A 70,306-nucleotide genomic window follows, 5' to 3' on the forward strand; every position below is an offset into this window, starting at 1 on the left:
ATGTTTTTCTTAGTAAGGTCCAGACCAGAGATAGAACTATGGGAAGCTCTGGAATCCTAGAGCCTGGGGCATCTGGCTGGCTCAGATGAATGCCTGACTCTGGATTTTGGCTCAGGTCATAATCCCAGGGTTGTGGGATTGTGCCCTCATTGGGCTCCATGCTGAGTATGGAACCTGCTTGAGATTCTCTCTCTCTCTCTCTCTCTCTGTCTCCAGAGGTGGTTCGTTCTCCCTTCTCTGCCCACCTTGAGTGACCCCAAGCCTCACCCTTTGTTCCTGGAGCCAGGATAGTGGCTCTTTACCCACTAAGAGCTTTGCAGAGGCAGCATGTATAAAGATCCAAGTACTCAGGGCCGCAGAGCCTGTGTTTCAGACTCAGAGGGGGAAAGGAGGTGGAGGAGGCCCACAGAGCCTGGACCTGGGCTGTGGCTACAGACCCGTGTCCAGCGAGGGGGAAGGGCTCCCCCTAGCTGCAGGAGGAAGCATGTAGCTAGTGAGGGGGATGCAGGGGTGGGTGGTTCCACTCCCCAGGACCCAGCCCCAGTGACCAGACTGGAGGCTGGAGCACTGGCCTGTGAAGAGGACAGTGAGAAAGAAGGAAAAGAAGGAAAAAGAGAAGTTTTAGCAAATGGAGGGAGGGAGTGAAATAGGAGGGAATATGAAGTCTCTTCCTCAGCTAACTAACGCCTGCCACTCACATCACAGACCATCCACAGAGCCAGCAATGTAGGTGGAACATGGCAAAGTGACAAATGGCACCTGTGTAGTGATCCTCAAGGCCACTGCTGCTCACTGATGTGTCTCCCAGACCCCTCCCCCCCGCCCCCAGACCCCATCATACATTCACACTGCAGCTTCCAGGTACCCCTGGAGATTTTGTTGTTTAACCGGATTGGGATGTGACTACGTCTGGTTTGGAAACGTCTTCTTTTTGTCTGCTTTTCAGAAAAAGGCCGTTTGGATCCATCTAGACCAAAGGAGCTCTCCTCCTCCCTGACTGCAGGCACTCGCCACCCCCCAACACACACACTTCATTCAATTCCTCACCTGAGTCCTTGCCTGTTCGCCCCTACGCGGACCAGCCGGTTCTGGAACTGCTGGGGGAGGATAGGTGACGACCTGCCCTCTGACCCTCTTCCTTCTGGGCGGATACAGGCTAGGGTCTGCAAGGCCAGAGCTCATCAGTGCCGAGGCTTGAGCCATGGTGGGAGGCCATGCCTCGGTGCCATGGCCAGAACCCCACCAAGTAGCCTGGCCCTCAAATCTGGAGCTGCAGCCCCCACCCCAGAGGACAAGGGAGCACGTCTTCCCAGATCCCACCTTCCCACTGATCCCTGAGGAGCCTGAAGCCCCAGAGGGAGGGGACCATGACAATGAGGAGTGGGCTGGAGCTCCCGGAGGTCAGGAACAGGGAGGGTGCTGTGGCCCTAACCCTCATGGTTGTCACAGCTGCACTTGTTGAGTGATTACTATGTCCCAAGCCCCGTGCTAAGCGTGTCATAAGCCTTCTCTCCCATGGCCTCATTCAGAAGACAGACACCATCACTACCCCCTTTTTCCTGGTGAGGAACCAGAGGCGCTGGGGTGCATGGCCCACGATAGCAGAGTCAGAATACGAACGCTGGCAGGCAAACCCGGGAGCTTACACTGTTAACACCACAGTACTGGCTCTGGGGCGGTACCCTGTGTTCACCTCCTGGGTGCCTGCTCCCAGCCTCACTCAGGTGTGCCGTCTACCCCATGGCCCACACCCATCTCCCGTCCGGTCCTCTGTCAGACCCCCCACCTCACAGGCCACCCCTGCCCTTGGCAACTGAGGACTCACGGGGGGTAGGGCTGGACAACTGGGGAACATGCCGGAGACTCTGTGCCACTTCCCTCAGCCTGCCCATGCCTGCTATGACTCCCGGAAGTTTGGAGAAGGCCAGACCAGAGCCATGTTTCCCACATCTTGTTTTGCAACCAAGTTCAGGTTACTCCGGTCATTCCTTCTATGGGGCGAGGGCTGAGCTGGGGCTCTGGGGTTATAAGGACGTCGGTGCGCAAGGGTGAACGTGAGGACCCAAGAGGGGCTGCCGAGCCTCTTTGCCAGGCGCAAAACAGTGGCGGCAAAGCCTGTGAGGCCAGAATGAGCCAGACATGTGAGTGTGGGAGAGGAGGGGTAGAGGAGAGCCGCACAGGATTAACCCACCCCACCCCAGCCCCTGCCACCCCGCTCTGGGCCCTGGGCCGGAGGTGGAATGGAACGAGACCAAAGTGGAGAGTGGGGAAGTTCCAGTCATTGCCAAGTACAATGCCACCTTACCCAGCTTCCTTACCCAGGAGGGGAAAGGAGTTATTTCTGAGACCTGAAACAAAGGCACTAACAGCCACACTGTCTTGCCAGACCCTGGGGCTAGTGAGCCTATAGTGGGAAAAAGATTAGCAGCAACCAGAAATAAGGGAGGTGGGTCAAAGGGAGGCAGCAGAAGGCTGGGGGCAGGGTGGGAAGGTAAAGTCACAAGCAGTAGCTTTTAATCTTGGTGACCCAATGGAATCACCAGGAAGCTTTTAAAAACAACCCATGCCCAAGGCCCACTGATGAAATCGGAATTTCTGGGGGTGGGGCCAGGACACTGGTATTGTTTAGAAATCCACCCCCCCCCCTCCATGATTCCAATGTGCAGCCAGGAATGAGAACCCCGGAGCTCAGAGCAGGTGTGGATGGAGTGGGATTCGTGGTTTAACACCCTCCTTCCACTCAGGATGGGAAGAGACTTGCCCAAGGTCACACAGCAAGTGAATCATGGCCTGGAGAGGACAGGAGTGGCGACACAGGGCACTATCCTGAACTGACACCAATACCATGGGGCAGAGCCCACAAGGTCACTGCAGCCGAGACCCCCACCACTGGTCCAACCCTGGACCACACCAAAGCCTCCGGCTGCCCCTGCTTCACCAGCTCTTTCCCGAACTGCCCCACCTCCCCACCTTAGAGCCCTGAAGCTGAACGACTCTAGAATTAAGCATCCCACCTTCTTTTCTGCACCAGTACATTAAAAAAAAAAAAAAAAGATCTCTTTAGGGAATTAAGTGCCCAAGTCTCAAAGGCCTGACCCTCACTTGCAGTGATATGCAAATGGCACCTGAACACCCACAGTGCAGCACTCAGAAGCTGGGAGCAAATGGGATGCAAATGTATGCAATCATTATGCAAACAAGGGCAGCCCTGGATTAATGGCCTCCATCCTTCAACCAGACAGCAGCTGTCTCTTCAGGTACAGGCATGGCCGACAGGGAGGGCTGAGTTTTCTCCCCTCAGAAGCATCCCGAGGAAGGGTCAAGAGAAGCGATTGGTCTGACACTGGCCTATTGATGATCTTCTCTGAGAAATCTGGGGGGCGGGGAGGGGTGCGGTCCGCCAGGCAGGGGGATGTTCTTTGACTGGGCTCCTTGCCCAAGTCCCAGGTTCAAGGCCAGGCAGAGCTGTGGAGGAGAGAGGTGGTGACACAGATGGCAGAGGTGGCTGAGGCAAAAGGAGAGGTGATAGTGGGAAGGGATGGGGTGGAAATAATTGAGGATAAGGCAGAGGTGAGGGGGGTGGTGTTTCTGGCGATGGTGGTGATGACGGGGTGGTGAACATGGGCTGGGAGGGGATGGTAGCGGCAGTGGTAGTGACGATAACGGCATTGGCAATACCGCAGGCGACACTGGGGGCAAGGTGGCGATGACAGAGGTAATGTTAACAGTAGTCGTGAGGGAAAGGAATGCAGTGGGGAGGAGGAGGACAGTGATGCAGGGGTGCTGGGAGAGAGTGAAGGGCAGTGGTGGTGACGGTGGTGGGTGACCGTGGCCACGATGCCGGTAGCATAGGTGGCCCGGGTGGAGTGATGGGTGGTGACGGTCATTGTGTGACCAATATGAGCTGACCGACGGGTGGAGACGAGACAGAGGAGGTGAAGATGGGGAGGGGGAGTTGGTGAAAACGGGCTCTCAAAACCCTTCACCTCAGCAGGGGAGGGTGTTTGAGAACCTGTCAGATGAAGGCAGGGGTACCAGGGGGGAATGTGAAGAGGACAGACAAGGTCTTCCATGATGGGGAAGGGAGGGTCGGGGGAGGCCCCCAATGACAGACCCAGAGAAAGCTCAGAGACAACTCCTGACTTCTGTCTCCTTGGGAAAGACTCGGCTGTTACACCCCAGTTCCGCTCAGGGAAGGTGTGCAAGTGACCCCATGGTTGGAGAAATCACAGCCCCACTGAGCTCTGTGAAGTGGGAGGAAGTGTGACCACCAAGTGAACAGGTGAGTTTGTTTCTCCTTCCGTTCCCAGCAGAGGTGGCTGATGGCAGGGTCACGGACTCTGGAATGAAGCTGCCTTGTGGCAGCGGGGAAGAGGGGTGAGTGTCGAAAAATAGCACATGGTAACTGGGGCTTGGGAGACATTGACAAATGTCTCCTCGGGAGAACTTGGAAACTCCCAGTGTCTCTCCTACCCCATGGCCCAGATCCTCTGCACTTCTCCATCACCCTCCCCTCATCTCAGTCCCTTCAGTGAAGGGTTCCAGAGCTGTGGGTCTGACACTATGCTCACAGCTCTATTTCCCTCCTAAACGGCCACACCCTATAGTCCATAGGCTCCGGAATCAGATTCCAGGTAATAGCTGGGTGAGCCTGGGCAATAAGCCTCTTTGTGCCTCTGTTTTCTCACTTATAAATTAGAAATAAAAATACCTACCTTATAGATAATAGTATGGATGTCTATAAATGCGTTTGGTCCAGCAAACGTCAACTTAGAGACCCCATAGCTGTCAGGAAGATACTGCAGGAGTAAGGTGCACCAGTATCACTTATTCTGTAACCCCAGAAGAAGTAGCCACAGGAGAGGGCATCTCCAGGACCCATGACTTCCCACAGCCCCAAGGTATAGCCTCTACAATAAGCCACCTCCTTCTTGTGGAACCTGCACTTGCACGTTCGTCCTGTAGAGGGCGCGCCTCCTCCACGAACCAGGATCCCACCCGGAAGGCAAGGCTGCTCCAAGGAGAAGGCAACCTGCCCAGAAATTTCCCTGCTCTGGCTGGGTGTAGGGGTTGCAGGGGAGGAAGCCTAGTCCCCTGGGCCAGAGCTGTTTTGGGGGACTGGAAGGGGAGCAGAGGGAAGGAATCTGTTGTTCTTGGCTCTCAGAAGTCCTAAGCCTTCTACTCTGGCTGCAGATTTGCCGGGAGCGGGCCGTTAGCTTGAGAGGGAGGAGCCCCTGGGATCCCCTCGGAAGCATCTCTGGACAGCCCCAGAGCCCCATGAGCAGGTGCAGGGAGCACCGTACCCTCTCTCAGGCCCCCTTTCTTGACTGGGAATTCCCTCCCTTCCCAAAACACGCACACAGTGCGTGGTCCAGCATCATTCACTGTGAGTGATGAGAATCGTCCTGATGGCCTGTGGACCATCACCACCCAGGGTGGCCTGAGGAGAGCGGGACCTAGCAGAGTCATCATCTCGGGGTAGTAATGAGGACCACCTGGAGAGGATCTGTCAGACTCCTCCCTGGGCCCGCAGGCCTTCATCCACGACCCCCGCCCCTCTCACACACCCAGGATGTGCTGTCCCCACTAGCAAAGGCCGTGCTCCAGGACACGCCCCCATAGCCAGCAGCCACGCCAGCCCTGCGCTCCCGCTGCAGGGTGAGCCTCAGGGCCAGTGCTTGCGGCCAGTTCCAGCTGCCCGCAGGTCCCCATGTGGGGCTGGAGTGGGAGGCCGCCTCTGTTTTCTCTACCCAGTTTCTAAACATTACCTGTTTCACCGTGTGAACAACCATCCAGGGACCTCCCCTATGTTTTCTCCACCCAAGACCAGCAATGTCCAACAGAAATATAACGTGAGCCACAGAAGCATCTTTTAATATTTTGGTAGCCACATTAAAAAGTAAAAAGAAACGGGTGAGAAGATTTATTTAACCCAATATAGCCATAATATTACTGTTACAACTGTGTAATCAATAAAAAGAGTATTTAAAAATTTTTTTAATGTTATTTTAATTTACATTTGAGAGAGAGAGGGGGGTAGGGGCAGAGCAAGGGGGACAGAGGATCTGGAAGCGGGCTCTGTGCTGACAGTACAGCCCGATATGGGCTTGAACTCATGAACCGCGAGATCATGACCTGAGCCAAAGTTGGACGCTTAACCGACTGAGCCACCCAGGCGCCCCATCAATATAAAGATTATTCACGAGATTTTTACATTCTCTCTTTTTTCTACTAGGTCTTCGAGATCCAATGTGTATTTTACATTTTCGGCACATACATCTTAATTGGGACGAGCCACATTAAAAGTGTGTGGTAGCCGCCTGTGGCTAGTGGCTCCTGGATGGGCCAGTGCATGTTAGTCGCTCACACTCGCTATCTTCTGGTCCCCAATCTCAATAAATGTGTGTTGACTGGCTTACAAGCTGGTGGTCTCCTGGGAATCCTGCAGCAGCGGTGACTGAAAGGCCTGATGAGCTTTAGTTTCTCTGCTTTTGGTTCTCCCAGTTAGGGGGCCCTGGGAGCCTCCTGGGGACCTGGAAGCCACTCAGAGCCAGAAGAGCCATCAACCCTGCTGGAGGAGGCTGCCATCTGGTGCGGGCCCCACAGAGGGCACACCAGGGGCGCTCTTCAAACCCAGTCCCCAGGGCACTCAAGGCACCAAGCCACACTCCCCGAATCCTTGTCCTGGCCCATTGCCCAGCTGATGCCAGATGTCGTTCTGCCCCGCAGGAGCAGAGGGCCTTTGTGTAACACGTAAGGGATGTTAATATTTAGATGGTGGAAAGGATAAGGAAAGAGTTCCGGGAAGGCAACAGTCTGTGCAAAGGTCTGGAGGTGGGATCTGGGGGACAGGAGATGGCAGGGAGCCAAAGGGAAATGAGGGGAGAGAAAGGAGCAGCTGTTGGTCTTGGAGGGTGTGTGTGTGTGTGTGTGTGTGAGAGAGAGAGAGAGAGAGAGAGAGAGATGTGCACTAACTGCCAGTCTAGACAAGGTGGAACCATGGAAGTTTCTGAAAGTCTGGCTTTGAGGCACAGCAATCTGGAGCTCATGCAGAGAGGACTGGGAAGGGAGAAGGGAGAGGTGAGTAGGGAAGTGACTGCTTTGGGGTAGTTAATGTGGACTTGTGCCCTTCTGTGGTTGGCAGAGAGAAGCAGTCAAAGGCTCAGAAATGGGCCACCCTGGAGTCCCCAGGCTCCCCCCACGTATCTCTGGGAGGGCCTGGGTAACACCCACAGAGGGATTCCAGTGGCTTCTGTTACTGTGACAGTGAGTTGGTAGGCATTTGCTTCTTACTTCCCTTCTAGACTCTGGATTCCAGGCTCTGAGGTCTGAGCTGTAACACGGGCCTCCCGCAAAACCAACCCATCCCTGCCCACTGAGAACCATTGCTGAACTTTTGTGACAATGTGAAAAGGCCATCCCCCCTGGGTAGATGCAGCCCCTTGGCAGATGGTGCCTTTGTGCCAAGCAAAAGGTTGAATGGCCTGCTCAACATAGCACAGCTGGCAAGAAAATGGTGAGTGACGGGAGGCAAAGTCACAGAGCAGTGAAGAAGTGCCAGGCAGACCTAGAGAGCATCTTGGCCCTGAACTTGGGCATTCGTATCACCCTTCTGAGTATCCATTTGCTCATTTGTAAGATGGGAATGCTAGCTAGGGTTCTTCCCAGGATTAATGACAGCGGTGCCTGGACGGTGCCTGGCAGCTGTAGAAACTGGGAATAGAACCCCAGTTCCCTGCTCAGGGAAAGATGTGGACACACTGTGGAGCTCCTTGGTAGGTGAAGAAGCCTAGAATGTTAGAAAGTGGTCCGGTGCCAGGCCTGCAGACCAGAGGAGGAAGGCTCAGGAGGGAGCACCTTCCAGAGCTGCGGGGATACTGAGCTGTGCCCCCAGACCCCCTTCAGGACCAGGTGAGTGTGGCCTGCAGAGGGCTCACGGTCCCTCCCCAAGAACTGCTGTCATCCAAGGCCACACCCCCCACCCGCGGCAGCCCCGTTCCGCGAGTGTGGGTCATGTGCCAAGTGCTCTTGCGTCCTTCTGGAACTGTCTGTGACTCCCCAGCAGTTCAGCTGCTCCCTCTACCCACCTCTGCTCCCTTCACTCCCTGCAGGAGAGGGGCACTCTCTAAGAGCATGCAAATCTTCGTCACTGGGTCTGCTTCCTCTGGGGCTGGAGCAAATCACGGTAAACTTGGTGACTTAAAACACACATAAAAAACACATGGTTATTCTCCTACAGTTCTGGGGACCAGAAGTCCAAAAGCAGTCTCAACTGAGCTCACATCAAGGTGTCAGTCAGTAGGGCCGGTTCCTTTTGGAGGCTCTAAGGGAGAATTTGTTTCCTTGCCTTTTTTAAAAAATTTATTTTAATGTTTTATTTATTTTTGAGACAGAGCATGAGCAGAGGAGGGGCAGAGAGAGAGGGAGACACAGAATCTGAAGCGGGCTCCAGGCTCTGAGCTGTCAGCACAGAGCCTGACACGGGGCTCAAACTCACAGACTGTGAGATCATGACCTGAGCTGAAGTCAGACGCCCAACCTACTGAGCCACCCAGGTGCCCCTCCTTGCTTTTTCTAGCTTCTGGAGGCCGCCAGCACCCTTGGCCTACCTCTGTTTCTGTTGTCATATGTCCTACTTCCTCCTTGGACCTTCTTGCCCCCCTTTTATAAGGGCCCTTGGCATTACATCGGACAAGTAATGGTCCAGGAGAATCGCCCCATCTCAAGATCCCTAACTTAATCACATCTGCCTAGTCCCTTTTGCCATATAAGGTAACAGGTTCTGGGGGTCAGGATTTGGATATTTTGCAGGGAAGGGAGGGTGTTATTATATAGCCTTTGACACCAAGAAACCGAACCCAAGCAAGCAGCCTTCTCCCCTCAAGCTGGAGGCCCAATGTGACGCTGCTCACCTCCTCCCAAGCACCCTCTTTTGGACATCTCCCAAACAAGGACAGGCTGATTCCATCCAAGGAGTGGGGGAAGGGTCTGGCTATGGAAGTAGATCCCTGGTCTTGAGGGTGTGTGATAACCAGCTACCAGGAAGGCTTAAGCAGGCTGGGGAGGCTTTGAAGTCCAGGAATGCCCACTCCTTCTTTTCTCTGCTTCTACATGTTCATCTTTCAAGGCTCAGCTGCCCCAGCCCAGGCAAAACAGCTGCCTCCTCTTGGGCCTCCACCGTGCTCGCTGGCGCCCCCACTGGTGCATATGCCCCCAGCCTGCTGTGTGCATCTCGTTGCTCACCTGCAACTTCCCTAGACTGTGAGGATGAGTCTTCCTCATTTCCTCTCCCCCTTCGATGCCTGGCATGGGATCTGCTTCCCTGGAAAGAGGCCTCGTCTGTTTCCACTTGATCAAATAAACGCTTGCAGAACTGGGTCATGCCGTGCCTGTCCGTGGCTCCCAAGGAGAAAGATGGGGGTACAAGGTGTCAGCTCCATGCTCTGGCTGTTCTATGTGAGTCAGTGGGGGCTGGGGCTCCCTGGGGAGGGCCGACCCACCCTTCCATCCGTCTGGGGCTGCCAGCTGGTTGAGTAGAGCATTCCTGCCCCTGCGGTTCACCCGCTTGCTCTCCCTGGCTGTGGGCAACTCCCCAGCCTGCTCCCAGCTCCCCCGCTCCCCAGCCCCTAGTACCTTCCAATAGGGCTCCCATTTTCCATGCTTCTCAGAACAGCTTCTATTCTCTGTATTGTCTCTCCTTCTCCCCATGAGTCAGTCCTCTTTGGCTTCGCCCCCTTTATCCCACTGAGACCATCCTCCCAGAGTCACCAGCAACCTCTGTGCCACCCGGTCCAAAGGCATCACTCAAAAGGCACTGACCGGAACAAGCTTCTCTGCTGCTTCCCACCCTGGTGCCCACGCCATAGGCTTCTTGGTCTCTCTTCACAAGGGCATTCTCTGGCCCTGGACTGAACTTGGCCCGCACATAGGTCAGACCGGAACGCCAAGGGCATTAACCCCCCAGGAACAACCCCCAACCAACAAGGAATGAGAATTGGTGGATGCTTGCCCCTCAGTTGGACAGTTCTAAGGCACGTCCCCACTGGGACTGGACCCCCATCGCCAACAGCAGAAGGAATAGTACACATTTGCTCGGCTTCCCTCGCCATCTGGTCTCACTGCCCCACTCCCTCACCTGCTTCCCGAAATCCTCTCCAAGCAAAGGACTGAACTCAAATCCTTATCAACAAACCTGTTTCCTGGGAAGCCAAACTAAGGCAACAGATCATGTTACTCTCCTCGTTGCCCACCGGGAAAGATCAGACTCCTTCATTCAGCCTTCAAGGCCCTCAGGGATCCTGGCCCGCGTCTGCCTCTTCTGTAGCACCTCTCACCTTTCCCGTCCTCAGCCCTCACACTCTGGCCACACTGAACTGCTCACGGTCACCTGCGCCGCCCACAACAGCGATTTTCCCTCCACTCTGGCTCTTGCCCTCCGCCTGCAACGCCTTGCCCCCTCTACGCTTCTGTTTTATGCTCAGAGGGAGACTACAGTGGCCGCTCGTTGGCCAGCCCCGTTAGCAGACCCCCAGCTCCTGCAGGCAGGCAGGAAGCCCCTTCCCCTTGCCCGGTGGTGTGCTAAAGTCAGCTCGCACCGGCTCAAAAGAACCAAAGTACATCTTTTCCCTCTTCTGCGTTCAACTGACATAGTGTCGGTTAGCCTGCGTCAGCTGTGGTGAGAGTATTTACACCGTGGAAATTGGCAAATGCTGCAAATCAAGGATTTAGTTTTCTTCAGCGAGCCATCATGGCCTTTGGCCCTCCCCCCCCCCTCCCCACAGCCTGTGGCTCCCAGGTGTGATGGCATCTCGGTATGTCAGGGATGTCGGTATGTGGTATGTCAGTGGGCTCATGGCACAGGACTCCGCTCAGGGCTTCCTTCAAGAGGCAGGGCTGAATTAGCGGGGGCGGGGAGGGGGAGCACCTACTGGGCAGCGTGGTGCCCGGATGGATGCAGACAGGAGCCAGGGACCAGAGTGCAGCCGGGTGTCCGTGTGGGTCTGTGTGTCTGACAGGGGGGTCTAAGTGTCTCTGTGTGTCTGTGTGTGTGTCTGTGTATTCGTGTCTGTGCATGCGTGTCCGCATGGGTCTGTGTGTGTGTCTGTGTGTGTGTGTGTGCCTACATGCGTGTCCGTGTCTCTGCGTGTGTCTGTGTAGTAAAGAGAGACTCCAGGAAAAACAGAGACTAAGAGATACGGGGACGGCAAGGAAGAGCCCAGGAGAGAAGAGAAAGAGAGACGTAGAGAGATGAAGCTCACAGACAAACAACATACACAGAGAAGAAGAGAAGGGAGTGAGACAAGGCAAACAGGGAGGCAGACGGAGAGGCAGAAAGACAGCTGGAGAAAGGGAGAGGACAGAAACGTGAAAGCCAAGGGCAGCGAGGGAAGAATCCAGTGACAAAAAAGGACAACTCAGGAGTGGTGCAAAAATGGAATAAAAACAGGAGCAACAGGGGAGGCCGGAGAGGGTCCCAGGCCAGGGGAGCCCCACGGAGGCTCTGCCACATTCAGGGTCCCGGGGTGTGCGTGGCAACTTGCAAGAGAGGCCCAGAGAGCGGAGAGCAAGGCCCCACAGCCACGGTATGGATGCTTCCCCAGGTATCAGTCAACTGCTTGACCCAAAAAGCAAATGTTTGATTGCTTCTTCAGTTTAGGTACTAAATTCCTCCGTAATTCAATAATGCGTTGCCCAATTACTCACATGACGAGTGATTTTAAATTAGGTAAAAAAATATTTAGGCAATTAAATCGCGAAGTGATTTGATTGTTTCTGAAAGAAATTCCTTCCCAATGCTCTCTTAGGTTTCTCATTCCCCCTTCTTAAACAACCCGGGGGAGGGACGTGTAGATCCACAGATCTGCCTGGGGGCTCCCCCACCCTCCACCATGGGATTCTGCGAATCTTTGAGGTTAGGACCCCCAGATTCACCCGCCTTCCCCTTAGTCAGTGGCATGCCGCAGTCAGCTTGTCCTGGCTCCGAAAAAAATTATTTTCACAGCTTTTCCCAATTCTGCATGTAGGGGCATCATGTTGATAGCTTGAAATCAATCATGGGGGGCAGTATTTACACCATGGCAATTGGTAGCAGCGACAAACGGGTTCTTTTTCTTCGTTCAGGTGAGTTCCTTCACCCACCTCCCCCACCCCCACCCGTTTAGGGTTCCCAGTTTGCTCAGGTGTGAGCCTCCCTCAAGGGGCAGAGCAGAATGCCCTTTGGGGAAGGTCAAGTGGCAGAGCCTGGGTGGGAGTGCTGGGCCCTCGTGCTTCCCCTCAAGGCAGTGTGGCCTGGAGGGAAAAGCCCTGGCCCGAACGGCAGGCAACCGCAGAGAATCCTGAGTGTCAGTCAGGGAAACGCAGGCCGGGCAAGGGAAGTGGCTGGCTCTCAGTCACAAGTGACACGGATGGGATGGGCCAGGCTGGTCTCCTGGTCTCCAGCCCAGTGCCTCTCTGCTTGCCTAAGAGAGTTCTGGAAAGTTGGTGCAACTTCTACACATAGAGCAGTTCTGTTGTTATTTATAGCTTCACTGCCTTCTCGGGAAGCCGAGGCCTGGGGACCGGTGGCCTATGTGCTACCCATCTTGAGGGATTTGAGGACAGGCAGGGAGGCTGGGGTGGGGAGAAGGGTGGAGACGGGGTGGAGAGAAATGCCCAGAAAGCATGTCAAGGGCAGGCGGGGGCAGAACCACAGACCTCTGTGTGAGAAGGCCAGAACTCATCTCTCAGTTCCCCTGGAAGCTGACTGTTCCAGAAAACCAAGCCCAAGCATATCTAGAGCAAGCGTCTGGATTTCCTCTTGTGGGAAGAAGAGAGATGTCCCCGCCCACAAAGAGGGGCAACTGAGGTCAGGTAAATCAAAGCCTGACCACATCTAGGACATGTTTGTAGTGCTGAGAGACTCTTGTTTGGACCTGAGCTGTGCCAGGTGCTGGTGGAGAGAGCCCCAGCACCCCTAAGCTGGAATGGCTCGTACACCAAAGTCACGGATGCGGAGAAGACACCCTCAGGCCTGGAAGATTCTCTTCCGCAAGCCCTGTTCTCTGTCCCATGAGCCTGGAGGTACTGCCGGGCCTTCCCTTCATAAAGAGACCTCAACCAGCCATCGTGCTTCCGTTCAAAGCTGGCGACAGAGACCCACTGTGAGGGTGAGAAGCCAGGCCAGGCAGCCGGGCACCTTATATTCATTCTCCCTCTCTTTCTTTCTCTCTCTCTGTCTCTCTCATTTCTGTCTCACTGTCTCTGCCTCCCTCTCCTCTCTCCCAGCTTGGGCCCTTACGCCCTATCAGCTGACGAGCCCACGGCAAACTGTTAAATATAGTCTCTTACTCCTTGACTCCTAGAAACTGGTCACTAACAGTCCATCAACCTTCATTTCTCAGCTCAGTCATTCCAGCCACGATCCAGCTGCGGCTCCGGAAACTTCACTGTCGGGGGTCTGCACGTAAGGAAAACACGAGTTGGAGAAATCCGGTTTTGAGGATGCAAAACCGGCATGTGCTTTGGGATCAGAGAGACCAGGGTTCAGATCTTAGCTTCACCACTTCCTAGCTGTGTGACCTCAGACAAGTAACTTAACCTCTCAGAGCCTCATCATCCTCAGCTGTAAAGTGAGGCTACTATTGCCCTGGCTCACAGGACTGTTGGGATGGTCAACCAGGATGACAAAGGTGAGCTTATAGCCAAGACCTACCTGGCCAAGACCTCCGGGGTTGGTAACCTCCCTTCCTGCAAAGTCATTCTTTGCCTGCCCCACAGTAGGACAGAAACTAGAATTATACTGCCTGCCCAGAAAAATGGCTTTACTGGGATCTGTAAAATCAGTGGATTGTTATGGACAGAGTATTTGTCCCTATACCCTGATTCTGACCTTCTTGGACCGCTGCAGGGGCACCCACGAGGGCATTCGCGTATCTGTTAGCTCAGGGTGCGGCTCAGGGTGTAGGGGTGCAGACCTCAGGCTGACTGAAGCAGGAGGAATGGGCAGGGAGCCTCCAGCTGCACGCCCCCCCCCCACCCCCCCAACCCCTGCCCTCGCCAGCCTGCCTCTCTTCTCTCCCCTCCTGCACCAGGCCTGGGCCTTGGGTGTGTGAAGAGGCTTTGGCGCCCTCTGCTGAGGATAGCGCTGCCTGCAGTCTACAAGGGACCCAGCTAGAGCCCTTGTAGCAAACCCAGGTTTGGAGTGGGGGTGGGGGGTGGACAGGGACAAGGAAACCCCTCCCTCTTGTGCAGGAGGAGGGAAAGCCAGAACCTGGGTTCCTTCTACCCTCAAAGCCACCAGGATGGAGGGGCCGGCCACACAGCCACTCCACCGACCACAGCAGGGGCTTCCCACAGAATCATCTCGGATGCTCCTAACCACCCTCTGAGACCTCACGGTGATGCAGCCAGGTCCCAGGGAGTTTCCCAGGCTCTGGCTGTGAGGCCTGTAAGTCCACACAGTGGAACTACACCCCGGATCAGAAAGATTCTCCTTCCTTCTCTGGAAACACCAGGGCCCAGCCGTTCAGTCTGGGAGGCAGGAGAGCTTGACGGTGAAAAAGGGTGGGGTGGGGAGCCAGACAGACACGGGCAGAGTGCCAGGACAGCCCCTCACTAGCCACATGACCTTGGGCTCCTGACCTCTCCAAGCTGCGGGACCCTCATCCTCCAAATGGGTGTAAGTAATAGGGTTTCTGTGAGGAATAAACGACATTTTTCATCCAGAGCACAGCCCAGGGCCTGGCACACAGTAAGCACACAGTAAACACCAGCTATGATTACTAGTTATATTATTGTTGTTTCCCTTGCCATGGGTCTCATGAGGCTGAAGGGCACAGTGTCATCAGAACCTCTAATGGGAGCCACGTCTTTGCAGGAGGCCAGTGTCAGACTGTCTGATGGACAGCAAGCCTCTTTCTCCCGGGATGGTCCTTCGCCGCTTCTCTGTGGAGCTGCCCTCCTGGGGCCAGGCTAACTGTCCAGGCCTCTTCTGGGGCCACTGGCAGTCAGTCCTGTCTTGTGGCGGAACCTCCAAACTCCAACGCTTGGAAGCTGTCAGTGGTGGTATTTTCTGCCCTGCGAGGAGACCAGTCTACAGTGAGAGGAAACAGCGAGACTGGCCTGCAGCAGGAAGTAAAAAAGAAGGGGGCGCCTGGACGGTTTAGTGGGACTCTTGGTCAGACTCTTGGTTTCAGCTCGGGTCATGACCTCCCGGTTCAGTTCCTGAGTTCCAGCCCCGCATCGGGCCCCACACTGGGCTCCGCGCTGACAGTGGGGAGCCTGCTTGGGATTCTCTAGCTCTCCCTCTCTCTCTGCCCCTCCTGCAGAGAGAGACAGCAGTCTCAACTGTCAGACTCTTACTTAGATTCTGTGAGATGCTCCAGGACCCTTCCAATAAATCCCACTTCTGCTGAAGCTAGTGTGAACCAGGCTTCCGTCACTTGCAAGCAAAAGGGCAAGATGTCTCATCCACCCCCTCGGTCCCCTGCTGATGGCCTCTCTCCATCTTCACTCACAGATGCTCCCATCCCACACCTCTGTACCTGCCCCACCCTACAAGGTTCCAAAGCTCGGGTTTTTGGGGTTTTTTTTCCTTTTTATTTTTAAGAATGATTCTGTTCCCGTGTAATACATTTATTTGAGTCACAGTTTGTTGAGGTATAAAATTGCTTTCTAACAGCCACCCTCCTCACCGCACTCACACTGGGTCCTGCTCAAATCCCCTCTCCTGCTGGGTGGCAGGGCTCTCAATGACAAGGGCTGAGTGGCACAGCTCCCCGCCATTTTCCCCTATCAGAGCAGTCTGGTTTCTGTAACTGGACCCGAGAGCAGAGCCTCTTCATCCCCTCTAGGCACCCCCGCCTTTGCTCAGACAGAGTGCTGCCCCCCTAGCCGCAGGACCCAGAGCAAGGGGGATCCGGCTACACCCATCCTCCTGCCCTCTCTTCCGGGGATCTCTGGGACAGAGGGATGTGGAAACAAATCTCACAAGACTGTCCTGTCCTGGGTGGATTGTCCCTGCATCTCTGGCTCCTCCAACTCATCCTCTGCTCAAAAGCTGGCTCCCTCTGGAGGGCCTGAGCACACCTTAAAAGCCCTGCACGAGGTCCTTCCGGGCTGGGCACCAGCGTGTGGGCTTGAACCCAGCCACCTCACACCGCTCTCTCCACTTGCCATCTGTCTCCTCTTTCCCTTTTCCCTATTCAGGCAGCTCAGAGGAGCGTCACAGGGTCCGCAGACGCCCTCCCGGGGGAAGGACGTGCTGGTCTGCCTTACTCGAAATTCCCTGTGGCTTCGGGGAGAAAAGGCAGCCCTCCCCTCTGAAGAGGGGAGAGAGCAGCCTCTGCTACAAACCCTGCACCCCCCCACAAGGCAGATGACTCCCCACCCCCCTGCCCCACCCCCTGCACTGGCTGTGGGAGGGGGTGGGGGTTGGGGGGAAAAGAGCCCGCCCACCCCCCCCCCCCCCCCGCCCCTGCCCCGGGGCCAGCCCTGCTGAAGGGAGGTGTCCGCTCACTGGCAACTCCCTGAGTGTAAGGACACAGGCTCCCTAGTGTCTTTCATACACAGTTTTGGGTCTTAGCTGCATTCCAGAACAGAAGGAAAAGTCCCACGCAACATCCTGTTGTGCTGGTGCAGGGCTCTCCTCCTGCCCAAATCCCAGCTGAATTGATCAAAAGAATATAAAGAAGGGAAAGCCTGTGTTGGCCGGGAAGCCAGGGAAGGCGCATCCCTAAGCCAGAGACGCTGGGGATCTGTGGGAAATGGGCAAGGTCCAGACTGAAGGGAGACCCCGAGGGCCGGTTCACAATTCCAGTTTCTGCAAAAGCAAAACTTCCCTCATGAGAAGCAAGTGGATGAGATCCTGACAGCATCAGCTGACTGCCCCTGGCTTTGGAGGGCAGGTGGGAAGCACGGGATCTACAACATCTGGGAGAAGCTCACTGAGAGGTCGGTGTGCACAGAGTTGCTAGGCCAAGTAGTTAAGCGGGGCAAGCTCCTCCCTGGATCAGTTTCCCCCATGTTACCATACCTCTCCTGCCATGCTAGGGTGAGCTCAAGCCTTGCGTTGGCTTCATCAGTTACCTAGAAGAGGAGCCTAGCATACAGCTCGCCCTGGTGCACAGGCAAAGTTCCCCACTGTGCCTGCTCCCTGCCAGGTCCACCCCTTTCCCTTAGCTAGATCCCTGAGCTCATCATGGCCCTGGGAAGCCTTGACCTGAGTAGGGAAAACTGTGTGTGCATGCACATTCACACACAAACACATATACAAACTCTGCAGCCCCAGAGACCCACATGTCAACTCAGGCAATGGGGGGAGGAGGGGGAGGGACATATGTCACAGGCAATTTGTGTTCCCAGCCACCTGGTGACATGAGTTTGCATTGACCAGCCCTTCAGCCTAAGCTATGACAATTGGAAAAATGTCCAGGTGGATGGTGAGCTAAAGACAAACTTCTTTCCCTCCTGTTTTGGGGAAAATAATAAGATTTTACAAAACACTCTTTTTTTTAAGGAGGAGTGAAAGCAAACACACACCCCCCCACACACACACACCCACATGCAAACACATGCTTGCAAAGCCTTTGGAAAGATTCTGTATCGTGAAGGGACAAGATCACGTCCCTCAAAAGGCAGAGAAAAAGAATTCCTTTGAAAAAGGTTTATCACAGAAACATGAATAACTTTCAGGCCACATTCGCTTTGTACTCAGTTCATTTAATTAACATGTGAACTCCAAGAAAGGAGAGTTGAAAACATGATGGAAAGAACGACGGGAGAAGGTTTGCGGGCTCAGAAGCAGGTGGAAATCCAAAGCAAACCATACAAGGAAAAGAAAGGCTATAAAGAAACCAAAAGGCAGCAGCGGAATTTAAAATTGCATTTGGATGGCGAAGAACGCACTGACACGGCAGCAAAGAGAATCCGTAAATGTGGCAGATAGGAGCGCTCTGAGAACGCACAGGGAAACCCAAAGGAGAGCCACATGGGAGAGAACGTAAGAGACAGTGAGGCTCAAAGAAGAAACCAAACCAAAGCAGGAATCAAAGTAGAAAGGAGACAGCAATGCTCCTGAGCTGATGAAAAGCCTGCGCCTCTAAAGTTAAAAGGTTCCTTTTTATCTAAGTCTAATTAATAAAACGAAAGGCGTCCTTGGAAATACCACGCAGGATTTTGTCCGTTTTAAGGGTAAAGAAATAATCCTATAAGCACCCATGTGGAAGGGAAAGATGCGGGGAACACCTACAACATTTCTGAAATTGTATAATCAGAAGAGCGATTCCGTGGAATGTCGGGAAGGGCTTCTCTGCTGGAGAAAAGAGCCTTCTGCCATAAAACAAACATGGGAAATGCTGAATGAGACAAAAAAAAAAAAAAGAGAAAATCCCAGACTGAGGCTGTCTCAGAGCTTTTAAATTGTGCATATTATTAGCAAGATTAGCAAGCACAGTTTTTTCACATTTATTTGATGATGAAACCCTTTTCCACTGACCGTGTGGCAAGCTGGACTACACTTTAGGAACCCCTTTTCTACAGAATTTTGAGAGATCACAGCTGTGACCTAAAATTGCAACAACCTGCCAGGGGCATTCGTACATGAAGACAAGAGAGAAAGACTTTCGTACATACCAGAACTTAGGACACATTGTCACGCGTGGCTCTACCTTCTGTGGGGGAAACATATTCAGCCATGCACTCTTAGCAAGCATGAGAGGATCCAAATAAGCAAAATCATAGTGAACAACAAAAAAATCTGTATGGGGAAGCTGTTGTGTAAAAGACCTGGAAATGGATATTTAAAAGGTGTTAGGCACATGATTCTGCAGGGATATGTGAGGTTCCAGTCACGGAAACTACATCCTTCCCTGCCTAGTCGCTTGCATGCGGGGGGGGGGGGGGGGGCGCTGACCCCACAAGCTGCATTTATCAGGCCAGGCTCGGGTCCTCCAGCTTTGGGCTGGGTTCTCACAGCAGGAGGAGTGGGCAGGAGACTGGAGGGTAAGAGGAGACAAGCCTTAGTAGATCCTTCCTGCTCCCTCCCTACTTTAGTGCCCTCTCTCTATGCACTGTCACCAGCTTCAGTGCCTGTGTGGATCTATCTCCCACCCTGTCCCCATGGCCCCGGGGATGGCAATGGCTCCTGGTCATTGCTAGTCTCTGGGTGTCTTGCCATCCCTTGTCTGTTCCCTTCACCTGATTCGCACTTCTGTAGGTAGTCCCTTCATTAAAGTCTCTTTATTTAAAACCATTTGGGGAGAATGTTTCATGCCAGGACGCTGACTCACACACTTCTCAATTCTTTTTGTAGAGCCAGAATAACCCTGTTATTAAAACCCGACAGGACGCCTGGGTGGCTCAGTTGGTTAAGCATCTGACTTCAGCTCAAGTTAGAATCTCATGGTTCTGTGAGTTCAAGCCCCGTGTTGGGCTCTGTGTTGACAGCTTAGAGCCTGGAGCCTGCTAAGGATTCCGTGTCTCCCCTGCTCATGTCCTCCCTCTGCCTCTCTCTCAAAAATAAATAAACATTAAAAAAAATTAAAAACCTGACAAATGGCACCAAAGAAAGACAGAATGAATGAATGCATCATATACTAGTCTTATTTATATCAACGTAAAGTCCTAATAAAATTTTAATCAGATTAAGTGGAAAGTTTAAGTCCATGAGCAAACACTCCTGGAATGCATGGATGATGCTATATTAGAAATGCAGGAGGGGCGCCTTGGTGGCTCAGTTGGTTGAGTGTCTTACTTTTGGTTTCGGCTCAGGTCGTGATTTCACAATTTGTAAGATCAAGCCCCGCATCAGGCTCCGTGCTGACAGTGCAGGGCCTCCTTGGGATTCTCTCTCTCTCTCTCTCTCTCTCTCTCTCTCTCTCTCCCTTTTTCTCTTGCCCCTCCCCTGCTTGGGCATGTGCTTTTTCTCTCTCTCTCTCAAAATAAATAAACTTAGAAAAAAGTTTAATTAAAAATATGCAGTAAGCTGATTAACCATAGCAATAGGTCAGAGAAGAGAAAAATCATTTTATATGCCAAATAAATGTTTGGTAAATGTCAAGATCCATTCCTCATTTTCTTTTTAAAAAGCTCTAGCGAACTGGAAATTGAAGTGTACTTATTTCACATGATAAAAAATACTAACTCTCAAACCCATAGCCCGCGGCAAAAGAGTGGAATTCAAGAAGCATTCTCATTAAATATGGAGACAAGGCAAAGATTTTTACTGTCTTGTTATTCAACATTGTTCTAAAGATCTTAGTTAATGCAATTAGACAGGGGAAAAATTATAATATTATAACATATCTGTAGATATGATGATCTTCTTGGAAAAACTAGGAAAAGAAATACAAAATACCAGAATAGAAGAGTGGCCAGACATAAAATAACTACAGAAAAGTTAATGTCTTTTCTACTTCCTACTAACCTGTTAGAAAATATGCACAGGGGCGCCTGGGTGGCTCGGTCAGTTAAGCATCTGACTCTTGATTTTGGCTCAGGTCATGATCACACAGTTCATGGGGCCGAGTGCTGTGTCAGGCTCTCTCTGCCCCTCCCCCACTCGTGAACATTCTCTCTCTCTCCCCCCCTCTCTCAAAATAAACCAATAAATATTTTTTTAAAAAGAATATATGGGGGCGCCTGGGTGGCTCAGTCGGTTAAGCGTCCGACTTTGGCCCAGGTCACGATCTCATGGTCCGTGAGTTCGAGCCCCGCATGGGGCTCTGTGCTGACAGCTCAGAGCCTGGAGCCTGCTTCAGATTCTGTGTCTCCCCCTCTCTCTCTGTTCCTCCCCCGTTCATGCTCTGTCTCTCTCTGTTTCAAAAATAAATACACATTAAAAAAAAAGAATATATGCACAAAAGATACTATATTAATTATCCATTGCTGCATAACAGATTACCCTGAAGCTTAGTGGTTTAAAACATTTACTATCTCACAGCTTCTGTGGGTCAGGCATCTGGGTGTGGCTCAGCTGAGTTCTCGGTCTCAGGGTCTCTCACGAGGCTACAATCAAGTTTTTAGCCAGTGCTGTGGTCTCATCTGAAGGTTCACCTGGGGAAGTGCACTCAGGTGATTGCTGGCAGGATTCCATTCCTCATGGGTTGTTGGACTGAGGGCCTCAGTTCCTTGTTACTTGGTGGTCAGAAGCCACCCTCAGTTCCTTGCCACATGGGCTTCCCCTAAGGTGGCTCACGATGTGGCAGGTGGTTTCATCACAGCAGGCGGGTGAGAGGGCCAGAGAGAGTTGTAGCAAGACAAAGTCACAGTGTTTTATAACATAATCACAGAAGTACATCTCATCACATTTTGCCATGTTCTATTCATTAGAAGGCAGTCACTAGGTGGAACCCACATACAAGGGGAGAAGATCATAAACGTGAGGACTTTCAAGGATCCTTGGGAGCCATTTCTGGAGCCACCAAACCACAGACACACATTCTATATTTCATGAAAAGAAGCACCAAACACACTCATCTATGAAATAAAACTTCACTGAAGAATAACAATAAAAGAGACCTTCACAATAAAAAGAAACGCCATGTTTCTGGATGAAAACACTCAAATGGTACAAAGAAGTTGATCATCATTGAATTAATCTATACATTTTAGCCAATTCCAATTCCCAGAGGGATTGTTTCGTTTCTGTTTACTTTGGCAAAGAAAAAAAAATCTAGAGTTCATATAAATGACAACCGCAAAACATAATTTAAAAAAATAATAAAGGGGACTTGTCATAATTATTGCAATGGACAGTATCAGTGCAAGAATGATCTGATAGGCCAATGGAACAGAATGGAAAGCCCAAACACATAAAATATATTCAGCATATGATTAAAAATGGCCTTTAGATGACTCAAAAATGATTAATTCATTTATGATCCATATTGGGATAGTTGCTTAAGTTGTTTTAAAGCTATGTTCTTACTTCTCACCATACGTAAAGACAAAATACACTAAAGGCTTAACAAATGAAATCATAACATCATGAAAGAAATTTTAATTGAAAATGTTTAGAGGGTGCCTGGGTGGCTCAGTCACTTACGCGTCCAACTCTTGATCTCAGCTCAGATTTTGATCTCACAATTGTGAATTCAACCCCAGCACTGGGCTCCACACTGGGCATGGAGCCTACTTAAAAAAAAAAAAAAAAAAAGTATGTATGAGATGCCTGGGTGGCTCAGTAGGTTAAGCATCTGGCTTTGGCTCAGGTCATGATCTCATAGTCTGTGAGTTCAAGCCCCACGTCGGGCTCTGTGCTGACAGCTCAGAGCCTGAAGCCTGCTTCGGATTCTGCGTCTCCCTCTCTCTCTGCCCCTCCCCTGCTCACATTCTGCCTCACTCTCTCTCAAAAATAAACATTACAAAAAAAAATTTCCTTAATGTATATATTCTTGAAAGCAAAGGCCACACAACAATAAATTCTGGGATCATAAGGTAAAATTAATAATTTGACAGCTTAAAAATGAAGTGCTTTGGCACATCAGCAAAGTATAAAGAATGCTGATGCAGGGTGCCTGGGTGGCTCAGCCAGTTAAGCATCCGACTCTAGATTTCAGCTCAGGTCATGATCTCACGGTTCGTGGGTTCAAGCTCCACGTAGGGCTCTGTGCTGACAGCTCAGAGCCTGGAGCCTGCTTCAGGTTCTGTGGTTCTGTGTCTCCCTCTCTCTGCCTCTCCCTTACTCATTCTCTCTCTCTCTCTCTCTCTCTCTCTCTCTCTCTCTCTCTCTCTCACACACACACACACACACACACACACACACACACACCATTAAATAAATAAATAAACATTTTAAAAAAGGCTCCCTCTCACAGATAATCAAAGAAATGCAACTAAAAAAATACATTGATGTGTTTTTAACCTACCCAATGTTTAATGCTCTTTAAGAAGATAGTACCCAGTGGCGATAAGAGCCAGGGCACTCTAGAGACAGTTGAGTAACTTGTTTCAAAACCTTAGAAATATTCAAACCCTTTCTCCAGAAATCCAGCTTCTAATAAATGAATCTAAGGAACTAATAATGCCTGATGCTTATTGTTTGTAAGCACCAGACTCTGTACTAAACACACCCTATATGTCACCTCATTTAAGTCCTTACCGTTATTCCCATTTGACAGAAAGAAAAAAGGCATAATGAGTCCTGCAGCTCACAAAGAAGGGCTGGACCCAAACCCAGGCACTTGAGGCTCCTACATAGCAGAGGCAGACAAAGGTTTACGTGCAAGGTTGCTTATTACAGCCTCGTTTATAAGAGCTAAGAAAGTAAAATGAAACCAACAAAGGGAGGTTACTAGTTAAATTATGATCTAAACATAGAATTCAGTCATCAAAAATCTTGTTGAAGAAAAATCATTTTAGATGTAGCCAAGTGCTGACCTAAGCAGAACTTCAAGGAGTTTCCTGCCGGAAGTTGCCAGCTGCTGTGATGTTCCATTTCTCGATCTAGGTGGTAGTTCCATGGGTGTCTTCACTCTGGGATCGTTCATCAAACTTTACACTTTGCATGCTTTTCTGTGTGTACATTATAGTAAAAAAAATTTTTTTTGCAAATAATTTATTTGTTTTGAGAGAGACAGAGAGAGAACAGGGGAGGGGCAGAGAAAAAGGGAGAGAGAGAATCCCAAGCAGGCTCCATGCTGTCAGCACAGAGCCCCATGTGGGGCTCTCACGTTCAAGATCATGACCTGAACCTAGATCAAGAGTCGGATGCCTAACCAACTGAGCCACCTGGGCTCCCCTATAGTAAAACATTTTTAAGTTATTTTAAAAATGTTGTCAGATGCTTCTCCTCGTCTATGGAGCTAGTCTTCCGGGGTCCCCAGAGTCCCTCCTGGTTCTGCAGGCATAAGGCTGGCAGCCACCAGCCTACTCCTTGGGGACCTTCCATCTTGACCAGTGGGTCAGGATGCCCCAACTTAGACGCGAGTTCCCCCTGCCAGAGTGAAACTGAGGATCTGACTGCAGCCTCAGGATCCAGGTTCAGTCCTGAAGGGGAGGAGGGCTTAACAGGGAAAGCTGGAGCTAGCCCCAAACAGAGGCATCTAGAGGGAACAAAGTCTTGGCCACCTCTTCTTCTGGGCAAGGAGGAGCTCCGGGGGTCAGTGTGAATGCTGAAAGGGGAAGCAGGTCGTGACGGTTACCCTGACATGAGAAAACGGTCATCCAATATCGTTGCGTAAGCAAAGCAGGTTATAAAGCAATGTGTGCAGCATGATTTCAATTTTTTTAATGAAGGAAAAAGCCTGAAAGAGTGGTCACTCTAAAGAGTGGTTACAGTGTAAGGTTTTTTTTTTTTTTTTTTTTTTGATTTGTCTATATTCTAAATTTCCTGTAACTCATTTCTTTTGTGAACTGAAATAAAAAGCTATAGAATACGTGAAGGAGAGATTGCTAGCACTTTGCCTCCACTCCTGTTTCATAAGCTGTGACCCCTACTTCCAGGCCCCGGGTGGGCAAAACTAAACTCCTGGAGGGCTCCTGCGGTGGGGGGGTTGGGGGGAAAGGTGGTCCCACACACTAAACTACAGGAAATACCATCAGTGAAGAACCTTGTTTTGTCCAGTCCCGTGGCATACAGTAGGAGCTTAATCCATACCCATGACCACCACTAACCGCCTGCAAAGCTACACCCTTTGAGTAGAATCCCAGGCGTCAGACTCACGCCTCAGAAGCACACTGGAGCGCTGGGCCCTGGCCACCTGCCCCAGAACACTGGCCTCCCCCCACCAGAGGGAAATAAGCAAACTGCATGAGCCCTAGGGAAAGCAGAAAGCGAGCCACCTCCCAAGGGTGAAGTCACACACAGAGTCACACATGGACAGGGACCATGGTTGGATGGACAGACAGAAATTCTCTTGAAGGTCACAGAGAGTTGGCACAACGCCCTCGCCTCCACTGGGGACTTGTCACTCTCGTCTTGTCTATTGTGTTGCCCTCACTAGATTGCTCTTTGGGGCTCTTTGGGGCTCTTTGGGGACCAGCCAGGTGAGGCTTCTGTCACCCCTGCCACCAGCCCAGGGCCTGGCCTTCAGCAGGTATGCAGGGGACATGCTGACAGAATGTGAAGATGAAGAGGGGCGCCTGGGTGGCTCAGTCGGTTAAGCGTCCGACTTCGGCTCAGGTCATGATCTCAGTTCGTGGGTTTGAGCCCCGCGTCGGCCTCTGTGCTGACGGCTCAGAGCCTGGTGCCTGCTTCGGATTCTGTGTCTCCCTCTCTCTCTGCCCCTCCCCTGCTCACACTCTCTCTCTCAAAAATAAAAAAAAAAAAATTAAAAAAAATGTGAAGATGAGTAGTTGGGAGACAAAATGGGCAGACAGAGACAGAGTGAGTGGGGAAGACAGACAAATGGACAGACGGATGGAAGAGACCGCAGGCCTCAGAAATGGAGATGGAGAAGGTAAATGAGTGAATGAATGAGTGAACAAATGAATGACAAGATGGGGGAAGGTGTGGAGAAAAAAGAAACAAAAAAGCTAGAGAAACCCAGTGAGACCCAAATGAACAGGGGCAGGAAAATAAAAGCAGGGAGAGGAGAGGAGAGAGACTTCCCTCAGCCTTGCCAGGATGTTATTAGTCAGCATCATTGGGTTCCTTCCTCAGTTTCTCTCCTCAGGGTTTACAGGGCTGTAACCCAGGGGACTGGCACCCTGCTTGGTCTGGCTGGCTCTCTCCTTTGGGCAGGGGACTGTTAACCTCCTTTCCCCGCCCCCCTGCTTCCTGGCTGAGGTCCACCCCCCACCTTGACAGAAGGGGCTCTCCCGCTCAGCAGGCCCCAGACGGCAGTTTCTGCACAATCCCTTCACTGAGGAAGGCCCCGGGATGAGATCCCCTCTCTTCCTTCCTGGACTGAAGATCAGCTGGGCCTCTACCAGCTCCGGAGCCCTGGGCCAGAGGGGTCTGGGTGGGAACAGGCAAGATTACCCATTCAGCAGGCCGCAGCCCCGCCTGCCTCTTGAGTGGGGGAGAAAGTCAGGAAAACCAGAAGATGGCCAGGCGGGTGGCTGAGGGGGATCTAGGGGGCTTCCTGCCTCCATGGAGACTTGCCTCTGTGCCCAGACTGTTATTTCAGCTCTGGTATTTCCAATTCCCCAGGGAACCACAGGGGAAGGGGCCCAGAGAGCTGGGAGGGAAAACCGAGTGGGAGGTGGCCAGGGCTACTGAATTCCCCTGGGTCCTAGAGAAGGATGGGTTCCTTCCCTCCCCCCACCCCCACCCCATCTGTCCCCCCCCCCCAAAGGTCCTGACCTCACCTCCCCCCGCTTCCGGACTTCTCCAGAGTTCCAGCCCTGAGGAGAGACACTCCAAACCAAAGGGCCCCAGTCCCCACCATGGGCCCCTCCCTTGGCCTGGCTCTGGGGACCAAAGCCCCCCTGCTTCCCCAACCATTGCGCCAGATGTGGCTGCTGGGGAGCGGAGAGCACAGGCCTCAGCTGGCAATGGTCACTCGGTGGTCCTCTCCCTGCAGAGTCAGCAAGTTCCGTGCCAGCTCGCCAGGCCTCCTCGTTCAGCACTTCCTTCAGCCCCCTTTCCAGAGGCAGCGCCATGTAGTTCGTGGTCCAAGGCTGGCTGGGCTGGGCCTTCTGTTCCCGATTCAACACAAATCCCATCAATGCCCTTTCCTGAGCTGCCCGCCCAGGTGCCAGGGCCTGGGCTCAGCAGTCAGGGATCTCAGGGAGGAGGGGGAGACCAGGCCCTGCCCTGTGTGGGACACATCCCTACCCCCCCCCCCCCATCACAGAAACATTCGGACCCACAATGGGCCTCCTTGCCTCTACAAAGCAGTGAGGCGTCCCACACTCGGTCCCTTCTCTGTTCCCCTCTGCTGGTCAGGACTGACACTCTCTCACTCCTGCATGGATTTTCCAGAACCTGGACTTCCATCACAGGATCACGGGACACTAACTGCTCCATGAGAGAGCCCCAGCCACAGAGCAGCCCAACCCAGATCCAAGAGCATAGTAAGTGCTTAGTGAAATCGTGCGCTCTCAACAAGCTTTCAGCCCTGCATCGCCAGCCCTCCGAGGTCCCTTGAGACTGGTTCCTAGTGCCAGGGACTGGTAACACGTCTCAACCGTATGGCTAGATCTTAAAAATGTGGGTGTGAATCCCAGCCTGTAAGGACAGGACCTAGACAGGAGCCCCCACCCCACCCTCTCAGGTCCAGACAGCTCAGCCCAGCCCAGCCTGGTGACTCAAGGCCTTCCCTGGAGCCAAGCTCTGCACCCTCTACAGCCCGCCCAGGTCTCTCTCAGACGGCCACTCTGAAAGTTGCAGTCGAAGGATGCCAGGACACCTCCAGCTACTGAGGCAAGGCCTGGCCCTGCGGCTGGAGAGGGGGAGCCAGGCAGGCTCCCCTGGGCTCCCAGAGCTGCAGGAGATCCAGACAGGAAGGGAGAAGGAGGCTGAGGGAGGGAGTGGAGAGGAGGGAAGAAGAGGGGTGGCGCTCAGCCCCAAACTAGGAAGGATGCTGAAGATAGATAAAAACAGGAAAGGGACAGAGAAAATGGGGGGAGGGGGAACACCCTGGGGAGGTGCCGAGGGAAGAAAATGGTGGCCGCGTGCCTGGCACTGTGCCTGGGGGACTTTTCATAATGTCATTTCATCCTACCAAATTGACCACAAGAAAGGTATTGTCACCCCCAAGAGACAGATGAAGGCTGAAGCTCTGAGTTTAACAGGCTTCTCCAGGGAATGGCCGAGGGCCAGGCCAGGTCCCCAGCAGGGTCACCCTAGGGACCGCAGCTCTCTGGTCTCTGCAGAGATGGCCAGCAGGGCCACAGCCCTGGCCCGGAGGACCTACGCAGAGGCCCAAGCTATGTTCCGAGTGGAGTTTATTCCAACAGAGCCTAACAGGAAACTTGGCTCCTCTGACTCACTCTGATTCGACCTTATTAAGAAAAAAAGGATCAGGAGCCAGCACTGGGTAGGGTTTCACGCCAAGAGCTGGCTCCGAGGCAGGGGCCAGCCGAGCACGATAGCCTGTGCCCTGATCTCCCCACAGCCCCCAAACGCCTGAGGCAGCCCCTGCACGCTGCCTGGCTCTAAAAGAGGGGGTCCTGCCTTCTCCACTCTTAGCTAGTGGGGCTCCCCTACCTCACAGCCATCCTCTGTCCACCCTCCATCCTTTCCCTTCCCTTCCCCTCCCTGACTGGGGGTACCCTGAGGCCTGTTTCCACTTCTCCTTCTCCTCCTCCTCTCCTGGCTCTGCTGCCCTTCTGGCTGGCGGGAGGGCCCTACAGGACCCCAGGGATTCCAAGCAGCTGGGGCCAGCACTGCAGGGGGCAGGCAGGAGGCAGGAAAGGCTTAACCCTCCAGGTCCCGGCCCCCAGTGAGCCTGGCTCGGCATCGGCATCAGGCTCGGTCCTGTCTGGAGTATGAAACCTAACCCTACACGGGGTTGCTGAGGGGCCCATGTCCTTCTGTTGCTGGCTGGATTAGGAGGGTAAACAGATGCCAGAAGTCACCTGAATCAAGCCCCACTCTGAGGCACAGCACAATGGGTGAATGAATGCTGAGGGCCAGGGCTCCAGGGCTCCCCCAGGAATGTCTACACTGGCCATCTTCCCCCAGGGGGGCTCCAGGAGTTTCCAAAGTAGAGGAGGATCTGCAGGGGCCAAGTTAAGGGCAAGTTCTTCCTAGGTGGTGTATAAGCACAGGAGGGAAATTTCTGCCCTTCAGTTCATGAGCAAAGTTGGAGAAGGCAGCCCAGAGGAGGCTTGCAGAGGGTGACTTCTTGGATGCTAAGACATTCAAACTTCTGGAACCTCCCAGCTCTGCTGTCCTCAGAGAGGACAGAGAAACTCCCAAAGCACTCTTGAGGACCATCTCGTCTCATTCTCCAGAGATCAGATGTGACAACTGGATCAGAATGGAGAAGAGAGAGGTTTGCCCAGGGTGACCCAGCAACTTAATCACAGCAACAGGACCAGGCCTAGTTCCCCTGAATCCCGCTTTCTGCTTTTCTATGCTGACAGCACTTAAGGCCTCCTATCTCATGTCAAAGATAGCCCCTGGGTCTCGTTTTTAGCAATGTGCACACTCAGGTTATTGCCAGGCTATGTTGACTCAAAAGACACAGAACCGAAACCTCGAGTGAGGTGATGCGTGAGAAGCTGACCTCTCCCAGGATTTCACAAGTTCTGCTCACCACAAGGGCATGCCCCCATTCTATAGACTGGGCGAGTAAGGCCCAAGAAGGAAAAAGCTAAAGCTCCAGCCCCTTTGTACTCAGCCCAAGGAACTGAGGTGCACCTGGGGTCCAAAATTCACCATCTCCCCAAATAGCCCACCAGCAAGGAGGGGGGGGGGGTCTCTTAGCACTGACTTCGGAGAAGGGGAGCTCTGGAGGTCCTGGGGAGAGGCTGGAGTGGACAGGAGTCAGGGGCTCAAGCCCAAAGAGACCAGCGATGCTGGGTCCAAAGCAGGGAGAAATGGCCATAGTGGTAGAGACACGCCAGCCTTGCTCCGCCTGCCAGGGCCCCACTTACAGACACACACCCCCAGAGGCTCCTTTCTACTCCCTGCTCCATCCCTTCCTCAGAGGCAGGTCTGTGGCTTGGCTAGGAGCTCCAGGGACTGAGGGAGCACAGCAGCTGTGGGACAGGCAACATAGCTAAAAGCCGGCGGGCCATAGGGCCCCGCGGAGGAGGCCCCAGCAGGCGGACCAGGCTGCCTGAAACCTCCCAACGCTCCCAGCCTGTTGCTTATTCATTCAGAGTGGGAAAGCGCCAGCCCAGCGGCCAGCCAGTACCGGGCTGGCCATGTAAGGCCCCCAGGCAGTCCTGCCTGTCCGGTGCCCTGCAGAGAGCCTCGTGCAGCCCTGGGCACCGCCCCTGCCCTGCCCTGACCCCTTGGCCTCGAAATGCTGTCATCGGAGGAGCCGTCCCGCTCGGGACAAGGCCAGGATGGACAAAGCTAGAGCTGGGGCAGGCAAGGAGCCGTCCTGTCCTCGAGGCCGTGGGAAGAGAAGCACGTACAGGAGTACACTCCTGAGAGCCTCTCGGTCCACCAGGCCTCTGCAGAGGGGCCACCATGGCTGTAGCCCGAGCATGCTGGCAGCTGGGGGCCCTGGTGTGGGGCGCCTGCCTCTGCGTCCTGGTGCACGGGCAGGAGGCGCGGCAGAGGCAGGGCTCGGACCCGGGGCGCTGGCGGCAGCTGATTCAGTGGGAGAACAACGGGCAGGTGTACAGCCTGCTCAACTCCGGCTCAGAGTACGTGCCGGCCGGGCCCCAGCGCACCGACAGTAGCTCCCGGGTGCTGCTAGCCGGCGCACCCCAGGCCCCGCAGCGGCGCAGCCAAGGAGGCCCCCGGCGTCGGCAAGCCCCGTCGCTGCCCCTGCCAGGGCGCGTCGGCTCGGACACCGTGCGCGGCCAGGCGCGGCACCCGTTCGGCTTCGGCCAGGTGCCCGACAACTGGCGCGAGGTGGCCGTCGGGGACAGCACTGGCATGGCCCGGGTCCGCACCTCCGTCTCCCAGCAACGACACGGGGGCTCCGCCTCCTCGGTCTCGGCCTCGGCCTTCGCCACCACCTACCGCCAGCCGCCCTCCTTCCCTCAGCAGTTCCCCTACCCGCAGGCGCCCTTCGTCAGCCAGTACGAGACCTACGACCCCGCGTCGCGGACCTACGACCAGGGCTACGTGTACTACCGCGGCGGCGGCGGCGGCGGTGGCGCGGGGGCGGCGGCCGTGGCCTCGGCGGGGGTCATCTACCCCTTCCAGCCGCGGGCGCGCTACGAGGAGTACGGCGGAGGCGAGGAGCAGCCCGAGTACCCGCCGCAGGCCTTCTACCCGGCCCCCGAGAGGCCCTACGCGCCGCCGCCGCCGCCGCCGCCGCCCGCCGACGGCCTGGATCGCCGCTACTCGCACAGCCTGTACCACGAGGGCACCGCCGGCTTCGAGCAGCCCTACCCCGACCCGGGCCCCGACGCGCCGCCCGCCGGCGGCGGCGCCTACGCCGCCGACCCCCGCCTCGGCTGGTACCCGCCCTACGCCAACGTGCCGCCCGAGGCCTACGTCCCGCCGCGGGCCGTGGAGCCGCAGCCCCCGTTCCGCGTGCTGGAGCCGCCCTACCTGCCGGTGCGCAGCTCCGACGCGCCCCCGCCCGGTGGGGAGCGCGGCGGCGCGCAGCAGGGCCGCCTCAGCGTGGGCAGCGTGTACCGGCCCAACCAGAACGGCCGCGGTGAGTACCGTTCCGCGCCCCGCCGCCCACCCTCCGGGGGCACGATCGGTCACGGTCATGGCCGGCGAAACTGTTCCATGGGCCTCCCCTGAGCTAAGAAAGGAATTCCACAGCCACCGTGCGTCTCACCTCCCAACCTTCCCCGGGTCCTCTCATCGTTAGGGGCAGCATTTGACCAGGGAGGCCTGGGCTCTGACCCTGGCTTGATGGGTAGGGGCTGGAGGCCAAGCTTTGGGAGGAGGCACCTTCCAGACCTGGTTTGGGTCATCTGGGGACAAAGGGAAGGAGCCCTTCTCCCTGGCCCTCCCTCATTTCAATCAGGGCACCCTTGGAGATGCCCCCGGGCCAGCCACACAGGGTGAAGCAGGGAGCATCAACATCAGAAACCTTCAGGGTCAGCAGGGCCCTAGGGGATGCCCCTGGAGGTGTGGCAAGGTCCCAGGCACTCGCATCTGTGAGCTTGGCCTGGTTGAGCAGGAGGTTAGGGAGGAAGCCCTTCCCCTAGGCAAGAGTCCAGACTAGATGACAGGAGTTCCTTCAGAGGGACAGGGCCAGGGCCAGACTAGAGAGGTAGTGAGGCATTGGCCTGGGTGCAAAATTTAAGGGGATGTCAAAAAACTCAGTAATCAAGAAAAGTAATATTTTAATGGCATTTTTAGATCAACAGTAATGCAAACATTTAAAAAACCTGTGATGAACAAAATATCCAGCCTTTAAGAAGAGTTAGTGGTGCCATGCCAAGCCCTATTGGAGCCTGAGGCAAACTGAAAGCTCAGAAATACTGATCCTGCCTTTATTTAAACTTTTGATATTTTGTTCATCACAGATTTTTTGGCACTAGCTTTGGTTTTTAAAAGTATTGCCTCAAATACTACTCATCTTGGTTCCTGAATGTTTTGGCGCCCAGGCCAGTGTCTCACTCGTTTCGCTCAGCTCACTCTAGTCCTGGGCGTGGGGGAGAGTCCTGGGAGGGAGCTGCTGACAGGCCTCCCTTTTGGCATCTTTTGGGGGGAGAGGGGACGTGAAGACAGGACCTAGTCTAGGGAAGGCCCAAGCCGTCTGTACGTGAGAACACAGCGAAGGGGCAGATTTCCTTCTTCAGATGGACAACTCCACACATGCTCTTAGCAGGCAGGCTACTGTGGTGAGGGCCCACTTGTGGTCTGGCCAAGGTTAGCTGACTGTTGGCCCATCTTCTGCTGTCCTAGAATTCCCCCTTTCTGCCTCTGTAGCTGCCAGTCCAAAGTCAGCTTTGGTCAAGGTTTTCCGTGCAGTCCCCTGTGTGTCCACATCGCAACCCTGGCCTGCCTCCTCGAGGCGGCAGTCGGTGCCCCGATTCTCTGCTCGGTGCTGAGGTCGCTGCGCGGGACTCACCAGGAGAGGGCTAAGCCCTGCAGGGCCCAGGGGCACAGGTACACCGCCCACCCCCCTCTGCCAGCCTTTGCTACTCTGGCTCTGTCAGCACTGGGACTGCTGTCTTGTCTCCAGCCACACTGACCTGGGTGAGAGGCTGCCTCTTGGGGGTGGAGGTAAGGTTTCTGTCTCCCTAGGGGCAGCTGGAGCCCAAGGCTAGGGGTGAGGAAGGTCCACACTGGTAGCACCCACTCCTTCACATCCCTGGCATAGCACTCAAGTTGGGTGCTGAATCCCACTTCGAGAACCTGCAGGGGCTCAGGACAGGAGCTGGGGGCAGCGGGGGACTTCTGTGATGACGAGCATCCTCCTGCCCAGCGTGGCCTCACACACAGCTGGTCGTCACCAGGACCATCCTGCAGCAAGGTGCTTCATAGTTGTGCCTCATTTGCTCCTAGAGCTCCTTGGAGGAGAGGCCATCCCATCTAGAGGGAGCTAAGCTTTCACGGTGGCTCTTCTTAGAATACACAACCTCAGAGTGGGGCTCAGCCAGAAGTGCCCCACTTTCTGGGCAGGGGAGAAAACTGAGACCTCAGATGCCATAGCACTGCTGGCAGAGTCAGGCCTGGGGCTCCCATCTGTGCTCCAAGCCGGTGTGTTTTCTAGGGCCCCCTCTTTGGCCTGACAGTTCTTAAAGTTCAGAGGCCACCCGCCAGGGCAAGGCCAAGTCTGGATTGGGGGTGCTTGGCGCTTATCAGGGCCTCTGGTCTTGCTCTTGAGCCCCGCAGTTCATTTGGGGTTAAAGACATTTCCCCCTGAAGGTAGACTACCAGGTGCCCAGTGTGCTGATATGCATGCAATCCAGGCCGTGCTCTGGGGGAGGCATAGCATAGGGGACACATCAGTGCTATGGTTGGGCAGGCATTAGAGGGATGAGCTAGGGGGGCCCACACAAGGGGCCTCCCCAGTCAGGGGCTAGGGACTCAGAGAGGACTTCCCGGAGGAGGAGGTACCCATGCATTGCTGCAAGCGATGGCCATCAGCATCCTCCAGGTGCTCCTTCCCCTAGTCATGGAGGGGATGGTGGGAGGGAGTTGGGGGGGAGGGTACAGGCTAGTTTGGGGCTCACTAAGAAGCCAAAGAGGGAACAGTACCTTCTCCCCGATCGTTGGTTCCCCCTCCCCACCCTGCTAGGCCCAGACCATGGAAAATCCCAGTTAAGAGAAGGCCAAGCCTTGTGCTTGAGATCAGACCCCCAGGCCCGGTGTGGGAGTCCAGGGCAGATTCTCCGGGACTGACCTCATTCCTTCTGGCCACACACCCAGGGGTCTGAGGCTGGGTGCTGGCAGCCTGTGTGTGTGGGCGTGGATGTGTCCTCACAACACCAAACACATGTGCGCACCGCCCACGTCCCTCCATGTTTGGGCAGTTTCCAAGCGCCTGTCCAGAGCCCGGTTTATTCCTCTGGCGCCTTCACCCTCTTCCCTCCCACCCAGGGCTGGGGCTGCCCAGGCCTCCTGCAATACCATTGTCTCTGACTCTGAAACTTGTAACTGGAGAGAAAACCAGGAAACAGAGGCCCAGAGAGGGTCACATACTTCGCCTGGCTCTCGGCAAATCCATGCAGAGACCTGGAGGGTGACTGGTGGATTCCCAGGCCCAGCTGTGGCCCCTGCCTTTCCCTCCACCATGGCCAGGCCCTCCTCTCCCAGCCCCTTTTCTCTGCTCCTGCCTCCCCATAGCCTCAGCTTTTCTGAGCTGGTGGTCTTTGGGCTAAGCTGACTCCTGGTCCCAGAAAACCACAACTCTTCTCGCAGGGCTCCCCTTTCCAGCCCCGGCCTCATTCCCCGGCCCTGGCAGCCCTGTGAAAGCAACATGGAGCCGCCTCCCTGGCCATTCTCCCGGGGCATCGCTGATGGCTGTGCCAGCCTTGCCTGGCGCCGTCCTCCGTCCCTGTCCTTGCATGGCCAATCAGAGCCCAGGAGGAAGCTGGGGCTGCTCTCAGCCTGTCCCCGGCCAGTCCCTCTACATGTGGGGCGGATAAATCCTTGCAGTGTTGACCGTATTATTCTCCCGCTGGAGAGAGTTTTATAACTCCCGAAGGCCTTCAGGATAAAACTTAAATGCCTCAGCCTATTGCTCTAGAACCAGAGGCATCTCTTTCCTTTTCTCCTCCCTGTCTCACGCCCCCACAGTCCCATGGGAACTGGGCTGCTCCTCAACCTGGATATTTCACCTCCCTGCACACCCAGGGATGTTCCTAGGGTACACCCCTCTCCATCTAGCGTCCTGCACTCAGGAAGCCAGACGGGGCCCCTTAGTCCCTGAGAGCAGCCCCAATGCCTGGCCCAGCCCCTACCCCCCCCCCACGCCCTCCAGGCCACCTCCCCATCTCCAGGTCACCTCCCTACTTCCACAGGGCTTGGAGTAAATGCAGGGAAGGACAGAAGCAGACCTCTCCCCAGAAAGTGTCCAGAGTTCAGGCCCCAAGGCAGGGAAGATAATAACAACCCAGCCATTTGCTGAAGGGTACCCGCTGAGCTGGGTGGCTTAAATGTGCGATTTCATTCATTCTCACAGCCTCCTGGAAAGGTAGAGGTTATGCTCCTCTGGCACAGATGAGAAAACTGAGGCCTAGGGAGGTCTCACAGCTGTGCCGCTGAGCCAGAATTCAAACCGAGCCCGTCATCTCTGCCTTGCACGGAGATGACCCCAGGAGGACCCACACTCCACCTACGAGCGGGGGGTGGGGGGCAGGGAGAGAGCCTGGGCCTCCTCCACCAGCTCTCTGGGCCTCAGTTCCTCCAACTGCAACCCGGGGACAGAGAATGGCACTAGCGTTTGTGGGCACTTTGCACATCACCCTTCTTCATTCCCGCAGCAGCCCCACCAGCCAGCTACTGCTCTTTGCCCCATCTCATAGATAAGGTGACAGGCTCATTTGCTGATTATCACACGACCTCTTAGTAGTGAAACCAGGATGGCGGTCCCATCCTGGGTTCTTAACGGCCATACGTAGTTTTTTAAAATGTTAGGTATTCTTGCTTATCCCGCACTCCTCATTTATCCACTCATTCATTTGGTGCTTCAACAGAGATTTGACTGTCTGCTGTGTTCCAGGCACTGTGGTGACAGGGTGAGATGGGACAGTGGATCTGCAAGGCCCTGGACGCAAAGAGTCCCTTCTCGGCGTGGTGTCCACAAAGCCTTGCAATTCTCACTGCAGGTTTCAGGGCATTTATTTCACAAGCACTTCTGTCATCGCTTACTAAGTGTCTTATACTCTTCCTGGAGCTTCAGGATTAGAGGCACTGAATCCTCAGGACAACCCTGGGTATCATTCATCCCCATTTTGTCGATGAGTAAACTGAGGCCCTCAGAGGTTAAGTGACTCGTCCAAGGTCACATCGCTGGTGACCACAGCTCAGCCTCCCTTCTTCCTTCCCTGAGCTTGCTTCGGGTGCTCCTTCAGGAAGAAATGGAGCCTTCAGGCCGAGGAAGCTGTTGTGAAGGCTCAGGCGAGCTGTGGCAACAGAGGGGCCTGGGTCCTCTTCCTGCTCCCTGTTTGGCAGTTGAAGGTCACTAGTGTCGGAACAAACAAGTTGTGTCCCAGGCAGCCTCGGCTCAGGCAGACTTCCTGTCTCCTCTGTTATCATCCAGTCGTAAGGCCACATCCTTTCTCCCCTGCTCTCAAACCCTCCATCCCTGCAAAAAGAGACAGTTCCTATTCTAAATAATAATAACAGCCGCTGATATTTCTTGAGCGCTGACTATGCCCCAGACACTATGCTAAGCATTTTTTTTCTTTTTTTTTTTTTTTTTATTTTTCATTTAATACCCCCCAGCAACCCTGTGAGGTAGAGTATTATCACCGCCATGGTGCAGACCAGGACTAGGCTAGAGAAGTTCACAGTCCCTCATCCAAGGACCCCAGCCGACTCTCTGGGAAGGGTATGGCTCCTTGTCCATTGTTTCTCCCAGGTCTACACCTCCTGGAAAGCCAAAATTTGGACTTCTGCCTCAAGTTCGCAGGCCCCACACAGCCTTCGAGCAGGGTGGGGCGTCATCAGAGCCTTACGGGCACCAGGCTGCGGCCACACTCGACCTGGGAGTTCTGGCCTCTTGTCCCCCCTCCTCCTTCTCCCCTAACCCCGGGGAGCCCCCATCTCGGTGTCCTCTCATCTCTGAAGGGGCCCCCCCGCCCCTGCCAGCAGCCCCGGCCTGAGTCCACCCCACTCGTGTCCAAGCCGGGAACACATGGGAAACTCCCCAGGGCAGTGTCAGAATGGCAGGAGAGGAAGGGAGGGAGGAGGCGGGTGGGCCGCCCAGGCAGCCCACACCTGCTTCCAATTCCTGCGCCGGGCATTCCTGCGGAGCGGCAGTCGGCTCAGAGGCCGGAAGGAAAGGCTGGGTCTTGTCGCCTCCCCTGCTCTGACCTAACAGCCTCCTCGCCGCAGGCAGCCGGACCCAGAGGGCCTTTTTGTACGGATTCGGGATCACAGGGCTAGGGTTGGGTCCGGGTCCTCTCCCCCTTGCTGACGGGCACTCCGGAACTGGGCATTTTAGTGCCACCTAGAAATGAGGTGTCGGAACGCCAGAGCAGGAAGGGACTCGGGTGGGGAAGCCTTTGCCATCAGAGCCTCAGGAGACAACCCACCCTTCCTCCTGCTTGTAGACCAACTGGAACCATGAGTTTTCCAACCCCAAAGCTGATCCTTTGTCAAAAGAAAGGACTTTTGGAGTCAGTCCCAGCCTTTGCTTGGTAATGAAGTCTGCTCGTGCAGGCAGATGCCGCCAGACCCTGCAGGTACTGAGGCATGTGCTCGCCAGGGCACACAGGTGCCAGGCCCCGAGCTGGGTACAGAGAAGTCAGGGGTGCGTCAGACCCAGCCCTGTCCCCTCTGAGATCTCGGCCCAGCAGCCAGAAACCAGGCTACGGGGTGCAGGGGCCCAAGCCCACCACTAGCTCACCCGTGTCTCCAGCCCCCACCTGCCGTGCACCAACCCCCGGACCCACAGCTGGGTGGCAGGTTTCTCACGAGGAAACTCATCCATTCAAGAAATATTTATGGGTTGTCTTACTGCATGCTGGGCACGGTCTAGAGCTGGGTCTTCATTAGTGAAATGAAAGAGACAAAACCGTTGCCTTTGTGGACATTATATTTTCATGCATAAACATAATAAATAGGTAAATAATAGAATGTGGTGAGCACTGATAAGATCTGGAGGGGGAGGGGGGATGAGCAGGTTGCTGGTTAAGGTCGGCCTCAGGAAGGTGACATTGGAGCAGAGACTTGAAGGAGGCGAATGAATGAAACACGCAGCAATCAGGAAGGGCATTCCAGTAGAAGAAACAGCCAGTACAAAGGCCCTGAGGCAGGAATTCCTGGGGTGGGGGTAGGGGGGTTCAAGTGTGTTCCCGGTTTGCTCACAGCAGAGTAGCCCAGGAGTTAGGGGCGTGATAGGAGGCAGGTCAGAGAGGTAACAGGACCCTGGAAGACACTGTGAGGACTTGGGCTTTTACTCTCTATCCATTGGAGAGCTACCGCAGGCTTTGAGCTGAGCAGTGACATTTATTTTTTTTTTTTAATTTTTTTTTCAACGTTTTTAATTTATTTTTGGGACAGAGAGAGACAGAGCATGAACGGGGGAGGGGCAGAGAGAGAGGGAGACACAGAATCGGAAACAGGCTCCAGGCTCCAAGCCATCAGCCCAGAGCCTGACGCAGGGCTCGAACTCACGGACCGCGAGATCGTGACCTGGCTGAAGTCGGACGCTTAACCGACTGCGCCACCCAGGCGCCCCTGAGCAGTGACATTTAAACAAGGTCTCTGACCACTAGGCGGGGATGGGCAGTGGGGAGGCCGGCAAGAGGCTGACAGGAGGCTGGTACAGAGATCGAGGCGGAGGTGACAGCGGCAGGCAGGGCGGGAACGACGGGGGTGGGGGGTAGTCAGATTCAGGATCTCTTTTGGAGAGGGAGCTGATGGGGTTTCCTGATGGGCCGGATGTGGGGTATAAGAGAAAGACAGGGGCCAGGCGTAACACAAAGGCGTGTAGCCTGCACAGCTAGGTCGCAGCTGCCATACGCTGAGATGCGAAGGCGGTGGCTGAGCAGGTTTCGTAAGAACGATGAAAGTTCAAGTCCCTGTGAAGGGTCTGAGGGGCAGGGAGGGACCCAGGGGACAGAAGCACCCACAAAGACTTCTGGAGGTAGGGGCAGGGGGCACCCCGCTGCCTGCAGGGGAAGGGAGGGCAGCAGGGGCGGAGGCTGTGTTCACACGGAGCAGAGTGTGAAGGGGTGAGGCGTGCAGGGAGGCAGCAGAGGGAAGGGCGGCTGACCTCCCCAAAGGTGAATGTCTGCCTCCTGCCAGCTCGGCCCCAGCCTGTTCCCATTGTCACTCATCTGAACGCACAGCCCCAGATCCCCTCCTCGGAGTTGGGCCCTGCGTCAGGGAGGAGTGAGGACTGTCTCTCCCAGTCGAGTGGGGGGCAGCAGACGTGAGCTGGCAGAGCGGCGGTCAGGACTGACAAGGTAGGCTTTGGGGCCTGAGGACTGTGTGCCCCTGCAGGGCTCTGGGTGCGTGTATAAGCCCGGAATTCCAAGACGAGACACCGTGGTGTCAGAGGCCAGGGGCAAAAGAGGTCAGGTTTGCTAGCGAGTTGCCTCCTGACCCTGTGGGCTATGAGATCTGAAAGGCCGGGTGAAGGCCAGACCACAAAAGGCCTCAGCTGCCACCCTGAGAAGTCTTGCGCTTGATTCTGTAGGCAGTGGGGACCCACTGCAGGCTCTGGGCCTGGCTTTATGACTCTCATGGCTCCTTCTCCCGGGCCGGGATCGCCCCTTCATGGTAGGATGTGGCGAACCCCACAGCCACCTCGCCGACCTGCTCGCCACACAGGGGTGGCACCACCGGCCCAACCCTGACAATTTAATGTCCTGATTATCAGATGATGATTTCACAGGGCTGGGAGCTGCCCGCCTCCACCCCGGAGGGCCTGTCAGCTCATCTCTGTGTGAGCTTGCTGCTTTCCCTACCTAAGGGCTCCTCTGGAGTCTGGCTGCTGTGCCAAAACATCCTGCTGCACACATATTTCACAACCCACTGACCGGTTCCTGCTGGACATTGTTTATCCTCCAGCCCCAGGCTCAAGAGATTAGGGCTATTTTGCATTCCACTTTCCTTCATCTGCTTCTTGTGAGCAGGAGGCCTGGGGAGGAAAGAGTTCAAAGGAGCTGAGGTTTATGGAACCCACAGAAAGGGGCAAGCCAAGAGGGAAACAGGTGAGGTGTGGGCAAGGGACAGGAATGTAACCACAGGCCCTCTGCACTGGGCAGCCTCCAGGAACCGCTGAGCAGGAGGGAACAGATTTCTCATGAAGCAGGAAGGATTTAGGTCAGACAGTGGGAGAATTTCCTGGCTGCTGAAGTATCCTCTGTAGAGGTTGTGAGAGGTCTTGGGCTCTTGCCCGAGGCTGGGGAATAGACCAAAGAGCTCCTGAAAAGTCTTTTAATCTCCAAGTGTTTTGGGAGCCATCAAACTGCTCATGGGCAGGTTAGGCTAGTGTGTCCATAGTCCAGATGGGGAAACTGAGCCTAAGGAAAGGGAAGGGACTGTACAATGGGGAATTGGATGGGACGGCAAACTTGCCTTCTGATGTCTTTCCAGAGAAGGTCCCAGCCAAGTCCTGCCAGGGAAGAGGGAGACAGGCCTCAGCTTCCCCCAGGCTGGCATGTAGGCCAGCTTGGGGTGGGGAGCATGGCCGACTGTCCAGAGCACCTTGTGAAGGGGCCCTGGATGCCCACTCAGAGGAAGCTCCAGGGACGGAGCAGGAATGCAGAAGAGCCTTATCCTCGGTTCTGTGTTTTCCCTGCCCTGGAGGGTCTGACAGGGTCCCCTCCAAGGCTGCCTGCAGCATGGCCTTGGGACCTGATTCACCTATGCCCAGCCCCTCCCCAGCGGAGCAGCAGCCTGGCTTCAGCTACCCCAAGGGCCTTTACTGCCCTCTGACTCAGTGTTCCTCTAACCCTGGCCCAGACCCTGGGGCAGCCTGAATCCCTATGTGCCCAACCCCCACAGTCAGCACATTGCTTCTGGGGAAGGGTGCCCAGGACTGGCCCAGAGCTCCAAAAGGCCTTGAGTAGGATAGAGAATGATCAGAGCTGGATAAATGGAGGCAGTGAGGCCTGGAGAGGACCCAGTCCTGCCTCGGGTCACGCAGAAAGTCTGTGACAGAATGGGGTAAGAGGCCAAGCTCCTGTCTGCCTCCTGGGAGCGGAAGGCAGGATGCTGTTGGTGACCAGGGACTCCTTGGGTAGCCTGGGCAGACCGTAGAGCCACACTTGCCATGGTTGGCCCCATCTTGGGTGTCCAACCCAGAAGACTGGCCATATTGGCCACGGAGGGTACACACTGTGGAGTCCTATTTAGCAATGACAAATAATGAGCTAGGTAGATCTTAAAAGTTTAAAAATTGACTGAAAAATCAAGAAACAGGATAAGACTGTGAAACAATATCATTTATGTACTTTAAGGATACATACCCACCCCCAACACGGTGCAGATTTTATACAGAGACACAGATGTTCAGGGACATATCTGAAGGTCAGGGGTGATGATGAAGGTTAAAAAAAAATGTTATTCTGGGGCACCTGAGTGGCTCAGTCAGTTAAGCATCCAACTTCAACTCAGGTCATGATCTCACAGCTTATGAGTTTGAGCCCCACCTGGGGCCCTGTGCTGACAGCTCTGAGCCTGGAGCCTGCTTCGGATTGTGTCTCCGTCTCTACTCCTCCCCCACTTGTGCTCTGTCTCTCTCTCTCTCTCTCAAAAATAAATAAACACTAAAAAAATGTTATTCCAAAAGGGGGAGCCTTGTGTAGACCAGTGATAATGGTTTGTTTGCTCCGAAATGAGAATTATGCTGAATTCAGTCTCTGCATTTAAAGAAATGGGGGTGTCTGGGAGAAGTTCCCACTGGAACCCACTCTATAGAATCTCCAGTGCTAGGTCCAAGGGCTGCATGATTCCATATATTCTGGATAAAAGGTTCCAGGCCCTCCTCAAAATTGTATCTCCACGACTTGAGGGTTCTCCTGCCTTCCAAGTAAGCCTTACCCTCTCTCTAGAGACTTCCTTTTAAAATGCACACTTTTGGGGATGGGGGATAAGCACATGGTCCAGTTATAACTGTCTTTCACTCCACATTGGCCACCCTGCCTGGAGGGCCTGGTTGTACCCCATAAGCCAGAAACGGGAGACCAGTCCCCTATTCCTGCATCCGCGAGCCCCCGCTCAAGCCTTCCCTCACCCCCTTGTGACAACACATGGGCTGCCCCCCAAGTCCCGGCCCTTGGGGGCTGAGATCTCAAGCCTGCAGGTCCCACTGCTGATGGAATGCCTCCTGGGAGAGCAGGCGGAGAAGGAAGCATTGTTCCTTCCTAGAGAAGCATGCCAGCTGAGGGAAGGGCCTGGGGTTCCCAGGGGATCCCCTCCTCTGAAAGGCATAGGGGAACCCAGCCTGAACTCCCAAGGCTACGTTCTTTTCCAGCAGCTTCCCCCAGCGTGACAGAGGTGGAGTATGGCCAGGGGAAGCCAGTTAAGGGAGTCACAGGACCCCTGTGATGATCAGAGATACAGAACAAAGAAGATAAAATAATAGGAGTGATTCCGTTTAAGTTCTAGAAAAGGCATAACTGTCTAAGGTGATTGAAAAGCAGATCAATGGCTACTTGGGGTGGTTGGGGGAGGAAAGAACTTACTGGGAAAGGCAGGACAGAACTTTCAGGGATGATGGAAACAATAATTAGCTTGATGGTCGTGGTAGTCACGCTGTGTATACCATTTGTCAAAACTTATCAAAACTGTGTATCTTAAATCTGCATTTGACTATGTATAGATTATACTTCAAAAAAGTTCATTTGTATAAAAAGAGTGATAAGTAGAGTCCTAGGAGGGGGTGGGGAGCTCCTCCCAGGGCTGCTGCAACTCACTGTGCAACCGTGGGCAAATTCATTGCCCTCTCTGAGCCTTGGTTCCCTCCAGCACCTCCATGTGCCCTGGTGCCTTGCAAGGAACAGGGTAAAATATGAAGTATTAAGCCACTAATCACTAAAGAAACTTGCCTGACAGAGGCCAATGGGACGGGGCAGTTAGTCAGCCCCAAAGCATGGTGGGTTGCCTGCTTAGGGGGTGAGTGGTACCCAGTGCAGGATCTGGAGGGAAGTAGACACAGGTAAATACGATGAAATCTAATTATAGATCAATACAGATCCAGCGGGGAGACAGGAGAAGTATGTGAGCCTGGAATGTCACTGGCAGTCAAGGGAGACTTCTTGGAGCAGAAGGCACCCGTGTGAATCTGCGATTCCTCAACAGTAAGAGGAAGATGGTCACCTGTGGCCAGGGCCAGGGCTCAGATTGTGACCAGCAGTTCTGAGCTGTCTGTCCTTAGTCTTCCTCCCGAATCCCCACATGTAGATGCTACAGGTGCCCCTCCCCCCATGGCTTTGGAATTTACAAAAAAAAAAAAAACAACAACAAAAAACACCTCCACCCACTCAGTTATAACCAACAAGGATTAATGATGTCAAAGCAATTCCCTAAAAATGGTTTTAAGTACAGAGTTTTTAGTCCATAATCTTGAGGTTCCGAGTTGTTGATAGGTGTCAGACCTCAGCGTGTGGCCAAAATTAGGGCTCAGTATAGGAGCAGGGTCGGGGCTCAGTCACAGGCCAGGAGTGGCACCAGCCCTCGCTGGCCCTGAGTACTTCTGGCCTCTTCCATAGCTGGCTTTTCTAACTTCCCTGGACTGCACAGCCACTCCATGGAGTGGCCTAGAGAGGAAGGGTCGGGCCAGAAAAGCTTTGAGGAGCCATCTGTGCATTGTTTATTGAAACCGGGCCTGGGGTGGGGGAGGCAGGCCGTCTGGTGCCAAATACTGGATCTCGTGAGGCTTCAGGCCCAGCTAACCCACCCCCACATGTTGCTATGGGAAAGGCACTTTGATGATGGGGAGAGGGACCATTCCCGTCTTCCTCACCTCCCCCGCCCCCCCCACCCCACCAGAGGCTTCCGGGGACCAGAGTGCGAGAACCACCTTGGCACCGAGGTGGACCCTCGCTTTGAGGGCCCTAGGATCCCCTGGGAAATGACTGCAGGCATTCCTGGAGCTTGAGTAATGGGACCGAGGCTGGCCAAGACGGCCCCCCTTAGCCAGGAGCCACCTCATCCTCACCCACCCTTGTGCTCCAAGCTTCCTTTCCATTCCGAGTAGGTGAGATCACGCTGGCTGCCTGGACCAGGCTCCCGCATGAGGCCCAGACCCAGGGTGAGCGGGGCTGGGGTCTGGAGCCCAAGGGATGTGTGTGTGTGAGGGTCTGTCTCACCTTCGGGACCTGGAACCTGACAAGGGTTTTGGCAGCAAGAAGAGGGGCCAGAATCCGGTCTGTGTGACTCAAGTCCCCGTACCTTACTTGTCCCCCAAGAGCAGAGAGCTTGAAAGAAACTAAGCAACCTGTAGGCTCATGTCATTGCTTATCTGCCAGAATCCCCGAAGCCTGAGGGTGAGGGGACAAAGAGCCCCCGGCTCGCAAACCTGAAGTCAGTGGCCAAGCTGGGATGGAGCTGAAGGCTCTGGAGTGCCCCCTGCCCACCTCCTACCCCGCCCTGCCCCCACCACTCCTGCACGCCCGGCACCAGATCAGATCTTTCCTTCTTTATTCCAGTGCGGAGACGGTCTAGACACCTGAGTTTGGTTTCTGCTAATTCCTAATTACGCTCCCTGGGACCAAGTTGTGCACAGAGGTGGGGGAGGTGCAGGGTGGACAGATCCCTGGCTGTAGCATGTCCCAGGGTACAAGTGATCACAGGAGCTGAGCAGACACTCGACTTCCCTGGGTCCTGTAGGGGAGGAAGCTGGGCCCCTCAGGTTGCAGGCCAGAAGCTGCAGACAGGGGAGGGTGCGGTCAGGTCTGGGGGCCGATGGCAGGAAGAAAGGAATCCTGAAGAAGGTCGGGCTGGGCGCCCAGTCCGAGAATCCTGCCCTGTCAGCAGCCTGCTCTGGGGATATGTTTTCCCACTAGCCCTTCCCTTCCTGTCCACCCCACTTGTGCCAACCAGCACTTACCTGGCCCTGCCCATGAGCTCTCTGGGACCCACGTGGGGCCAGAACCCAGGGCTCTCCTGGTGGTTCAAGAAGAAAGCTGTCTGCAGACGGGGGCTGGGGTCCGGAGGCCTGGGGAACAAGGACAGGGAGGCAGTGTCCGGAAATTGCTTGCTTCAACTTAGTCCTGCCTCCAGGCCCTTGTTCGTGCTGGTCTCCCTGCCAAGAATACCCTTTCCTCTTCTCTGGCTCACCAAACCTTATCCTGCCTCCCAGACCTCGCTCACATCCCAGCTCTTCCAGGGGGCACTCAGAGGCTCCCACAGCATGGAGGTCCCCCACCTCTCTGGCCCACACCTGAGCCCAGGGGAAACAGTTCCAGTCACACCCCTGGCTCAGGTTGGGAGGCTTCCTGGAGGAGGCGACAGCCTGTGTAGAGGAAGGAGAACAGCAAAGGGTGCTTGGGGCTGGGGAGGTCTCTGGGCTTTAGCCGTGGCCAGCCTGACACCCCTCGATGCCAACTCTTTCCCCCACCTCCATCTACCCCACTCCATCCCCAGGTCTCCCTGACTTGGTCCCGGACCCCAACTACGTGCAAGCATCCACTTATGTCCAGAGAGCCCACCTGTACTCTCTGCGCTGTGCTGCGGAGGAGAAGTGTCTGGCCAGGTAAGGAGGTGACGACGAAGCATGGAATGTCCGGACAGGCTCTGGGGCTCACCCTGAGCCTGTGCTCATGCCAGCCAGGCTGCCTACAGTCTGAATGACCCTGGCCAAGCCTCTGAGCCTCTCAGGACCCTGACCTCTTCATCTGTGAGCCTTGCCTGCCCGCAGGGAGTCAGGAAGAGAAGGGAACAAGTGAGCATTTCTGTATAGGTCACTATACAAGGAACTTTACTGGGGCATTTAATCTTCACTCCAGCCCTGAAAGTATGAAGTCGCCCCACGCGACTGGGGAGCAAAGAGAGGAACTAAAACTTTTCCAGTCTGAGCTGCCTCACGAGAAGGTGCTCCCGCAAGGACCCAGGGAAGTCCAATGGGGGAACGAGCCTTCAGGATAGAGGGCAGGAGTACAGAGCCCTCTCCAAGGAGGACAGATGTGGCTCTCCAGCAGGGGCAGTGGGCGCGGGTGACAAAGGGGCCCCAGTTATGCGTGGCAGTAGAGAGACCGGGAAAGGAGACCAGGTTGCAAGAACCGGAAGGTGAGCACAGCCAACTCTCCGTTATTCCTGGGCGACTCTGCCTCCTGCAGCCCTTGCTTCTGAATTTATTAACGGCGAATATTCTGTTCAAATACATATGCTTTGGGGACATCTCCCTGTGCTAAAAGAATCTGTTAGAGATTACATTGTCCTGCCTCGTTTGTTGACATCTCTCTATGTTGAGAACATCTATTTTTCTTAATTACTTGCTGCCTTCCCCCCCTCCCCTTGGAGTCTTTATTTACTTTCACTTTTCAGTATCTGGGAAGCCCTTTGGAATTTCCACATTTTCCCACTTACGGACTTGCTAGTGCACTGCCACTCAGTAGCTGACCACAAGGCCTTCTCTGTCTGTCACGGGATAAGATGCTTACACCAGATTGTAACTTCACCCACCGCTTCCTAGGTCCAGAATGTCTGGCCCTTGATCGTGGGTGACCAAAAGCACGGAAAACGAGACTGCGGATAAGGAGGTCCACTGTACCATTCAGCTGGCCTGCCCAGTCAGGTCTGGTCTCCCCTCAGTTGTCCCTGGGAAGGGAGCATAATGATCGTGTTCCTGCTGTCACCAGTCCCTCCAGCAGTGAGCACCTGACAGCCTGCAAGGCAGTCCACTGAAGCTGAGTTTTGAGGAGTTTGAGTCAAAGCTAAATTATCATCCCATCTTCATGAAGCACCCTGTGGGCCCAGACCCGAGCTCCCAGATGGGCTGGGGAAGAGGCAGCCCGGCCCCCTGTCCTGGGCCACTGGAGAGCGGCCCCTCAGCCGTCCCGATGACAGGACCCAGTCACAGAGAGTGGGAGGAGAGCTGGCATGAGTGGCTCACGGTCAGAGGAGGAGAAAATGGTCAGAGGAGGAAAGGCCAGCAAGGGCCGAGGCGGCAGAGGAAGCTGGGCGCGGGGCACAAAGCTAGAAGAGCCAGCAGAACTGAGGCCTGGGATGGTGGGGCTCCCCGGGATCACGGGCGGCGTGGGCTGCAGGCAGGGCCCAGACCAGGGAGGGGACATGCTCCAAGTCTCACCGCGAGTCTGTGGCCAAGCCGGGCCTAGAACCTAGACCCTGATGGGTTCCCACGGTGTGCTGGGCTGAACAGAAGGGCAGGATTTAACTGAACAGAGGGAAGGAGGATGTTTTGTTCCAACCCAGACACAGACAGATTCCAAGCCTCCCCCAGACAAGGCCAAGGGCCTTACGTCCTGGCAGACAGGAGCCTGCACCGCCTGTTGTGCAGACATCCTCTCAGAGAGAGCTGATCCCCACAATTGGCCACCTCCTGCCTCTGGCTTTAGGGCCCAGACCTTAATGAGTGCCAGGGGAGTGCCCCTGAGGCCGGCCTGGACGATTATCAGCAGTACTCTGACGAAGGGGGGGAGCTCCAGTCAGCCCTTCTGCACGTGTGTGTCTCTGTCTGCCTCCCTCCCCTCGCTGCTGTCCCTCACGCCTCTCCTCCCCCTCCCTTTCTCTTTTCACAAAGCCCATGTCAGCTGGGAATTGGGGGTCAGCAAGCAAATTGTGAGCAGGCAGTCTGCCTCAGACCTATGCTCCCCAAACAGAAAAGGGCAGATCGTTGTTCCAGAAGCCACACCGTCAGGGAAAGGACCTAGTCACACCCACCTAGCTCAGAGGAGCATGTGGCATCAGGCTGTGCCATAGGCAGTGCTGTTAGAGCTGTGATCACAGGCCATCAAGGGTCTTCTTCGTGGGGCAATCAAGGCAGACTTCCTGGAGGAGGGAGCCTGTGTCGCGCTTAGGAGGCTGGGTGAGTTCTGGGTCCGACGAACAGCACGGGCAAAAGTATAGATTAGCATGAGTGAAGTGTGTTTTTGAGAAACAGTGTCTGAAGCTGGAACCCAGGATGTGTGGGGGAGCAGCAGGGCAGACAGGAACGGGAAAGTGAAGAGACTCTGACATGGAAGAGCCCGAGCCTGTGTCTTAGTTCTGCACCTGAGACATGCCGTACTTTGGTCAACAACCGGGGCCCCATCCAGAGGAGGGACCACTTATCAGAATCTCCTGGATGGGCCCATTCTTAAAAAGCCCTCCAGAGATATCGATAGGTCCCCCCACCCCCAGAGGCTGTCCCCCACCGAGAGTCACCTGCAGATGAGATTGTCATCGCCAGACCAGACGCTGCTTTAGAAAGACTCCGCTGGCAGCTGCCGGCCACAGGGTGGAAGCCGCAAAGGAGGGTACAGCCAAGCCCGTGTGGTCAGGAGAGACGGGGAGAGACCTGAGCCCCAGCCTCAGTACAGGGAGTCAGTTGTGAGGACGGTCAGGGACAGGTCAGCTGGCTCTGGGCGTTGGTGACACGGCACCCAGCCCCACCTCGGTCCCCCACCCTGTCCCTGCAGCACAGCCTACACTCCCGAGGCCACTGACTACGACGTGCGGGTGCTACTCCGCTTCCCCCAGCGAGTGAAGAACCAGGGCGCCGCGGACTTCCTCCCGCACCGGCCGCGGCACGCCTGGGAGTGGCACAGCTGTCACCAGTGAGTGGGGCCCTCTTCTCCCCCATAGGTGCCCGGGGAGGGGCAGGTGCTGGTGGGAGGGCCCGGGTGGGGCCCCTCCTCTCCCCCCACCGCGTATGTGCTCAGGGAGGGGCAGGCGCTCCCGGGAGACATTTGCTGCCATGGATCCACCACTGGGGCAAGAGTTCCTTAGCAAAAGCTAGACTGCAGGAGGGGGACCTAGGAGGATCCGTCTTAGGGGACAGAAATGTCTAGAGTACGGGGAATTGCCCGAGGGAGGCTGGTACAGGTAGGAGCCCAAGAAGGACGCGAGGAATCCTGAGGGGGTGCCCTCCCAGGGGACCTGGCCAGGTGGGGAGCCCCAGAGACCCTGCCCTGAGGGACACGGGGAACCAAGGAGCCCCAGGAGCCCGGACTGGTCAGGAGGCGGTGTCACAGGAAGCCCAGGGGTGACTAGGCCCCCTTCTTTCCCTCCTCTTGTCCCCTGCCCCCAGACATTACCACAGCATGGATGAGTTCAGCCACTACGACCTGCTGGATGCAGCCACAGGCAAGAAGGTAGCCGAGGGCCACAAGGCCAGCTTCTGCCTGGAGGACAGCACCTGTGACTTCGGCAACCTCAAGCGCTACGCATGCACCTCTCACACGCAGGTCCGGCCAGGCGAGGGCACCGCGGTGGGGACACGGGAGCATGGGGGTGAAGCCTGCCCAGGGGAGTGGGGCCAGGGGGGACCAGGGAGCAGAGAGCGATGTCCAGCTGGGCCAGGCTGAAGACGGGTCAGCGCCAAGGCTCCACTCAGCTCCGTCAGAGCAAGGGTCTTCTCACGGGTCATCAGGCCACCACAGGGCCCTGTGGGGGCCGCCCACCCCCCTCCCCTGCCTGGGCCCCTCCCTGCATTGCCTCCCAGGTGTGCTGCCCAAGGAGAGAAAGGAACATTGCAGTGAAATGTAGATGGCGTGGTGTTCCATTGCCTGGTCGTCCACCCAAATCCACCTTTCTATCAGTCTGTCCAAACATCCACCGAGTGTCTATCTGTCCTGCCCCTCTGTCTCTTCATCCAGTCCTCCATCCATCTCTCCAGCCATCCCCCTCCTTCAGTCCCTTCCGCCTGGCTATTATACCTCCCTGTTGTCTCTCTGGTCTATCCACCCACTGGCTTCAGAAGGGACACACCCTGGGGCACCTGGGTGTTTAGGTCGGTCGAGCGTCTGACTCTTGATTTCAGCTCATGTCATGATCTCACGGTTCTTGGGTTTGAGCCCCGCACCCGGCTCTGGGACTCTCTCTTTCCCTCTCTCCCTCTCTCTCAAAAATAAAGAAATAAACTTTAAAAAAATTTAAAAAAAAAAGGGACACACCCACTCTAAACAGCTACCCCGGGCCAGAGGAAGGTGGGGCCAGACTGCTGGAAAGGCACAGGGTGGCACCCCAGCCTTGATCCTGTCCCCTCTTCCCAGGGCCTGAGCCCCGGCTGCTATGACACTTACAACGCGGACATCGACTGCCAGTGGATTGACATAACTGATGTGCAGCCCGGGAACTATGTCCTCAAGGTGGGCCTCCTGGTCTGGGCCACTCCCCCTACTATTGCTTGTGCTCAGTGCCCCTGCCTCTGGGATATGCTTTAGCCACTGGGGCACCCCCTCCTCCCCCAGCTGCTGAGGTGGCATCCTGGACATCAACCTGGAGTGGGGGTCTCCTCTTCCCCCTGGAGGCTCTTAGCCTCAGGCCGACAGAGCCTCTCTTTCCATAGAGACACCAAGGCACCTTCGGCCCAGGTGCGGTGATGCTACAGGAGGCAGTGACACTGTCTTCCCTAAGCGACAGAGGATTTGAAGTGCGGTGCACCCCCCTGTCTGCAGACAGGGCAGGCTTTGTGCCATCTGGAAGGGGACCCTGCCATTCTCTGAAGAGACCCTCCACTCCTCACAGTGACCCCTGCAAAGCCCAGGGCTCCTGTGACCAAGAGTCCCTTCTGGCCTGAACCCCTCCTGCAATGAATGCTACTCCAGAGCCACTTCCCTGGGGGTGGGGTGAGAGTGGGTAGAAAAGCATGTTATGGACACACAGCCCCATGTGGTACATCCATGCAGGCTGTGCTGGGGCCGGGGCATCACAGTCTCACCTGGGGAAGTCAAAGGTCAGCCTCCTCTGTGAAGGTGCAAAGCAAAGGTGGGGAACCATTCCACCAGGGCCCCTGGACCCGCAGCTCCACACCCCAGAGCAGCAAAGACAGAGCTGTGAGCAGTGAGGATGGGCTTGGGAGGTGCTCTAACCTGCATGAACACAGCCTGTCGGGAAAGCTGCATTCAGAACACAGCAACCCGGAAGCCACTGGTTACAGTCCGGTCCCAAGCACCTCCCAGCAGGCTCAGAGACCCCTCTGCTCAACTCACCCAGGGGCCAGGGTGCTTCTCCTTCCCTTGGTTCATCCACTCACCAGACGTGTACAAAGGCCCCTCTGAGTTCCAGGCACTAGGGACTGGAACCGCATAAGTAATGCACAATTCCTGCCCTTGGGAAGTGTAAAGGATTTAAAAGTAACATGTTCTTCCATGTTCTGCAAATATAAGCCTGGGTGTAGCCTACCCCAGTGAAGCGCCCCCTCCCCAGTTAATCTGACGTTTAGAAGGCTTCCTGTGTCCCAGTGGTTCTTCAGACAAAAGGCACGGGTGGGCCATCATCTCACTGAGCGTCAGGTTCTCCAGCTCCGGGGCGGGAGATGCCACCTGGCAGAGGCAACCCTTCCATCGGTCATGTAGACAGGCATGGGTGGTAACAGGGTGCCAGCCTCAGACTCAGGAGACCAGCCTTGGTATCCCTGCCCAGCCCCTGCCCCCCATTCACTGCTGTGTTCCCTGGGGCAGTGACTCAACCTCTCTGACCCTGAGTGCCCAATGGAGGGCCCACCTGGCCCAGGCTCTGGCTCCGGGGAAGCTTCCCACATTCCTACAAGGGTGATCTGGCGATGTTTTCTTTGACCACGAGCTGTCTCTTCTTTCCTCTCTCTCTTTCCATGTCTCTCCACCAGTGTGGCTCTGTCTCCGTACCTCTTGGTCTTGAGGGGTCTTCCTCCATCGTCCTATATCCTTCTGTCATCTGTCTCCTCCACGTCTGTCTGTCTGCGTCTCCGGGGCCTTCCCTAATGACCAGGTGAAATGCAGCCCTCTGACCAGGTCCCTTTGCCCTCTGCTCCCCTTCTTCTTCAGGTTCACGTGAACCCGAAGTATATTGTTTTGGAGTCTGACTTCACCAACAATGTGGTGAGATGCAACATTCACTATACAGGTCGCTATGTTTCTACGACAAACTGCAAGATTGTCCAGTAAGTGCACACCCACCACCCTCCCCTCCCCAGCCCCTTTTCTACCCTTGAGGTGGGGGGGGGGGGGGAAGGGGGGGAGGGAGAGCGGCAGGCAGGGCTGCATGAAATACACAAGATACCTGTGCTTTGGGTCACCTTCCTAGCCAAACCCAGCTGCGCCTGGGCCCAGCCCACAGGCTAAGCAGGAGGAGCCTCGTCCATGCCAGCCCCAGGCTGAGTGCTCGAGGTGGAAGCCGGGCCCTGGCGTGCTGATCTGGGGCCAGATTGTGTGGCTCCAGGTGGGAACCAGCAGGAGGCAGCATAATTGGGTGGAAGTCTGCAGTCCTGCCTCTGAGGCTTCCTCGCTCTGTGACCATTGGGCAGTTCGCCTCACCTCTCCGAACTACTTTTCGCAACTACAAAATAGGCCCTTCCCCTGTAGGCTTGTGAGACCGAAAGATTGAAAGGCCCGATGTCTGCGGGTTGGAGAATCCTTCATAACGGTGCTCAGTGAATCGTTAGTGGCCTTATCAAGTGGATTGAGTTAAACAGCCCCGCGTTAGAACTGATACTGGCTGGAATGAGCTTTCATCCACGCCTGGGCCCAGTGGTAGGGGAAGCTGATGCACTCTGGCCCAAGCCTTTGGCGGGGGTCCTCAGTTGCCACTTTGCAGAGGGACCCTCTGCTTACAAACTCACAAAGAAACCCCACCCCACCCATGTGAATTTAAAATGATCAGACCACAGCAACTCTTTTCCATTTAAAAACAAACAAACAAAAAGCCCAGGAGTTGCTTTAGGCCATCAGCTGGGTGACAAATGGCAGAGATTCCAAGGCCCAGAGAGTCAGCATATGCTTATCAATGATTGACAGGTAGGAAGTTTAGCCTGTGACCGGGCTCAAGGCTCAGTGTGTGACCAGGGGCAGGGCTCAGTGTGTGACCAGGGGCAGGGCTCAGTGTGTGACCAGGATTAGGGCTCAGTGTGTGACCAGGATTAGGGCTCAGTGTGTGACCAGGGTCAGGGCTCAGTGTGTGACCAGGATTAAGGCTCAGTGTGTGATCAGAGTCAGGGCCCATTTAGATACAGCCCTTTTACCCTTGGCTGCTACCATTAAACTAACTGTTCACACACACCACCCCCACCCCCACCCCCACTACACCACGTATGCTAAAAATGAGAACAGCAGCCTCTAGTTGAATACAGAGATCAGATTCCTCATAAATTGAATTTGATCAAAATTGTCAAGGTCACAGAGTCTGTCTAAAACAACAGACTCCTGCCCCATCCCTGGCAACTTGGCTCTCTCATAGGCCTGGGTTTCTGACCTCCTTCCTCCTCAGGGCCTCTCTTATTCAGCCATTCCCAGTTCAGGGGCCATCTCAGTGGTAGAGGGCCTCTGGGAAGCAATTCTGGGGAAGGAGAAAGAGGAAAGAAGGAAGGAAGGAAGGAAGGAAGGAGGGAAGGAAGGAAGGAAGGAAGGAAGGAAGGGGCACATAAGAAAAAAGGGGGTCGAGGGATACGCAGGGAAGCAGGGAGCCTGCATCCCTCTCTTGTCCTGCCTGCTGCTGGGAAAGGTGGATTGAAAAGCATCCCATTTTCCGGTGATGCCATGAGCTAGGCCCCTCAGCAGGGCAGACAGAGAAGCAGCCCCATGCACCCCTCCAGCTCCCCTGGGGCCTGCGGGCCAGGGAAGGCTGAGGCCCTTCTTTCCAAGCCCTTTACATAAGTGCTTGGAAAGGCTCAGGTCTTATTAGAGCGTCTCTGCTACCCTGACCGCAGGCGGGCGGCCGGGCCAGCGCACAGGAAGCCGGACGCAGTGTTCCCAGAAAGGCCATGGGACTGACGCCTGTGGGTTTCGCTCATGTTTCTGAAAAGGAAGAAGGAGGCTTTTTTGAAAAGTACTGAGTTAGAAAAAAAAAAAAAAAAGTGTTTCCAGACAGTAGCAGCTCTACTAATGGCCTAGAAAACACTGTGGAACTCGGGGCATGGGAGGGGGTGGTGCAGAGACCGCAGCCTGCGTGGGTCGGTGAGTCCATGAAACCCCTCTTCTTGAAGCTGGGGCCTCCCGTCCCAGGGATCTGGGCTGTGGAAGGGGAGCCCTCAGCTTGGGAGGCAGAGGTGGGCTTGCTGACAGTCGAGTGAGGGGTCCTGCCCTGCAGCCTACCACTGTTCTCTTTCTTTCCTTAGATCCTGATCTCGGAGAGGATGGACACACGGCCAATGTCCCCACTTCCCAAAGCCGGCCCGGCTCCCCAGGAAGCCTCCTGCCAGGACAGACCTGGCCCCGAGGGGCCCAGCCCCCACCCACAGGCAGGGGCAGCTGGAAGCCACAGGCATCCCTCCCTGCCGGCCTCAGGGAGCAAACGCAGACCGAAACCACAGGGATTCCGGATGCCAGGCCCAATTTTGTACTTAACTCTTCTCTACAACGTTATTTTGTCGATGGTTGGTTTTTATTTTTTGTATTTTGGCCTTACCACAGAGCAAGATTGCCCAGGCCCCGGGCTGAATAAAACAAGGTTTTTCTACTCTGTGGTTCTGTATGTGGCCTGCCGGCTGGACTGGCCAAAGCAAAGTTGGGCTCAGGGGACATCCTCGGGCTTCTTCCTTCCCCTAGCAGAATGTGGAAATGGCAGCCACCACCTTCCAGGACCACAGCTTGACCAAGAGGGCATCCAGCCCAGTGTGGAAACCCCGTGGGTTTATCCCAAGGCCAAGCCCACAGTGTGGGAAGGGGCCCACATCCCTGAGAGAGGGGTCCTGGCAGGATGGGGTGGGCAGCTCTAGCCCACTAACCCCTCCTCGGGGTCTCCTTCCTCTGCCTCCCCTCCTCCTGCAGCCTCGCCATCCCCCCCACCCCTCACTTTCTCCCACAGTCACTCACTCTTCCAGCCACCTACTGTCTTACTCACATATTGAGTTCCAACTGAATGCCGGGCCTGTGCCGGGGCTGAGCATCAGTCTTGCTCTCGGGCAGTTCACAGGGCAGGGAGGAGAGTGTTCACCACACCTAGTGAGACAGCCCTGGGGAAATGGTAGAAACTTCTGAAGGCAGGTGGTATCTCCCAGGAAGGGAAGGGACAAGAATCTACTTGGCCGAGGGGAGTCCGGGCAGGAAGAAGCAGAAGGAAGGCACCTCCCCTCTGTCCCTCCCATGAGCCCTTAGGCTATCTCAGCTGGCCCCTGCCACCTGCTACTGCTGCCGGCCTCCTTCTTTCCTAGGGGATTAACACTAGTGAGAAAGGGTAGGGCACTTGGTCCAAGAACCAGGGCTCTAGGGTCCAGGGCCAATTCTTCTGCTCACTGGCTGGGTGACATTGTGAAGGACATTGTGGAGAGGGAGGGCTTCTCGGAGCCACACAGTTCTAGAAGGGTCCTGGCCCCAGCCCACTGGAGCCCTTGGACCACTCCCCAGCCCAGTCAGCAGGACGGGGTGAAGCATGGCTGCACCCTCCCACCTTCCCCGACTGAGCCGTGAGAGGCTTCAACTCTCCCCTAGCACAGGGTGGGTGCTGAGACCCTGCCACTCTCTGTGAGGGGCTGGAGAAGCCTGTCATCCAGGGGTCCCCCCATTCTGCTGTATTTCTTGCCCACGTATGCCTCAGGGATGCTGTCTGATTCCAGCCCCACCCCTCTCCTTTCTAGGTGTCCCCAGGAGTGAGCAAGGGAGGTCCCAGACAAGGTCCCCAATTCCAGACAGAAGGACCCTATAAGGTAGAGTCAAAAGTCCCCAATTTCCAGGTCAGACGGCTGAAGTCCAGAATGCGAGCCTGTCTGAGGCCACGGGTGAGTTCAAACCAGACCCAGTGCCGGAACCCATGCTCTAACCCAGGCCGGGGCCGCATGCCAGGTGTGTTCGGGGGGGGGGGGGGGGATACCTGGGCTTTCAGCTCAAGAAAGGCCCCTGGGATGCAGAGTGCTCAGGGGCCGGGGGGTTGCTTCTCTCCAGGGACCCGAGGGTTGAGGAGCATCACAGCAAGAGGAGCAGGATTGCCTTCCCCACCTGAGCCCGAAAAGGGTGATTGCCTGGAATCCTTCACATTCCAAGAAAACGCTATGGGGTTTGACCGGTCAGTGAGGTCCTCAGTGCCACACAGGGTCCCTCTTGATCCCTGGCAATGCTTGCGTGCCCCACCTGAGCTCGCACTCAACCCCCTCCCAGGGGGGGGAAAGAAGGGAGGCCTGGTGGGTGAGCCATGACTCTCAGCACTTCCCTCCGGGGGTTCACAAAGCCAGAGGGTCTCCACCAGCACATCTAGGCACTCACATGCAGGAAGCCACTTAGGTTGCAAAGGGCGTCCCGGACACCTGCCCAGTAGCCACCCCCGCCCCCCGCCCCGGGCTTGCTCAGCGCCCATGCAGAGAAGCTTACAACTCTCAGATGATGCTGTTAGAAACATCTCGAGGCACAATGGGCTTCCCTTCAGACTCCTCTTAGGTCGAGGCCACAGAATGTTAGGTACTAACAACCTGGGATGGGCATGGCCGGAAAGCAGGAAGGACAGAGAGCAGACGCCATGCAAGTGGCAGGGGACCTGCCTGTGGCCCTAAGTCTCCCTTCCGGTAGGCCCCCATCTCCCCATCTGTGCCCTAAGGGGCTGGGCTCCTAGGGCTCCAGTGCTGATCCTCATCTGCCAGCGAACTGGGCAGGAGAAGAGAAGAGAGGGGAGGGTGGGGAAGGGGAGGGAGAGGAGGAGAGGAGAGGTGACCCATGCAAAGCCCAGGCTGTGTGGGGACAGACCTGGGGACTGCTGCTGGGCTCAGAGCAGGGCAGCCAAGGGAGAGACTGCAGCCTGGGGAGGGCCTGGGGCATCACTGGCCATGGGGGATGCCACAGACGGAGGCCTGAAGTGGGGGCATCAGATGCCAAACCAGGTTGCATCTGGAACCTTCAGAAAGGCTGGCAGTCAGTAGGCCCTGGGCAGGGGGAGGTGTGGCTGGGTGGACCCTGGCCAGGGACGGGGCCTCCGATGAAATCCTGCTAATGGGGCAGCTTGGACCCAGATCCCTCTGCTCACTAGTCACAGCCTCCATCCTCTCTCCATTCCCTCCCCAAAGGAACATAGTTCCACACCTGTTCCTTACCCAGGACAGCAGCACCTTCTTCGTTAGGGCAGGGCCCGGGAGAAAACATTACGGGTCCTGGCTCCCCTGGCTCCACAAAATTCCCACCTTTTTTGAGAAGCTACTTAGGCCTGTCTCATGGAAGCATCTGGTAACCACAGTGTGAACGGCAGAGCTGGTTCTTTTAGGCGAGGAGCTTTTCCTCTGTAGAACTGACTCAAGAGAGAGCACTTTCATAGACTGCTCAGCAAGGGGCGGGGGAGGGGCGCTGTGAGGCTATTTACAGATTTCACGAAAACAAAGCCTCTGAAGTTTGACCCTGAAGAGATGGGGCCCGGGGCCCAGCCCCTATCCCTCTGCATCGGAGGTCTCTCAGTCCCGTCCGCAGCACCCACGGTGGCCCCAGGCCACATCTTACGCCTGATGCCACCCCTCAGGCCAGCCTCCTGAGAGAGGTTCCTGTGGGGCCCTGCGGATTCCAGACTGAGTGAGGTTGATAGCACCTACCCCTCCAGCCTGGGGTGGGGGGCCCTACTTGCCAGCTCCCACCAGGTATCTCTTCCCCTTCGTGCCCACAACAAGAGGCCAAAGCCCTCTGGCTGCCCAACCACAGCCTCTGAGCCCTGTCCACTGATAGGGCCAGGCCCTCCCCAGCTGCTCCTCCCTATGGCTGCATCCGGGTACCTACAACAACCAAGGCACTTCTGGAAAGTGCCGCCCAGCATCCCCCAGACTGAATCATGCAGATGGTCCCCGTGGGCAAGGTTGGCACCAGCTGGCCAGGGAGAATGAGTGGTGCCGCCCGCACCCCAGGAAGCTCACTGGGGCCTGGGGGTATGGGTGAGGAGAGCAGCCAGAACCTGAGACCCAAGGGTGCACATGACACACGCCACCCTGGAAACTGTCGCGGAACTTTCTGAGAATGAAAGGGTCCTGAAAAGGCTTTAGCAGTGACACTCAAAATACTCAAGGCAAGGGAAGGAGGTATGGATTTGGGTTTCCATATTCCCTGGCTGTGTGAAATCACTTCTATTTCTTTAATTCTTCAAAATGAAATTTAGTTTTGAGCCGCTGGCTACTAGGTGGGAAATCCGATGTCCTGAGTCGGTTTACTTTAGGGGTTTCAAAAGGCCCAGAACAACAGGGAGGGGCCCTGAGGTCTTCAGTCGGTGGCAGGCAGCACCCGCTGGCCCACTGACAACTCCCCAGGGAGGGCATCCCTGCTTCCTGCAAGGCTGGGCACAAGGACCCCACGCAGCCATGTCCCTTGAGGTCCACCACACCCCGCAGGGCACTGCCCAGGCAGGACACTGTCCTTGCTACTAGCAGATGGACAGCCCATCTCTCGGTCGTGGGGGAGGGGGTGGGGGAGGGGAGGTCTCCCATCCCCCTTCCTCTGCAGGCTTCCACCATGTCCTCCCTAATCCCTCCCTCTTTTCCTCTTCCTCTTTGGGGCAACCTTCCCTCGCCCCCATGGTGTGTGCCTGGGTTCACGAAGCCACTTCGATCACGAAGCCAAGGGCTTGGGGAAGCACAAGCACCTTCTGGGGGTGGGGCAGGGGAGGAGAAAAAGACAGGGCAGGAGGACATCAGTAATGATAATAAGGGGGAGGCGCCTGAGTGGCTCAGTCGGTTAAGTGTCCCACCTTGACTCAGGTCATGGTGTCTCTGTCTGTGAGTTCGAGCCCCGCATCGGGCTCTGTGCTGACAGCTCCGAGCCTGGAGCCTGCTTTGGATTCTGTGTCCCCCAATCTCTCTGCTCTTCCCCCTTTTGCACTCTGTCTCTCTAAGATAAACATTAAACAAATAAATTAATAAAAAAATTTAAATGATAATGATGGCTAACGTCTGGAACACAGCCATGTGCCAGGCTCTGCTCTAAATGCTATACAAATGTTAGTCTTTACTCCTCACAATGACCGTATAAAGGCAGCACTGTTATTATTCCCATTCTGCAGATGGGGAAGCTGAGGCATGGAGAGGCCGTGTGACTTGCCCCACTATCCCCCAGCTAGTAAATAAGAGAGCCAGGATTCAAATGCAGGCACATTTCTGGAGATGGGGGCGTGGCTTCCACCAGATCCTCAAAGACATCTGGGACCAGACCCAAAGCCATATGCCTGTGCTTTGAAGCACAGCCAGACCACTGTTCAAACCTTCATCTCCTTCCTCTGCAACTCTCTGGAATCATGACTCCTGGAAACAACAGTTCAAAAAGTGGCTGGGAGAAGGAAAGCAAAATTCCTCTTAGAAGTCGTATAAATCACACTTAGATCGCTCTTTATGGGAAGTGGCACCTGGGTGGCTCAGTCGGTTGAGCGTCCCACTTGGGCTCAGGTCATGATCTCATGGTCTGTGAGTTCAAGCCCTGCATCAGGCTCACCACTCAGTGCGGAGCCTGCTTCGGATCCTCTGTCCCCCTCTCTCTGCCCCTCCCCCCACTCACGCTCTCTGTCTCTCTCTCTCAAAAATAAATAAAAAGCATTAAAAACAAATTTTTTTTAAAGGAGGGTGCCTGGGTGGCTCCGTTGGTTAAGCGTCCGACTTCGGCTCAAAGCCAAACCAGCCCGGCGTTGGGCTCTGTGCTGACGGCTCAGAGCCTGGAACGTGCTTCAGATTCTGTGTCTCTCTCTCTCTCTGCCCCTCCCCTGTTCATGCTCTGTCTCTCTGTCTCTCTCTCTCAAAAATAAACATATAAATAAATAAATAAATAAATAAATAAAATGCTTATAAGGTAGGGGCTAATTAAAATAGACAAGTCATTGGGGCGCCTGGGTGGCTCAGTCGGTTGAGTGTCTGACTCTTGATTTTCATCTCAGGTCATAATCCCAGGGTCGTGGAATCGAGCCCTGCATTGTGTTCTGCACTGAGCGTGGAGCCTGCTTGAGATTCTCTCTCTCTCCCTCTGTCCCTCTCCCTGGCTTATGTGCATTTTCTCTCTCACTCTCTCTAAAAATAAAAACAAAATAAATTTAAGAAAATAAAATAGGCAAACCATCAACTAGTCTAGTCAAGAAAAATAACAACACAAAATACGAGACTAGAAAGGGAATGTTAACACAGCCATGGCGATTATTTTTGAAATTTAAGAGAACAGTACATACAACTCCATGCTTATTAATTAGTGTTTCAACATTGAATAATAATATTCTAGGAATATATTTGCAAGTTGCCAAAATTGGCTCAGTGAGTGCAAGGCCAGTCACCGCAGAAGAAATTTTACAAGCTGTCGTCTCTAAAGAAGACACCACCGGTAGAGCATTTTAGAATGAGTTATTCCAAACTAGGGGAGGAGGTCATTTCTAGGCTAGACTTTTCCAGAGCATATGGGGGAAACGACAGAGAGATTTTATGCCTCTGAATTGATTTTATGAAGCTAACATAATCCTGACACAGAAATCTGACAAAGATAACCGTGTCACCCTGCCCACCCTCATGATGAATAACCACAGACCAGGTTTATTCTTGGCACTGGATACACAAGTCCTGGATAAAAGGCCAGCAAGCAGAACCCCGTATTATCGTGTTCTCTGATGCAGTCAGTGATGCCCACAGTTATCCAACACCGGGTGTTTGGCATGCTTTCCCACACCCCTGCTCTTGCTGGGGCTAAACTGGACCCTAATATCTGGGTCCAAACAAAAGGGACCCAACATTCCCTTACACTCTTAACTGCCCCTCGCAGGATGCAGAGACAGGATGCAAAGCCCGCAGAAATACAACTTTGAATTTGTATTTCTTGAATTACTTGAATTCAATTACGCTTGAATTACTGCTACGTGCTAGAAACTTGTGGTCAGCTGGAATACCCTGTGAGGTTGATAATTTGTCATTTCTTTTTCTTTTCAAGAAGCTCTTAGGTCTTTGCTTGTTTGCCTTTAAATAGGTTACGTCCTCTGCCTTCTCCCTGCTGGGCTTGGTAACATCTGATTAAATAATCAAGTGTTAATGGAATCCCCTCTTTGAGGTATCAATATACATACCCCCCAAAAACTTGGGGACAGTGCCTGCAGTGACTTGGGCTACCAAATCCTGGGCCCAAGGGATTTGATCCAGCTGGCAGCGTACCCACGCTGGACAAGAGGTGCGGGCCTTGGCCTCTGTCTGGGGTCCCAGCTGTCTGGGAGCTTCTTAGCCAGAAAACAAACTGTCACTGTACCTGGAGGCCACCAGAAGTTGCAGGACTCTGTTTACAGGATATGTGACGTCAAAGGCCACCTTGTTTTGGATTCACAGCAATTGTCTCTTTCACTTTTAAATTAATGCAGATATAGTAAGGAATAATTTACATACAGTGAAATTCACCCACTTTAGGTGTACTGTTTGATAAGTTTTGACAAGTATGTGCAGTTGTAAAACACACACACACACACGCACACACACACACAATCAAGATGTAAAATATTTCTATCACCTTGAAAGTTCTCTCATGCTTCCGTGTGGCCAATTTTCTACCCCCACCTCCAGCCCCTGGCAACCACTAATCCGTTTTCTGCCCCTATGGTTTTGCCTTTTCTAGAATCTTATATAAATGAAATTATATAGTGTATGGTCTTTTGTATGTCTTCTTTCACATAACATAAGGCTTTTTTTTTTTTTAACGTTCATTTATTTTTGAGAGACAGAGACAGAGTGCGAGTGAGGGAGGGACAGAGAGAGACACACACACACACAGAATCCAAAGCAGGCTCCAGGCTCCGAGCTGTCAGCACAGAGCCCCACGCGGGGCTCGAACTCACCAACCGTGAGATCATGACCTGAGCTGAAGTCTGATGCTCAACCGAATGAGCCATCCAGGTGCCCCAACATAATGCTTTTGAAATTCACCCATGTTGTCGCATGTATCAACAGCTTGGTCCTTTTTCCTGCTGAGTGGTATTCCATCCCCTGGACCACAGTTTGTTTTTTCATTTACCAGAAGATGAATATTTGGGTCATTTCTAGTTTGGGGCCATTATGAAGAAAACTGCTGTTATCATTCACATACGGATCTCTGAGTTGACACGCATCTTCAGTTTTCTTGGGTAAACATCTAGGAATGAGGTTACTCAGTCATATGATATGTGCGTGTTTGACCATACAAGAAACTGCCAAAGTCCGAAGTCACTGTTGCTCTACAAAGTGGCTATTGCCAGAACTTTGTATTGTCTTTTTTTTTTTAAGCCATTCTAATAGGTATGTAGTTGTATTTGGTATTTCATTATGTTTTTAATTTTCCATACCCTAATGGCTAATAATGGTAAGCATCTGTTCATGTACATATTTTCCATCATATCTCATCTTTGATGAAGTCTCTCTTCAAATCCTTTGCCCATTTTTAAATGGCCTGTCTTATTATTGAGTTGGAAGACTTCTTTATCTATTCTGGATACAAGTTCTTTATCAGTTATGTGTTTTGCGAATATTTTCTCCCAATCTGGAGTTTGTATTTTCATTTTCTTCCTAGTACCTTTTGAAAAGCAGCAGTTTTTAATTTTAGTGAAAGCCAATACAATCTTTTTTTTTTAAATGGATTGTACTGTTTGTTCTATCTAAGAAATCTCTATCTAAACTAGGTCACCGACATATTCTTCTACATTTTCTAATATAAACACGTAATGCTATCATTTCCTTCTAATAGTGCTTTAAACTCTGTCCCACAAATTTTGCCAGGTTGTGTTTTTTTTTTTTAATTTAATGAAAATATTTCCAATTACTTTCATGGTTTCTTCTTTGAATTATGAATTATTTAAAAATATATCGTTTAACTTCCAAATATCTGGGTATTTTCCTGGTATCTTTCAGTTATTGATTTATAGTTTTATTATGATGAGAGAACATACTTGTATGATTTTCATTATTTTTAATTTGTTGAGATTTGTTTTATGGCTCAGAATATGATCAATGTTGGTCCAGTTCCACGTGCTTCGAAAAGAATGTGTATTCCACTGTTGTTGGGTGGAGTGTCCTATAAATGTCAGTCGGGTTTAGTTGGGTAACAGTGTTATTTGAGTTATTCACATCCAGACTGATTTTCTGTCTACTCACTCGTTCTTTGAAGTATTCAGAGAGAAGTGGATCTGTCCATTTCTGCTTTCAGTTCTTTCAGTTGTAATTATATGTATCCTGGGGGTCTGTGCTCCCCCCTGAGGTTGGTTTTCCTCTTGATGAACTTGACCCATTTATCATTATGTGTTTTATTCCTGGAATTATTCTCTGTTCTGAGGTCTGCTTTGTCTTAGTATAGGCACTTGATCTTTCTTTGGATTGGCGTTTGCATGGCATGTCTGTTTTTCATTCTTTTGCTTTTAACCTAATATCTAGGTCTGTATATTTAGAGCGGGTTTCTTGGAGGCACAGCCTAGGGTTCGCGAGGATCCCCCCCCCCCCCCCCCCCCGTTTGTGTTTCACCCTCCGCCCTCCGGGGCCCCCCCCTCCCCCCAACGGCTGGGCGGCCCCCCGCCTTCCTTTCCCCCCCCCCCCCCCCCCAAGTGGTAGATTGCTGTTACTGTTTCCCGCTCTCCCGGCCAGCCTCACAGAACCTGTGCACCTGGGACTCAGGGTTGGTCCTGGCAGTGTTCCCCACCCTCACCTCGTGTCTCTCGGTGGGACTTAGAAGAGAGGTTCCTGCACCTCCCAAAAGGCAAGAGGCGGCGTGGACTTTTATCCTCCCCAGAAACAGAGGATCTTCGTTTCTGCCTCTCCTCCAGCAGCCCTGGGATCAGAGTCGGCTGCGCCCCCAACCAGCCCCACCGGAAGTGGTTTATTAGAGACAACCTCCTTGAGAAACAGGAGACGTCGCAGGGACTGCCCTCCAGCCAATCACCTCCTGCACGTGCTGGGGGGGGGGGGGGGGGAGGGTGGGGGCGGTGTCTCTCCCCTCTCCTGCTCCTCCCACTCGGCCTTCAATCTGCTTCCTGGGAAAGGCGGGGCGCTCCCCCGCCCCCAACCTGAGCTCCCGAGGCAAACCGTCCTGTCGTTCCTAAGAGGCAATTTTCACTCTTTGGAGTTCAGTTCTCTTGGTCGCTCACAACGACCTCAGCTCTCTGGTGGGTTTTTAAACTTTCAGTTTGCAGATTATCTGGCTCTGTCTTGTTAGAAGTGACGTTCTCTTGTGGCTTTCTGCATCCCGAGAGAAAGCCGAACTCCTCTCTTTCGCTTTTAATACATGCAGATAGTCAAAGGGGTTTCCATGCCCTGAGTGTCCTCTGAGTGACTCCCCGGTGCCCATGGCCTCCAGTACCTCACTTCTCATTTCCCCACAGTGTGCGTTGTGTTTGCTGTCTCTGGCGTAACTGCCATTTAGTTGACATGAGCCCTTACCGTGTCCCAGCACTGCGCTAAGTTTCTTTCAAACCTTCCCTGACTCCTGTCTTTTCTCTCCCACCCACATCTAACCCGTCAGGTTGATCCTGTAGCTCTGTCTTCAAAATATAACCAGTTCCTTTCAAAACTAAAAATGCACTTACCGACGGCTTGGCAATTGCATTTATCCTAGAGGCATGAAGACTTATTTTCACGGAGGAACTTGTCCACAAATGTTCCCAAGCAGCTTCACTTGCAATAGTGCAAACCTGGAAACTACCCAGATGTCCAAGCCTGGAAACTACCCAGGTGAATTGTTAAACATACCCTGGTACATCCCTGCCTTGGAACACTAGTTGGCAACAAAGGGGAATGAGCTAGTGTTACATGCAGCAATGTGGATGAATCTCCGGGGAATTACATGGCCTGAAAAAGCTGGTCTCAAAAGAATACATCCTGCATGATCCCACGTATGTAACAATTGTGGGTAACATAATTACAGGGCTGCATATTGGTGGCTGCTGGAGGTCAGGAATGGGAAGGGAGGGATGTGGCTAAAAACGGGTGACACAAGGGACCTCATGGCAATGGTACGGTTGGACATCTTGATTGTTGTGGTGGTTACTCCAGGCTCACATTGTGACAAAAATTAAATAGAGCTACATGCAAACGCACACAAGCGAGTCCACATAGAACCAGTGAAATCTGAGTAAATTACACTATGCCAATGTCAATTTGTTGTTTTTGCTACTGTGCTGGAGTTATGGGAGATGGAGAGGGGGATTGGGGGACAGGTACATAGGACTTCTTTGTGCATTCCTTTGCAACCTCCTGTGAATCTATGATTACTTCAAAATAAAAAAATACATATAGGGGCACCTGGGTGGCTCAGTGGGTTGAGTGTCCCAGTTCAGTTCAGGTCATGATCTCACAGTTTGTGAGTTCGAGCCCCACATCAGGCTCTGTGCTGACAGCTTGGAGCCTGGAACCTGCTTTGCATTCTGTCTGTCTGTCTGTCTGTCTCTCTGCTCCTTCCCTACTCACATGCTGTCTCTCTCTCAAAAATAATTAATTAATTAATTGATTAATTAATTATTAATTAAAAAAACATATAGCCAGAATCCACCCCCTTCCAGTCACTTGCCCTGTTACCAGGTCGGTCCAAACCACTATCATCTCTTGGCTGGATTATTGCAACTGCCTCTTCATGGGTCTTCCCGCTTTTACATACAGCCTGTTCTCAAAAAGAGCAGCTTTTAAAATGGAAGGCGATTTCTGTCGTTTATGGAAATAAATGAAGACCAACCAAAGAGAAAAGCAAAGGCTATTTATGGGCAGCCGGCTTTGGAAGGGAGTCAGCCACCGTCCCTTATGTTCTGGCAGAGATTCAAAGGCAGGCAGGGGAGTGGGAAGGCTGGATGGTGGAAAATGGGGAAGCCTCCGGTGTGCCCCCATTGAAGGCCATTGGCATAGGCAAGCTACAGTTGGGCTGACCAGAAGTCAGACATCCTGTGTGATTGGTTAGGAGTGCATGCTTGGCTTTTTCTGGTTGGAAGGAAGGACAAAAAGTAGGGAACCTGTCAGTTATGCATCAAGTTCTGACCATTTGGGGCCAGTTGTTACAGAAGCTATTGTTTGGCTTCCTGGATTGTCACCAGAGATAGCGGTCTGGCATCTCGAAAACCCGACTCACTGCAGGCTGGCTTCCTGGCCTGGTTATCATAGAAAAGGGGGGTGGTTTCTGCAGGTTGCAGGTCAGAGTTCTGTTTTTATATGTAGCCTGGCCATTGTCAGTTTGTAGATTCGGTCTCTCACATTCCTCTGCTAGAATTCTCCGGTGAGTCCCCATTACACAGAGTCCTCGCGATGGCCTACAAGGCCCTACGTGACCTGGCTCCATTTTCCCCTCTAGCCTCATCCCCTCCTACTTTCCCCCAGTCTCCACGCCAGCCACACCTGACTGCCTTGCTGTTCTAGAATATCCCAGGCCCTCTCCCAAGGCATGTATGGCCCTTCTCACGTGCTGTACGGCTTTCTTATTTTTCATGCTCATTGTTTGTATCTAGCACTCTCAACTAGAGTATACATTTCATGAGGATACAAGTTTGGGTCGGTTGCTTGACTTCTAGCCCAGCACCTACAACATTGCCTCGCCTAGCACAGAGTGCCCAATGTTTTGTTTTGTTTTTTTAATGCATGAGTGAATACATGAGTATGTGTGTGCAGATAACATCTACTACTTTTTATCAGGTGCTTGGAGTTTACTGAGCATCGTGCATTAATATATTATCCCATTTTTATTCTTTATAGTTCTTCTATGGGTGTGTGTGTGGGGGGGTGTTATCAGGGCCACTAACTCTCCAAGTAAGGTAGTCCCAGGGAAACGGTGCTGAATCCTGGAGCTTCTTGGAGGCCTGCATAAAAGTTGAAAGCCCTAGAAAAGCCCCAGCTCCCAAATGCAAAACATACAATAGCCCAAATTAATAAATGTTTAATGAAACGTCTACAAAATGTCATCAGCTGTTAATTTATGTCATTAATTCTGTCAACTTCTTTAATTATTAAATGTAGTGTTCATAAGTATTTCATTACGTCTCGAAATAATTTGTAGATTAGATTTTTTAAAACTCTTCGAGCACTTCAAGAATGCAAGTGAATGCCCAAAGAGTACAGAGAATTCGCAGATAATTATAGTGTAAATGAATTACTCTTAGCCAAATAATTTCCAAGGCAGAGTTACAAAAATCACTTCGTATTATTTTAATTTTTTTTTTAACATTTATTACTGAGAGAGGAAGAGAGACAGAGCACGAGCATGGTGGGGGGCAGGCAGAGAGAGGAGGAGACACAGAATCCGGAACAGGCTCCAGGTTCTGAGCTGTTAGCACAGAGCCCGATGCGGGGCTCAAACCCACAAACCTCAAGATCATGACCTGAGCTGAAGTCAGACGCTTAACTGACTGAGCCACCCAGGCACCCCTCACTTCGTATTATTTTAGAGTAAATGTGTTATATTTAATGTGGCAATTCTGTGCGTTTTAATAATTGATTTGGGGAGGAACTTTGAAAAGTGAAGGAAGTTTCTTAGGAATTACAGATTTAACTCTATGATCTGCAGTTTCCTGGTCACACTAGTCAACCTCCCCAATTTCTCCTGGCCAAGTCCTCCCTGCTTCCTACTCCAACACCACTCCCCCCACTCCCTACCCTCTCTCTCCAACAAACCGACCCTGGCCTTTGGTACACATGGTGTGTGTGTGGGTGTGTGTGTGGTCAGGCGAGGTGTACATTTCCCAGGCTCTGGTCCCCTCTTCATTTGCTTTCCACTCAGGTTGCGTCACTGCCCCCTAAGATCTCTTTCCCCTTGAAAGCAGCTTCTGGATTAAAGAAACCAGCAATCTCCCAAATCGCCACCAGGTGGTGCCACAAGCTCACGCTTGGGCTTCTGTGGGCTCCCTTCAGAGAGAAGAGACAAGAGAGGCCCCTGGGTGTCGTCCCCAGTCCCCAGGCTTCTTATCTGGGGTGACTGTGGCCCTTCCAGGGTGATCTGCATGGCTTTGTTTTCACCACTGTGGCGGGGCACAGCAGTTTGACTCCTGCTCCCTCTCTGTCCTGGTCTCCCAACTTTGTTGTCTCTCCTTGTTCTTGTCTCCCTCTCCCTGTCTGTGCCTGTCTGTACCTCTCAGTCCCTTTCTCTCTCTCTCTCTCTCTCTCTCTCTCTCTCTCTCTCTCTTTCTGCCATCCATATCTAATATCTGCCTCAACATATCTAATACTACTCCACCTCATTCAACAAGTTAGTTTATTAAAAGTTTATCTTTGGGGCGCGTGGGTGGCTCAGTCGGTTAAGTGTCTGACTTCAGCTCAGGTCACGATCTCGGCTCCGTGAATTTGAGCCCCGCGTCAGGCTCTGGGCTGATGGCTCAGAGCCTGGAGCCTGCTTCTGATTCTGTGTCCGCCCTCTCTCTCTGCCCCTCCCCCGTTCATGCTCTGTCTCTGTCTCAAAAATAAATAAACGTTAAAAAAAAAAGTTTATTTTTATTTATTTTGAGAGCGATAGAGAGCAAGTAGGATAGGGACAGAAAGAGAGGGTTACAGAATCCCAAGCAGGCTCTGTGCTATCAGCGCAGATCCCGATGCAGGGCTCAAACTCATGTCGTTGTGAGATCATGACCTGAGCCGAAATCAAGAGTCGGACACTTAACCGACTGAGCTTCCCAGGTGCCCCAACAAGTGAGTTTTAAAAACCAGTGCGGCAGACATTGTCCCAGGCTCTGGAAAGTCAGTGAAGACAAGTCAGAGTCTCAGTCTAGGGGAATAGCTCCCGGTGAAGGAGGACTGTGGTAGATGAGCCCCTTTTATCCTCTGCTTTCTCCCTCCCCCCTCCCCTCCCCTCCCTTCCAAGAACTACTTACCAGAATGAGCCAGAAGTGTTCTCCTCCCAGCTTTCATCCCTCCCATACACAAGTCTCCCCAAGGCCTACCTCTTCATCATTCTCATTGCAAGGTTTTGGGGGGACCCACCAGGGCCTTGATGTTTCAGCGACTGAGATCTTACCACCAGCCACTCCTACCCACGTGTTAAACCCGGGCTGCACATGGGGCCAACTAGAGATTCTTTTTCACCTTCACCCAGATATTTACCCCATCCTTACTTTCTCCTTCTTTCTTCAGGGTAAGGGGTCACTCCGTTTGTCCACTGCTAATCCCCGCATCGGGCTCAGGTCCCATTCCTTCTCTTCTTCTAGGACCTCCCCGCCCCTCCCTCTTTCTCTCTTCTTACTGGATCTTTCCTCTCAGTGTAATAATCTCTCACTCCCATCTTCAAAGTACTCATCTCCATGCCAGCCAATGCAATCAGACAACAGAAAGCATCTCAAAGCCTTGAAAGGAGGAGATAAAGTTAACACTTGCAGGTGGCTGGGTGCTGAAGATGAAGTGATCTAAATAGAAATACAGTTAAGTCAATGAGGCACCAAATTCCTACAGAGTAAATTGCATCCTGATCAGATATTAAAATGGAAGGAAAGACCTTGTTTATAGTAGTATCATAAAAGATAAAGTGCTTTGGGATAGACTTAAGAAATGCTCAAGACCAATATGAAGAACATGGTAAAATTCCTGAAGAACACAGAAGAAGACCTGAAAATATGCTGCGGTCATGGGGCAGTAGACTCAATATCACAAAGATTGTGATTTTTGATGCGTTTCTTCACACATTTAATGCAATTCCAATAAAGATATCAACAAAAGAAGACGTGCCCCATAAGCATATAAAAAGAGGCTCGGCATCATCAGTCACACCCACTAGAATGGCTAACATTAAAAAGATGGACAATACCAAGTGTTGGCATGATCACTCTGGAGTTGGTTTGGCAGTTTCTTGACCCAGAAATTCTACTCCTAAGTGTTTACCCAAGTGAAACATATGTCCATACAGAGGCTTGTATATAGATGTTCAAAGGAGCTTTGTTTGATCATCAAAAATGGAAAACTACAAATAAGTAAATTGTGCAGTTATCCACACAGTGGAAGGAGCATACAGGAAAAAGTTGCCACCTACAGATAGACATAATACAAATGACTCTCAGCAACACTACAGGGAGAGAAAGAAGCTAGACACAAGAGGGGAACATGCTGTGTGATTCCATTTTGTATGAAGTTCTAGAAAAGTGGAATTTACTATTATTTTCTTTTAATGTTTATTATTTTTGAAAGAGAGAGAGAGAGAGAGAGGGAGAGAGAGAGAGAGAGAGAGAGAGGCAGAGTGCAAGCAGGGGAGGGGCAGAGAGAGAGGGAGAGAGAATCCGAAGCAGGCTCCAGGCTCTAGGCTCTGAGCTGTCAGCACAGAGCCCGATGCGGGGCTTGAACTCAGGAACCACGAGATCATGACCTGAGCCAAAGTCAGATGCTCAACGGACTGAGCCACCCAGGCTCCCCTAGAAAAGTGGGATTTAATCCATTGCAATAGAAAAGCAGATCAGTGGCGGCCTGGGAAAGGGATAGGGGAAAGGGGCACAGGGTAATTTGTGAGTTGATGGAAATGTTCTAGATCTTGATTGTGTTGGCTGATGGTTACACGGTGTTCACATTTGTCGAAACACATCAAGCACTACATTTAAAATGGGCGCATTTCATTATATTATACTTTTTTTTTTTTAAGTAATTGCTGGAGGAAGACAACAAAAGTCCTGTGTTTTTGCTGGGACTGAAAATCCAAGTTAAAGAGCAGTAAACAATTGAACAATAATAAAAACTCCACACTGAGATGCAATTTTTCACCTAACCAGATTGTTAAAAAATCCAAAAATTAAATAACACACTGTGTTGGCATGACTATGAGGAAAAGCACACTCTCACTCACT

At 53.6% G+C, this 70,306-nt stretch overlaps 1 protein-coding gene across 1 annotated transcript; it reads left to right on the forward strand.

Annotated features, from left to right (window-relative positions):
- The first annotated feature begins 29,686 nt into the window (after positions 1-29,686).
- On the forward strand, positions 29,687-54,121 carry LOXL1 (lysyl oxidase like 1). Its single transcript, XM_049613849.1, has 7 exons — positions 29,687-31,157; positions 45,176-45,284; positions 48,169-48,306; positions 48,780-48,936; positions 49,744-49,839; positions 51,496-51,611; positions 53,781-54,121. Exons 1-7 carry the CDS (start codon positions 30,011-30,013, stop codon positions 53,785-53,787), a joined length of 1,770 nt encoding a protein of 589 aa, XP_049469806.1. The 5' UTR covers positions 29,687-30,010; the 3' UTR covers positions 53,788-54,121.
- Positions 54,122-70,306: the final 16,185 nt, after the last annotated feature.

The sequence above is a fragment of the Panthera uncia genome (genome assembly GCF_023721935.1).
Source record: "Panthera uncia isolate 11264 chromosome B3 unlocalized genomic scaffold, Puncia_PCG_1.0 HiC_scaffold_1, whole genome shotgun sequence".
Lineage (NCBI taxonomy): Eukaryota > Metazoa > Chordata > Mammalia > Carnivora > Felidae > Panthera > Panthera uncia.

Bases quoted from the DNA above. Each gene is read 5' to 3' on its own strand.
- LOXL1 (XM_049613849.1), top strand. From the start codon at position 30,011: ATGGCTGTAGCCCGAGCATGCTGGCAGCTGGGGGCCCTGGTGTGGGGC. The intron at 45,285-48,168 runs GTAAGGAGGTGA...CTGTCCCTGCAG, and splicing joins GAGGAGAAGTGTCTGGCCAG to CACAGCCTACACTCCCGAGG. The intron at 48,307-48,779 runs GTGAGTGGGGCC...CCCTGCCCCCAG, and splicing joins GAGTGGCACAGCTGTCACCA to ACATTACCACAGCATGGATG.